The 72,089-nt window shown below is 34.6% G+C and overlaps 3 protein-coding genes across 3 annotated transcripts in view; 1 reads left to right on the forward strand and 2 right to left on the reverse strand.

Moving 5' to 3' along the window:
- LOC129742990 (pickpocket protein 28-like) overlaps positions 1-338 on the reverse strand; it is a 14,090-nt gene extending 13,752 nt beyond the window's left edge. The window contains exons 1-2 of the mRNA XM_055734934.1: positions 202-338; positions 1-143 (exon numbers count right to left, since the gene is read on the reverse strand). The exon at positions 1-143 is cut by the window's left edge and continues 545 nt beyond it. Coding sequence (XP_055590909.1) covers positions 1-143; positions 202-338 — 280 coding nt within the window. The remainder of the gene's footprint in view (positions 144-201) is intronic.
- A 10,612-nt stretch (positions 339-10,950) lies between these two features.
- Positions 10,951-28,762, forward strand: LOC129748618 (pickpocket protein 28-like). The gene is made up of 4 exons (XM_055743281.1): positions 10,951-11,390; positions 27,266-27,710; positions 27,769-28,298; positions 28,360-28,762. The coding sequence occupies exons 1-4, from the start codon at positions 10,951-10,953 to the stop codon at positions 28,703-28,705; spliced, it is 1,761 nt and encodes a 586-aa protein (XP_055599256.1). The 3' UTR covers positions 28,706-28,762.
- A 10,638-nt stretch (positions 28,763-39,400) lies between these two features.
- Positions 39,401-41,487, reverse strand: LOC129749137 (pickpocket protein 28-like). Its single transcript, XM_055744025.1, has 5 exons — positions 41,231-41,487; positions 40,912-41,163; positions 40,416-40,848; positions 39,739-40,268; positions 39,401-39,674 (listed from the first exon to the last, which is right to left on the reverse strand). Exons 1-5 carry the CDS (start codon positions 41,404-41,406, stop codon positions 39,446-39,448), a joined length of 1,620 nt encoding a protein of 539 aa, XP_055600000.1. The 5' UTR covers positions 41,407-41,487; the 3' UTR covers positions 39,401-39,445.
- Positions 41,488-72,089: the final 30,602 nt, after the last annotated feature.

Here is a 72,089-nt window from a genome sequence, read left to right on the forward strand (position 1 = left end):
CAGGAAATGGAACGTCGAAAACCGGTGTGGTTTGTTCATCAAACGTTACAATTACGGGTTCTCTGTTCCATTTGTTGTACACAGCTCGAATCATGGAGCTGCACGAAACCAACGAAACGAGAAAAACCGTGATCCACCAAACTCTGGAAATAATCAAATACAATTTTAACAGTTATGGCTGTTTCTATAGAAAAAACTAACTTTTCTATGAGCAGTTGTTGTTTTCGGACAAAATATTTTACCCCGTGGATGGAGCTGTTGGAGCAAAACTCAACCGCCAAAATTTTCAGTTCCTTCGGAAATTTCAGTGGAGTAGTCGGAGCGTTTGGAAACTCCATAGTGCTTTAAGTCAAGAATGGGTAATGAAATTAAATCAAGATGTATTGAGCTTATAAAGTCTTCGTTTTTAAATGGTTCATTTGATAGTTCTGGTGAGATAAAATGGTAAATGCAGCACTTATCGTCTACCCTTCCAACTTATGAAGTAAAGGTAATCAATCATTTTTCAATTTTGATAGTAGTTCTAATCGTTTAAAATGATTTAAATTACCAACATCATTGGACGATGCATAATGTGCACCATACAAGCCAGGGCTGAAAAACAGAAAAAAAAATTCTCACAAATTTTAAATTGGTCTGATTAATTCAATGGGTAGTAAACTTTGTTTCTAGTAATCGATCGTTGTAATTTTTTTTTAAGTCTTTAAGAATGTATTTCGTTGAACAGGTTTGCGAATTTTATTAAACTGAGCATGCCTTATTAGACAGACTTTGCACTTCCCATGACTTTTTGTTGGTTGTTTGGACTACTGAAAATAGCAAGAAAATGTTCAGAAGCGTTTCGTTGAGTCGTTGAGAAAAATACAACTTTGGATGATTGATATTTCTTCATTTTTGCAGTACATTTCATGTAAACAAACCACAGACCTAAATTTATCTCTCGAAAAGATATTCGATGTTACCCAAAAAAAAGTTCAAAATGTTTTTTTTTTATTTTATTTGAAAGCTTTTTTTCTGTAGGATGAAAACAAAAAAAAAACAAAAAAACTGTTTTACACATCCAATGAAGTTGTTGATTTATAAAATCTTTACAAAATTATTTAATGAAATTATTGAAAGCCCTAGATAGTAAATACTGCCATTTTTTAACACTTTTCAATGGATTCAGATTTGAATTTTGAAATGCTTATAACACTTTTCATGAACCACTTAATGCATATTCACTGGTGTTGGGTTGGGAAAAGTGGTAGAAGTTTTGTCCCTTTCTGCACGTTTTGAAAAATTTGCCATGAAAAAACCTTTTCTTCGGCCTTAAAGTTTGTTAACAACACATGTAGTTTCGCATGCTGTGATGCAAACATAGCAATATTTCTATCACATACGGCTGAAATAGAAACAGTGTTGTAAAAAATACAACGCACAAAGAACTTTCAAACATTTTTGCATGGTAAAATTTTCAAAATGTCAAAATGTCTAACACTATTCCCAACACCAGTGAACTTTCTCTGAGAGCTGTTGGGAAAAAATGGCGTTGGGAAAAAGTGGTGTTGGGAAAAAGTGGTACAAATTTTGACACTTGTGGCACATATTGGAAACTTTACCATGAAAAACATTTTCAAGATCCCCAATTCAGTTCGGCCTTCAATTTTTTTTAAAACACGTGTTCTATTTTCGCATGCTGTGATGCAAAAATAGCTCGATTTCAATCACATACGGCTGAAATTTAAACAGTACTGTAAAAAAATACATCGCTCAAAGATCTTAAAAACATATTTGCAATGTAAAATTTTCATAATGTGCTACAAGTGGCCAAATTTCTACCACTTTTTCCCAACACCAGTGAACTTGCTCTTGGCTTCGGAAAGGATCGCAGCAATCCGTGCTCGAGATCGGACGCGCTTTTTCCGTCGTCGCGTTTTCCCGTTTGTTTATTAGGGATGAATCATCCCAGAGGATGAAAATTCCGTATAAAAAAACCGTTTATTTATTTTTCGCGAATTGAAAATTTGATGAATTATAAAGACTGCGTTCGCGGAATTGGAAAAGGGAAAAGGGAAGTTCAATCGGGAATACGCGAAAATATAGCTTTTTTTGCAAATTGTAGTAATTGATTGATTCAACGGGGCTGGCGCTACGCTATCCGGACTAAATCAGGTCCAGAATATTTGTTCAGGAAAGAACGACATGCAATTCAACCAAGAAGTAGAGCTGGTACTCAGATAAGTAGACCGATTCTGTTTTTTTTTGACAAAGTAGCAGATTTAAATAGTAGGGGAGAGTGGGGTATCGTGGGCCATGGGGAAACGTGGGCCATTTTTAATATCTCATATGTGTGTTGAGATAAAAATCTCAAACCAACTGTCATCGTCGTCGCTTTGCGTAGCATAGCATAGCATAGCATAGCATAGCATAGCATAGCATAGCATAGGGTGACTACACACATCATGAATTGGCTGATACACGAGGTACAACTGATAATCAAGAGCAACGCAAGATGCCAAAATGAGTATCTGGATTCAATATTCATTCCAAGTGTTGCTCTTGAAGATCAGTGTGGTACCATGATGCACACCGTGACAAGTCAATGTAATCATAGAAGGGATTATCTGAAACAGCAAAAATAACTCTTTAGGTGCCGAGAACTCATATGACCCATAAAGCTGTTTCAGAAAGGAATGGAAGGGATGTTTTAGTGGGAAATCCTACATGGCAAATAGGATTGACAAAATATGTTTAAATATAATCAAAATAAAATGAAACAATCTCACCAAAGTCCATTGATAGGCGATGAGGGAAGGAGGCAGCGTGGGTTGATTTGTATTTGATGGTCCTGTTGCACTAATGATGATAATCCCTGCACCTTCCAGTCACTGTTGTTTGATAATCCAGCAAGTGCTTATGGATGATTTTTCGGGATTTGAGTGCTTCTTTTCTTCTGCTGATTTTTTTAACACAATCGTCACTGCTATCCTTACACAGATTTCGAAAAAGAAGCTTCTAAACAGATAACAATCACAATATATTCACGAAAACAAACGAGAAAATTTCGAGGTCGGAAAAAACACATCCATCCTCTAGCAGTGCTTGCTTTGATTTTCCTGTCATCGTCGTCGCTTTGCGTGAGCATATATTCCTATATGTTGTTGACTGAAATACGCATCGTATGCTTCTTTTATTTATCAAGCTAAAAAAAGTTAGAAAAATTTACTTACATAATTAAAAAAAACACACGCTTATTCCATCGATGGGGAACCTAAAGTGCATAACAAAAATATGCTCATACGCTTATGATCTTAGTTTTGTCATGATCTTTCACGTGGAAAAGGAATTTTTGATGAAACATCAATAAGTAACACAAACGCAACCATTTTGCAAATCATAGCTTGTGGGGAATCGTGGGCCACACATCTTGGATCACCTATATTTTTATGTTTTTATACACATTCAGAACATAAAATACGTTTTACCTATCTGTAAAGTTTTCTTATGCTAAATTAAGAGTTATGAAAAATATTTTGTCCATCCTATATAAAAATTTTGCCAAAACGTTCGCGAGCCAGGTTTTGGAATCTATGCGATCATACACAGCTCTCTTTTTTATTTCATCATCTGAAATTGCTTTAAAATAACGAAATGAATTAGGAAATCACAGTTTTGGGTCAACTCATAAACTTTGCATGTTATTTGGTCAATTTGGATTTGGTGGCCCACGATTCCCCACCATTTTTCAAAACTCAAAAAATATTGCTTTTTTTTCAAACAGTCAGAACTTGGGGAAATAACTTATTAAAAATTTAAAAAAAATACCTTATGATACCTTGAAAATGTAGAAAACCATACCATTTTTTATTTTCATTTTATCTTTTATAACAAAGAAGTTATGGAACAACGAAAAAAAGTCCATGATTCCCCACTCTCCCATATTTATTTGATTAAAAAATTTGTAGCTGCTATTTTTTCCCCAAGTTAAGTTATCATACAGCATGATCGTATTCATTTCAATTTCGAAGACAAGTTTAGGTGCGAAAATCTTCTCAATATTTTTATTCAACTAAATAAGGTTTTGTCGTTGCATACCTTTTGGCAATTTATGCTTGTCTAAAAGGTATTTAATAGCTGAATAAAATTTTTGAAGGTTAACTGAATATAATCATGACCTTTTTTAAACTATTTTTTTATCTTTCGAACAATCATACATTCCGATTAAGTGTTAACTATTTGTTTAGAAGTTTTACCTCAAGTGGTTTTATTTCGCTTGTTTTAATATATCTTATACACTTTTAGTGATCAAGTCAAAATTTTATCAGGTTTACTTATAATTTATTTGAATAAATTTAACGGTATTTTTGTTTCTGTAGCAGTTTTTATAATGTTTATCAAAAAAAGTTATGATCAAATATCAATTTTTTTCAGAAAACACATTTCCATTGAACTCTTGCTAACATGTTTTCACTTTTCGATTCTTTAAAACATGTTTTTTATTTGAATCAGAGAATCGAGAATGTTGGAGATTATAATGAGGGAAATAGCTAGCTTCTAGGAAATTCGAATGATTACTTTTCTAATTATTTGAAAGTTCGTAATTTTTTTCAAATTTTCTAATTAAAAACACCTTGTAGATATTATCAGGAGTTTCTTAAGGAAATGTCTAGAAGCAAAGGAGGTGTAGGTCAACCAAAAATCGAACCATTTTCCAAAAATGGCTCCTGCTCTAAACCTCTCCCTTACTAAAACAACCCTTCCTGAGATACTTGAGTATAGATTCGCAGACGTATAGACGGTTTCTATAGCCGGTAATACTGACTTTTAATTGTTTCAGAGTTTTTCAGAACAAGCTTTTGAAGAAAACTGGAATAACAGATTTATGGTTGATCCAAAAAAGTATTTTACTAACAATCCTTCCTTCATCCCTCCCTGACTACTAGGACGTGACCGGCGCCGTTATTGATCTTTTTTTAAGGAGAGCATGAGTTTTGTACATTGAGGATGAGTTGCTAATCCCAAGCACCATTCTTTTGGCCCTTGTACAAAATTGATGGCCTCGATCAATCACGGAGTAGCAACCATTGGCGATGTGGAATTCGTTCTACTTAGCCACGCCAGCGATCATGAAGTTCGAAATGCATTGATGGTTTGATACAATATAATATTATATTTTTGTTAAACCATGAGAGCATGGTATTTTTGAAGACTAATTAAAGCATTTCGGGCTTATTGTTTTGAGGTGGATATGAGTAGTCAAACAAGCTAAACTAAGCTACCAGTGAATTTGCTCTTGGCTTCTTTTTTTGTTTGTTTTTTTTTTTCGAAAAGTAAAAAAAAATAGGCTGCAGCGCATTTCTATTTGCCTCACCTAACAAACAAGTAGCCATTGCCTTAGGTGAGGCAAAAAGAAATTAGCTGCAGCATTTTTGCAGCATTTTTTACTGTTCGACATAAAACTGAAAAGTTTTTGAAAAGAGTAGGAACCCTTGAGGATCAAATTCACGCAGAAACCACACAAAATCATCAAAACTATTATCTTATGTATAAGGCGTGCTCAGTTAAAAAAAAATTGCAAACCTGTTCAATGAAAAACTTTCTAAGAATCTTTAAATAGTTTTTGCAAGTATCATTTTTAAGAAACAAAATTTAGTACCCACCTGATCGATGATTTAATCAAACCAATTTGACAATTGAGTGTTTTTTTAACCATGTGCTGCATAGTAGAGTTAACAGTAGTTAAAAAACTTTTAAGAAGCAACAAAAACATAAATGTTGTTTACGAAATAATATGTTTTTAGAAAAACGTTTGAAGCAACACAAGACAAATGTATCCACAAAACAAATAAATAAATGTTTAGCACAGCACTGTCTAGAAACTGGGCACATTTTTGATTTTGAAAATACCAAGATATTGGAAAGAGCTACTGGATACAGTGCTAGAATAACTGCCGAAACATTTTACATTCAATTGAGAGGTAACGATAATGTCGTTAATAGGCAGAGAGACTCGTTAAATTTCAAGACCGCTTACGACCCCATAATTGCAAAATTGACACAGACACTGACAAACAAATGTAAACGCAAATCAAAACAAACTGTCCAAAATCAAAATAGCTTAGTCCACTGAGTAGGAGCGAATGCCAAAGTGGCTCGAAACGTATGGACAACTGGTAAATCTGTTTTATTATTATTAAAACTCACCGAAAAACGTCGATAATTCCAAAGAACATATATTTCTCCTAACTACAAAACGCCAAAGATTTTCCAGGCATCGCTTATTCAGTGTTTATTGATCAATGATTGAAATGTTCATGCTCGAGGTGAAGCTCACGTGTCAAATAAACCTTGAACGGCTCCTTCCTGTTTTGTTTTTGCGTCGAAGTTTTTTTAGATTATTTTCTTTATTCCGCTCGTTCCAGCTTTTCTTAAGGCAGCAAAAATCCGAGGCAAGAGAACTCAACAAATTCGATTTAAACGATACCAATTTGCTTTGATCTGATAGTGAAGACTGTACTTATTAAAAATGTAACATTAATTTTGTGAGTTACTTTTTATTGCACTGATGAAAATTGATTCAAAAAGTGGATCCAAGGGCAGCTCGGAATTTGCTATCCGACTATTTCTATCATTTAAAGTGAACCAGAGGGTCAGCTCCAGCAATGCGTTTTCACAGCTACTTACAACAAACGGCAAATTCTGTTTTAGCCGAACTGTCATCAAATTTGTCAAAACTGCTAAAAATAAATTATTGGTCTTCTAAGGGAAATCTTCGGAAACGATATAAAAAATATGAAACAATCATTATTTGACGTTTTAATCTAACTAAACTAAAAATTTCACCAATTTTCAGCCATGCAAACGTAAGTGGTACAAAATAAAATGTAGCTTTCGTATTTTTCTAGATCAGTCCTCAGGTTGACTTCGCAAGCAACCAAAAGTTCTATATCTACTTAGCGCGTGTCTCCTCAGCTCGAATTTTGCTGAGAAAAGGTTCCAAAGGGAATTGATACCGAATTTTCTCAAATAAAGCTTAGTTCTTTTAGAAATGGGACAGTTAAGAATGCGTGTATCTCAAAAACCATTCGTTTGATCAAAATACTTTCTATGAAGGAAATGGAGGAAATCTTATGATAATTTATGAAAAAATTAAAAAATAATAATTTATTGTTTTTTGTAAAAAATATTCCCACTTTATTCTTGGTACCTCCCATCGGCGCGCGCACACTTTTTTCTGTCGTGATTTTGATCAGTTTTTCAAACCTATACTTCACTTAATCTGTATTTTAGTTGACTGCATCCTTCTCCTTCAATTTCTGCTACATTTCGGTCCAATACTTCGCTTTTAAAAAAGCTGAGGGCAAATTAGTGAATACAGCTGTTTCCAAATGAACAAAACTTGATTATTTTTAAGTCACTTTAAAGCGTTTTAATGGATTTTTTTCTGGCAAAATCTGACAATAATGAAGTAAAACCATCATGAGATTGAAATTACAGAATAATCGGTTAGTTTAGATCGTAAGTTGCGAAGGGTACATACAAGATTACTCTTTTTTGGCTTTCAAAAACAGCGAAAACGAAAGTCGTCCATCAGAAATCATCTGTTTCATTGCCCCGGTACTAGCTTCTTAACTAACGAACTCTGGAACTAGCAAAAATTGTTGTTTGAAGTACGATTTGAATAACTAATAACTAGACAACTCTTTCAGCTTATCGGAGAAAAAAAAATTTGGACATTCCAGTGATCTCCACCTTGTTTTTCGCTTATTCAAAATTAAAAAAGCTGCTTTGAAACTTGACTTCCCTGATGGCCCTTAACTATTGTTGCTGATCATGTGCTTCACTTCATTGCTTGATTTGAACTTTGTGGACATTTTTGAAATTGTTTTCATACTTTTGCACCACTCACACACAGTAATTCTTTGAATAATCAACGGTTTTGTCAGCTATCAATTTGATAATAACGGATTTTGAAGGAAACTGTGCAAAGTTATTTTTTCTTTTTTTATTGGATCGTCAATAACTCAAAAACGCGTAAATTTTAAGTTTAGGAAAAAATGGGTCTGGTAGTTTTTTTCCCAGGCAGCAAAATGTTGTCAAAATTTTGAATGTCCAATAACTAGTAAATGAGCTATTAGCAAAAGAAAGTGTCCCATTTCTAAAAGCACTAAGCTTTACCAGCATGAAAGTGACAAAATGATCCTCAAATAGTTTTTTTTGTGACAATCGCATCACTCAGTATTAAGGTTACAAACAAGCTCTCAAAAAGCCAGCTATGGACTTGGAGTCACAAAATGGTCCTTAAATTGCCTTCTGGTGACAAGTCAACTGCGTCCGCCATTTCATGAATATTAAATTTTGACGAACATCGCAAAAGGGCATTTACTAATAAATCATTTTTGTAGTTCGAAAATTGTTGAAATATATAATTTTTATTGAAATATTCACTTAGAACTTAGAATTCACTTCAAAGCTAACTTGCAAAGGATTGTTTTTCGGAAATATTTAGTTTTGTCCAACTGTATTTACTTACCACGAATTTCACACACTTTGAACGTCAGTTGAATTCATGTGTTAAATATCTACATAAATGTAGCTTGGATTTATACTTAAAATATACAAAATTGGATTTTAATTTTTATAATCTATTTATTGAAACGGATGTTTGACTTATATCCATTTTGTAATGTTGTCATGTAATAAAAAACATGCGTTTTTGCTGCTGGCAACTAACTGCCCCTGCAGGTACACACCAGTGAAAATTTTACGGACTGGAACTGTAAAAAGAACATACTTTGAAGTTCGTTCAATTTTCTGTTGTGCTGGCTGAGTTTCGGAGACTCGGAGAATTTTACATACTTTCGCAGTTCTTTATTGTTTTGATGTTCCTCCCTCTTGGAAAGAACTACAAAGTGTGTAAAATTGGCGATGACTGCGTTTTGCTGCTCACTCGCACCAGCAAGTCAGTCTTTGATTTGCATCCTAAAGGGTGTCCACGATGAAAATGCCACACTTTGAAATTGCTCTTACTTCTTAACCGTGTAGGGTAAAATGTAATGAAAATTTGGGTGGATTTAGTTCATAGTGCATTGTTAAGAAGTCGAAAGAAAAGCTCAGGTGTGATAAAATCTTGCGAATTTATCACGAGGACAAGGATCTCTCGCATTTTTCCATTGCTAAAACGTTGGAAATCCCGAATTCCAATTTCCGGTGTCGCGGGTGATTAAGCGCCGATTGGAAGCCTAGACGTGAAGGAAAAACCTAAACTGCGTAGTTGGGGCCTTCAACCAAAACCCGAACGCCTCCGTTCGGGATGTGACTAAGAAGCAGCACCTACGCCAAAGTTTTTTTTTTCCAGAAAGCCAAAACTAAGGTTGGGCTTCGAACGTTCAAGGTACAAAAGGCCCCTGATCACGACGAGAAGCAGAACAAGTCCGCCAAAATCCGCATCAGGAAGCTGTACCTCAACATGCTGACGAAAGTTGAATGCAGCATCATGGACGACGAAACATATGTGAAAGCCGACTTCAAACAGATCCCCGGCAACGGCCAAGGATATGTTCAGCGTTGCGGAGCATGTCCGAACTCAGAAGATGTCTAAATTTGCGAAGAAAATCCTGGTTTGGCAAGCCATCTGCACGTGCGGGAAGCGGAGTGCACCTTTCGTGACCCAGGACACGTTGAACGGGCAGGTGAACATGAAAGAGTGCCTCCAGAAGCGGCTGCTTCCTCTCCTGAAGGCCCACAACGTCTCAACATTCTTCTGACCACATGCAAAAAACGGTTGATTCACAGTTTGTGCAGAATCTTATGGCCGAAGCTAAGGCCGAGGTGTGAGCATTTGCGTATGTACTTTAAATAGAATACGAGTAAAATGGTGAAATGAAGTACAATATTTATTTTTGAATCCTTTAAAATTTGATGGAAATCTGGTGAAAACTCGAATTTTGCGAATCAATTTCGTGTGTGGCAATTTCATCACCCTTTAAATCGAGTTTTGCCCTCACTTATAGTTGGTGTGCGTGATATCGATAGTACCGAATGATAACATCAAGCTGTAAAAATCCATCGCCAGCTGATATTTGTTTTCGCATCCATACAGTTTGTTAACATCGGGAAGCACGACCTGTCAAAGTTTACGATAGTATTGGTGAGAGCAAGCAACACTGGATATTTTCAAAGTGTACCTCCGTCGCCATTATGGTGCACTATTAGTGGAACACTCATCGTAAAAACCAGCACGAAGAAGGCAAAAAGTTCACTACCGGTGCACCGGTGCAAAATTGAACAAAAACGATGCGGTATAAGTAATACAATTCGGTAGTGAATTTTGAATATGGCGAATGCGCCATGTGTACACAAATGGAGCTATTAGCTGGGTGATAAAGTACGTTCAGAGCCCTTCATTTTGAATGTACTACTTTAACTGAAGAATATTTGGTTTTCGAGAAATAAAGAAAACAAAATTAAATTTTTGCTTGGAGCTTATGGAGCTCTCAAACTTTGAACCCGTTTTTCTCAAAACAGTGAGGTAGGCGCATTCGCCATATTCAAATTTCGATTATTTGAATATTTTTGATTATTTGAAAATAAAATTGATTATGTTCACCGCATTGACAAAGTTAAAACAAGGTTATCAAACGTAAACGTGTTGAAAAAAAATAACAATTCTTCATACTATGTTTCGCATGCAGTGTATATTTAGAATCCTTTAAAAGTGGGGACATTTTTGACGTGATTTATGTCATCAATCCATCGCGTGCCAAACCTGCAGCACGATAATCTACTAAGCTAACCAGCCCCCCGCGGAAGGTAAAATGTTGTACGCCATCAAATTAACTGCGTTATACAAACACGATTCTTTGAATTGCAAACTTTCCGGCCGCTCATCAGGAGTTGTCCCGTTGAATAATTGATCCGAACGATAGCTGTTAAAATGTGACGCTAAGAACGGAATGAGATTCAGTCATGTACGCTCACCGTGCCATCAAATTTAACCCACAACAGGTGCCACCGGCAAGTCCGGCCCGCAAAACTAACCTTCAGGTGTCGAAGGAATTGGCAACTGAGTTTTGCAACAACACCTCCATTCATGGGGTCAAATATTTCGTCGGAAGTGATCGGGCGATCGTGGAGAAAGTTTGGTGGATCGTGGTGTTTCTGGTTTCTTTGTACGGATGCGGTCGATTGATTCACACGGTTTACATGAAGTGGGAAAGCGAACCGGTGATTGTGACCTTTGCTCAGAAACCCACACCGGTGTTCCAGATACCTTTTCCGGCCGTGACGATCTGTCCGGAAACTAAAACCAAAACTGACGATTTCAACTTCACATATACGATACGGCAGGTGGAAACAATAATATCGGACAAGAAACTGGAAGATTTACAGAAATATCCCAAAGATGAGTAAGACACATGTTAAATCGTTATTGAATTTCGTTTAACTTTAGCGGGATAGAGTGCTTTTTAATGTTGATTGGAATCAATCGCAAATTTTACTATCGCCATCACATAAATAATGCGCAGGTTCGAAACACGTAATAAGACCAGCCCGAGCAGACTTTGATGCCTGAATCGATAGCAAACAGTAACCAAAATTAGCTATCAATGCCAAAATGATACCTTAATTTAATATCGCATTTTTCCCGATAGCAAAATAAGGTTTCATTGTAGCTTCAATTTGTAGAAAAGTGATGCCAAACCTATACCTGAATAAGGCATTGAGACCAAAATGAAAGCACAATTTGGTTATGTTTTTTCCAAGATAACAAAACCAGGTATCATTGAGGTTTCATCTATAACGATAGAGAAGAAAAGTGAGATCAAAATGATAGCATGATTTGCTATTCAATTTTCTGTGATAAAAAATCAGACTTGTTAAAAGGTACTCAAAATTAAATCGAAAAGATCACTTACAGTAAATTTGTTCGTTATCGGCCGTTGATTTCTCAGGTATTGCAAAAATAGGCATCAATAAGGTATCATTATAAAAAAAAACAGTAAATTAAAGCATCGATGGCAAAATGATAACCCGATCAGTGCGGATTTTACTATGCTAAGTTTAAGTTTCATCCATTGTTATAGATCAGAAATGTGAGATCAAAATGATAGCATGATTTGATATCAAATATTCTCCGAAAAAAAAAATTAGTTATATGAAAGTGGTTTAATTTAAATCGAACTGAAAACAAACCAGCACAGTCACGCATTTTTAAGTGTTAATTTGTTTTAATAACAAAACTAGACATTATTAAGGTATCCTTCTTTATATTATTCATTGTCATTTCGGCGTATGCCGAATTCGAACTAAAACACAAATGAATCCTGCTGAGCTTAAAATTTATATATATTTTTTTATTTATCGAAACAAAGAGTTCGGTTTTCTCTAATTTAGTGCAGCTGCAGAAACGATTCAATAGTGAGCGAAAATTTAAACATAATTTTATCATTATTTTGAATTAAAGGAAAAAGTTAATTTACTCAGGAGATTGAAGATCATGATCATAAAACACACGGCTTCGATAAAGTTTATCATTTGCCGGATGTAAAAAAAAGAATTAAAAAAAAACCTACAAAACAAAGGGAATTTTCCCATCGATTTTGAGACAGTTCAAAATTCTTTTGATTTAAACACCCTGGTTTTCTTACTCCCACATTTTGAACCTTTTGTTGTGAAGAAAGTTCAAATTAATATATTTCACATTTCTCATCAAAAATCAATTTATATCAAAGTTATTATCTATAGTGTCAACTAAACAAAGAGTTTGTTTTTAGGAGAACAGGTTTTTTCAAATCAAAATATCACTCCTTGTCGAAATAACGTAATGGTATTTTGACTATCTGTTTAAAATTCAAACATTAGAAATTTGAATTTTGTTTAAATATTAAAATTGACTTACGTGACTTTTTTAGTTTTAAACTATTTAAAAATGTGATTTTTTACATTAAAAATATTGCACTCGAATTGTTTGATAAATTTTTTTGAAAATGTTTGAAATGTGCCTCGAATTTGGTACCGTTCTACAGTGTGCACCCTTAGTTTTGGTAAATAAAACTGCGTACAAATACGATAGATTGAAAATAAAAATCTAGAAAAAAAAAAATGGATGCGTTTATGTGCAAACATAAGCGAAATGAAGATTTTATGCATTAATTTTCTTTTTTTGCAAACGAAATTATAAAAAAATTCTTTTCAAAATAACAATTCAAATATGTTTTAAAAATAAGAATGAAAACGAATGAAAACATTTTTATCAAGAAAAAGGTTTGGAACAATTATAAATAATCAACGCATAGTTTGTTTTCCAATATTGGATCAATTGGATCATTGCACAGCATCATTCATCTCATTTTGAAAAATTAATCATTTTGTCAAATTTATTATTTCTGTTCATGTAAATTATACAATCAGAAGAAAGTTATCATCAATATAATAAGTACACGAATGCCACAAAGATGGTAAAGCGTCACTATTAAAACTTAAGAAAAATTAAAACATTTGAAAAAAAACAACCAAACAATGTACCACTAGCCATATCATCGAAGTTACTGATCCAAGTGGCAACATAATATTTACAAACGTCGGTCGCACGGTCGCGCCAGATTAATTGAAATTTTTGCGCTGTTTTACTGAGTTTTCGTAGAGTCGTTTTCATTCTGCTACCAATTGATGTACTATAGTGCCTGAAGGTGTTATCATTCACATGAAAAATAGTGACGGTGCTGTTAAATGAGGAAGAATCAAAATCTGATCTATAAAATCCAGGTAAAGCATTGTAACAAACCCTTCCTTCCATCAACTTACAGCATATTTCAACATTTCAGATGGCTTCTAAACGCATGCAATTCCGATTATCATGTTTCAAGGAACCCGGAAAACTGCTTCAAGAGGTGAGGAAAACGGGCTTCAATTCCTTCGCAGGATGACGATCATTCGAGCCTGTTCGACACCGGCAGGAATCCTTCAATTTGCACCTTTCAGGCGTAACGGAGCCGGATTGTTTTTTTACAGTGGACAGCGCAGTTTCTGTGCTGCCCGTCTTCATAGAAGTAACCTGTCTGGCCTCCTACTAATTTATAGATCGTACAGTTGCAACCACAACTTGCAGCCGATGAGTTCATCCGGATGAATAGACCTAAGCTAGTGAAAGTGGCTTTACGGAATCCAATTACTGAAAGATGTCCGAATCTTCGAAAAATACGCCACATAATGAAACATGTACATCCGAAACTGGAACTTCATCGAAACCATCATGGACAGCATTGAGTGTACTGTTGGGAGCACACCGACGAAATGTGAACTCGGCGGTATTTTACTCCTTAATGGATAATTAAAAATAGGAAGTTAAGCCACGTAAGTAACGTTTTTTAAATACTTCGCTATTAGAATTTTCGAAACGGAAATGATATGTGGAGCATAATTTGAGGATTTGACGATTTATATGTCTACAATATTGTTCGAAAGATTCAGAAGCATGTTTCAAATTTCTTGAGCAGTAAGGTAGACCTGCGACTTTTGCAATCAGTATTGCGTACTCGTTGCCCAGTTGAAACAGGGCCAAAGATGAATTATATCCTAAACGAAAACAAAAAAAATTAAACTTATAATTTTAACAATTTATAAATTCTATTCGATGATTTAAAAAACCTATCTTAATTTTATTTGTAAAATCTAGTAAAAATCGATAATATCGACTTGAATTGAAATACTGAAATTGAGCTGAGAATAAGTTTTTAAAGTAATTTAAATGGTTAACATAATTTTTACTACAGAGTAAGTAAATGAGTTCGTACATTAACATAACAGATTGTTTAACTAAAGACAACTTACGTTATACGTTGTCATTCATATCACATTGCAACGCCTTAATGTATAACGCCTTAATGTATGCATACTTATATCAATGATGCTTAATTCAAATTCGAATTTCGTTGTCGTGGGTGAAAATTGGTTTTCTTCCCTAAAGCAAGCAAAATCTTGATAAGCTTAACAACACGAGTAATTTATATGTTTTGATTTTAAAATGATAAAAAATTTTTTTTTTATTCAAATCTTGTTTTCGTCCATTTATCCAGAAATGACTGAATGAAAGGGTTAAGTTATTGATTAGTTATATTTTTCATATTTTATGAAGAAAAAAATTAAAACATTAATCGGAAACAGTCACGAATGTCAAAGCGTTGGTTTAGTGTCACAAATAAAATGAACATATATTTTCAAACAATGTAATTGTTGACCTTGTATAATTTGCTACAACATATTTTTAAACATTTAAATTCATGGTTATATGCTTTCAATTTAAACTTTTTTTACTATGTTTGAAAAACTTGGTTGACAATTCGTGATATCGCCTCTGCTTCTTGGATTTAATGAAATTTAGAATGCGATGCTTTTCGGTTTGGGTTTTATTTCCATTTTTTTTTGTATTCGATTAACAGGAACAGTAATTGCTCATAAAAATTGCATTTCATAGTTGCTATTTTTATATAATAATGCTATTATTTCGATTGAAGTCTTAGTACAAGCGATTATATACACCCATAGAAGAGGTTGCAAAAATCCAATGCCTATTTAGCACATCTCTGTGCCGATAATGCGCTGAAATGTGCACTGTGCCGAAGATGATATGTTTGAAAAACCGTAACTGGCATAAGGACTCGGCTCCCAACTAAAATGATGCATGACCACTACATTCAAGCAAAACAAGAAAAACATTTAATGGGATTTCGTTCCTGTTGGATAATTCATCCCAGAAACAAGAAAATAAAAATATAAACCACAGCGCCCGTAGGGAGAATCGAACTCAAATCACCAACCATATGGTCTTGCCAGACCGACATCTTAACCAGTGTACTATTTGAGCTTCATGCAGGAAGAGGGATATTTGTCATAGGCATTCTGCCACCGATCAATCACAAAAGAAACGCACGACAGTGGCTTCCCGGCGTTTGGCCTCCTTTCAAGGTATTCATTTGTCTTGCGATGGAAACGGGAAAGGGAACGGGAGTGAAGGAAACGGGAAACCCATTGAATGAGAACTGTGCTTTGCTTACTGCCTGCTATTACATACACACGCTACATATACACAGCTGCTAAAGACGGGCAGCTTGGCCGGTGCTTGTTTGCCAGTGAATTGAAGGAATATATTCTTGTTGCTTTTGCTACATACACACGCACAGCTTAGCCGTGGTTGTTTGCCGGCAAATTGAATTGAAGGAATGTTTTTGTTTTGTTGCTTTTACTGCATACACACGCACAGCTCGGCCGTGGTTATTTGCCGGTGGATTGAAGGAATTGAATTAGAAGGATGTTTTTGTTGTTGCTTTTGCTACATTCACACGCACAGTACTCGGTTCGCTGGCTGCCTGGTGTTGGCCGGTATTTATTTCCATCCTTCTTCGTCTTGTGATGCGATAGGAAGGGACGTGAAAGCGTTTTTATTTTGTTTCTTTCAGACATACGCAATTCGGTTAACTTGGGAGATTAATGCCGGTGGGAGCAAATCGAATCAGCACCGATCGCGTTATCTTCTTGTACCAATGATGCTATGTTATTGACTACACGCCATTGGCACAGAGGCTGAATTTTGGGTGTACATTATGGTGTCACAGGGTGCCGTATGGGCCAATAATTAAGACATTGTTTTCCCAACTTCAGTTGAATAACCCGAGCAGACTATGATGCCCTAATCTAAAACAAACTAGAACCAAATTCTCGAGAACATATTTTGCTTTTTCACTTATGGAACAAATTTAAAACGCCTTTGGATAGGCAACATAAACTTTAGGATAACAAATTTTTCTTCGTCGTGCATTAGGAATGCTTTATCGCTTATCTTGAAGCGATTCTAAATTTGTAGGAATTTCGAGAGATTATAACATAAATTCAACATAGTTAAATTGGATTGAATACTTATGAAAAAAATTTGTCGCCAATTGACAATAATAATACGAAATTTATACCTGCCTGGCCCAAGCCCCATATTTAAAAAAATTGGATACAAGTTAAAGTTACTAAATCTGACTGGAACCATTCTGACGCAGTACATGTTTCGTCTGACTGTTCAAGTTGGAGTCGCAAGTTTAGGTTGGATATCGAAAAAAATTGGTAAAACTTATGCGAGTAATTTTGTTGAAAAAAGGAAAAAATTTCATCGTTGAATTCAAATATTTTTTATTTCTCAAATTTCTCATTCGTATCCACATTTTTAACTTATCAATTTTTTTATTGCTAATTATGAAAAGTCATCTTATTATATGAACTACCACTACTTAATTTTTTTTATTTTTTCAGACGCAATTCGATTGCCGACTTTTAGGCGACTTTGACTACTGCACGCAAAAAAAGATTAATCGCGAGCAAACCTTGATGGTAAAATTATACAAATTTTTGCTATCATGCCTTGTTAGTAAAATTTGGTAGTGTTTTGCTAAAATGAAGGTGGGACGATAGCAAAACTTTGCTCTCAAATTTCATATACGAATAGCACAGATACGCCTATTTTTAGTATTGTAAAAGCCTCGTTTAGCCTACTTTTTTTTAAATTTAGTTTTGATTGCACAATGATGCCATTTTTTGGTTACCAAGGAATCCTAAATATGGTATCATTGTGCTCTCAAAGGCGTTTTTGAACTGTTGGCTAAACGAGGTATCATTGAGGTTTAAGTGAAACCTACACTTGGCATATTTATGGTATCCGTATATGAAAATTGAGACCCAAATTTTGGCATTGTACCACCTTTATTCGGGCAAAATGATACCAAATTTTACCTTCAGGGCATGATGGCAAAATTTGGTATTATTTTGGCATAAAAGTCTGCTCGGGAGTCTATTTTATTCCAATGGCATCCAGTGTATTTTTGAAAGGTTTCCCGATGTAATTCGTAACAAATTTAAAAAAAAATTATATACGATCGAACCTGAATAATCGAAAAAGCTTTCTGAATGAGAGGCATCGTCAGGAACTAAGCTATTCAAAACCTTAACAAGTGAGCCTTTGAAACCTCTACAAGCGAGAGTTTTTTTTTTTTTCTGGCTAGACGAGGAAAATTGTAAAGCAAATCATTTCTGAGTTAAAATTTTGATACGGCTTTCCTCAGTACCCTCTTCACAGCTTTAGTTTTTTTTGACAAGTTTACAAGCATCGAAATCAGCAACATGTCATTTACACAATCACCGTTTTAAATTTTGTTCTATCTTTTTGGCTTGAAAATTTTGTTTTAAAACCCAGTTTTTCATTGAAAAAAAAATAGTGCTTGCTTATAAAATAACCAAAAAGTATCATCTAATTACTTAATATTTAACTAAAAGCTTAATCGTAACTTCAAATAAGTGCTTTTCTCATGTCAAGGTCGGGTGTTTTTATTTGTCTGTGGTTTTCACCGCAAGTGCTTCAAATTAACGAATGGATTTGGGTTTTTTTTTCATAAATTTGCTTTTTTGAAATAACAGTTTTTTTTTAATTACAAGTTACAAGTTTAATTACAAGTTTAATTACAAGTTTAATAACAAGTTGAAAATTTGGCTTTAAACCATAACAGCCGGGTTAATATAATTTACAAACCTTTTTATTCATTCAGGCGTGTTGACAGTCGAGGGGAAAACAAATCTGGACTGCTCGGAGACCGAATATTCTTTGGCCAAAATTCCGTAGCATCCTCCAGTCAGGTTAGGGTCCTTAATATCCAAGGTATGGTATGGACTCCAACTTGTCGGAAAACAACAACCTCGGATTCACCGAAGTATGCCCAAATCCACAGAAGCACCTGATTCTTCAAAATGTTCATGTAGACTTCAGTATTCACTTTTACTCCAGCTCTCCAATCCATTCGAAGGAATCGCTCCAAATACCATTACTCTGATGGGAATCTCGGTTAGAAAATCAGAAACTTGAACGCTATGTGCCATAAGACAGTAGCCATTCTTTTGTCATTCTTACCGGGCATTTTTAAATTGATTGTTTTGAGTGCTTCAGTTGACCGATTGTTTTTGGTAGATGTAAAAATCAGAAGCAAACTAGTTTTTTATGACATTTTTTTGCAAAATTTGATTATTTTATCAATTTAAGCAAAAGCTAGCCTTCTGTTAGCAATCAAACATGTAGGATTTTTTAGAATTTTTTTAAACACGTGAATTATTTTTATTTTTCCGTTTTCTGACTTGTTTTTGATTAAAATTTATAGCTAAGTTAAATATAGGCGTGAAGCTCTGCCAATTATTATTGCGGCCCGCCTCAAAGTTTTGAAATTCAATTTTGCCCGTTGGTTCAAAAGGTTGCTCACCCCTGGCTTAAATTGTTCACACACAATTGGACACTCCTTAGAAAATCCCTCCCCAGCAGCAGATTTGGAAAATTTTCAGCACAAACTCACTTCCTTTGCAGCCTTCTCTTAGCTTCGAAAAACCCTTCGGAAGAACACAAATCGCAGCACCAGGAATTATTCTTTTTTCGCCATCCACACACGAAAAATGGCCAAACCACACAGCAAAAATTATTTACTGTAAAATTACGGCAAATGTCCTGTAACAAAAAGGAGCGGGACTTTTACCGTAATTTTACAGGTGAAAAAAAAATCACAGAACCATTATTTTTCAGTGAACCAAATATTTTACAGGCTGCTTTGAAATTACAGTACTGTAAAATTTTTATTCACTGAATTGTGTAGGCCATAGGTGGCCATCATTTTCAACAGGCGGGCCAAATTTCAGAAATGAGACTGGCACGCGGGCCAAAAAAAAATGTTCTGGAATATTCGAAATAAAACCAATAATAACAGTTTTTTTAAAACACTATTAAAATATTTTTTTTTTGCTTTTGTCACATAGAGTTTAGATAAAGCTTGCCAGATTATTCGATTTTATCCGGGTTTTCCCGGATATTTAATAAAAAAATTGGGAAAAGTCCGGTTTGGTCGATTGCTCGTATTTTAGTGGAAAATGCCCGGATTTTCTATCCTTTTTCCGAATCGAGCAAAAATAAAAAAACAAATGTATTGTAATTTTTTTTTTTATTTATGCCTCCAAATCGAGATTTTTTTAGCAAGTTTTATTAAACTAACCATGAAAGACAATTTTAAAATCAGATGCCCGGATTATACTAGGTTTTTAGATATGTACTGAATAAAATTCATCTTTCATCATCATTTTTGTTACTTGCATATTTTTAGAAATTTTGCTCCCTTTAATGGAATTGTTGAAATATCATAAATCATAAATAAGAGCAAGTTCACTGGTGTTGGGAAAAAGTGGTAGAAATTTTGACATTTTGAAAATTTTACCATGCAAAAATGTTTTCAAGATCATGGGGCGTTGTATTTTTTTTACAACACTGTCTCTATTTCAACCGTTTGTGATAGAAATATTGCTATTTTTGCATCACAGCATGCGAAAATACAACACGTGTTGTAAAAAAACTAGAAGGCCACAGATCTTGAAAATGTTTTTGCATGGCAAAATTTTCAAAATGTACCGTAAATGTCAAAATTTCTACCACTTTTTCCCAACACCAGTAAACTTTCTCTAATATTGATGTTTCAAAGTACGGACCTCAACCTCAACTCAATCCAACTCTTTTCAAATTTTCCAGTATCTCGCTTCGACAATTATATTGGAAAGCTTTCTTAACCCTTCGTCTCATCAAGTAACAAATTTGCAACAATTAATGTATGAAAAAAGTGAACAAACGTATTTTATTTTAATTTTTTTTCCTGATGTATTCACCATTTCCAACTGTTTAAAATGATTTTTGAGAAAAATGAAAAAAATCATGAAATGAAGGGTTAAACATAACGAATACGAATTTGATTCTTTGATAATCATAGAACTTATTGAAGGTAAACAAATTTGGTCAGAAAATCGTTCTTCTGGAAGATTTGTCAGTACCAAACCGGATGCATTATTGATGAACTTGTACATCAATACAAAGCAAGATGCCTATTAAAATATATTTAGAGTTGGTTAAATTTTCATGAAGCTTAGCAAATAATAATTAATTGGAAAAATTTTCACAACAAACTTCCGAAATTTTACAATATTTGCAAAAGTTACTAAATTTGGATGGATAAACGAAGTTGTTAAAATAGAATTCAAGTTACGAATGGTAGTAGTTGTTGTAAAAGTATTATTTTAGTTATAATGTTGATATGATTCGGTGATTTTTTTTACGATTTTTAAATGATTTACGATCTTACTACCTTTCTGAGGCTATCCAAACTCCTCAATATAAAAACTAGAGTTCACTGGAATGTTCTTTATACCAATGATATGTAGTCAACAAGTCCCAATCGGAAAACATTGGAAAATGTGAATGGAATTTACAGATAATGTTTCAAATTCCGTACAGTTTTGATAATTTGAAAATTGTAAATTTAAGTGCATTTTTTATTCAGTGACGGTATACTTTTTGGTAAAATAATATAAGACCCTCAAAGCCAAAGGGGTATATGTGCAAAATTCATAATGCCAAACGATTCTCAATAATTCAAATTATATTTAGTTAACTTTTTAGATTTTTTTAATTATATCCTCATTCTTTAACTTTCGAAAGGAATTTACAAATACTCGAAAAAATGTATGGAAACTAACAAAACACAATAATTTAAAAGCATGCTTTCTCGAAATTAGTTTTTATACACTTTTACCCCTTTGGCTTATATCACTTCCAAAAGATTTTCAGATCTCTGTTTTCAATTTAGTTAGTTTAGATTCAGATATATTTATCCAAATAATATTCGCAGACCAAGAGAAACGTTGAATTCTTAGACCATGGCTTTTACAAAAAAAAGCATCGCGGGCCACAAAAAAGTAGTCGCGGGCCACATGTGGCCCGCGGGCCATGGTTTGGCCACCCATGGTGTAGGCTTTTTTCGTTGTTTTTTTTAAATTGATATTTATTTTCGGAGAAAGTAAAGGTAACGAAATTATTATCGAATAAATTTATTTATAAGCTAAAATCCGCATATTTAATTTTCTTACAACACTAAAATCTGATTTCACAATTCTGACAAGCATTTTCGCCATCGATCTGCGTTAATTTGCACTTGTTATTATTTGTTTGGGGAAATGAAATCGTTCAGATACACACAGGGAAAACCATCACTTGTACAATTGCTTCTTGCGCCACATGAATGTTTGCAGTGTTGATAAACAGATGATTGCGTTGACCGTTGAGACAAATCTGCGACGTTGCTCGATTTATGAAAAACACCTTCTGCAGGGATGTGCCTCGATGATTAACCTTTTGATCTGCGGATGGCGCTCCAAAAATCCTCGTACGATGTGTCCTGTAACATAATCAAAAGCAGAGGGACACAAATACTAATAAAATAACACAGTTGATCATAAATTGGAACACCTTGTTTAGTTACCTTGAGAAATTTTCTGGTGTTGTTTTCCTGAATCTTGGAATGAGTGGCATTACATTATCGACCGATATCAACTTCAAAGGGGGCATGAAGATTCTTTATGACTATTATCTGCCAGGTTGCATAAAAATATTACAATGTCCAGCGGTTGTCTGGTCCGGGAAACATGATAACTGTGCAGCCCACAGCCAAGTCTAAGTGTCTTATGTGAAGCTAAAATAAATTTAAAGTTTGTTACCTATGTTAAATATGTAATTTATTGTCTGCTAGTTTACACGAAACCTATTTATGAGAATCCAGGTTTTGAAAATTATTATTACAGATATAACAAACAAAATTCGAATGGAATCGTAAAGAAAATACCGATTTATGTTAAAATTACTGACTAAAAATTTAGGAGTCGAATGCGGGAAATTTTTTTCAAACATTTTTTGGTGTTATCAGTTTCTTAAAGGCGATTTTAAACTGAACATTTTACAAAATGAAAAGTACTAGGTAGCAGTAACATGCTTGTTTGTATTGCTGATCGCAAAAATGATAGAAAATTACAGAGAAACTTTCAACTACTCACCAGCAAAAAAATCTAGATTTGGAGTGGTGTATCCCGGAGGTGACCTGGGGAGGCTTGTGTGCGCTCTTTTTCAAGCTTGGCGACTAATGTAGGCGACGTAAACTTTGATCATTGCTTCTGTCACCCATGATGATTTATTGGTTCCATGCCATCCTTAAATGATTTTAATTGTTTTAAAAATAAAATTTCAGTTCGATTTAGAATGTACCTCAAACTATTACCTTATCAAAGATCCGTAGATAAAAACTATCGATACGATTGGAAAGGCAAAATCAGACTGCAGAGATTTCTCGTGAAAGCCATACAAATCGCTTATACTCGCGTCTGCATAGTACCAATTGTTGTGGATTATGATGTAGGTACTCTTATGTACCGAAACGACGAACTGTTCAGCGAATCAAGTCTCAAGTTTCATTCTTTCTTCGAAACCGGTCTGCAGGTTGTACTCCTCAATAGGACATTGGTTTTAAAAGACCAAAAATAGTTTTGTCCTCGTTTGGATCGAAAACTTATCATGGGTGGCTACGAAAAATAAAATTTCTTAGTTGAAATCTAGAACAAAAATCTGACTATACAGAGTATGGATTATGGTCATTCGACAGAGCCCTAGTCTCACCAAACACCATTTTCATCCAGCAGGATATCGTAGTAGCTGACCGACAATTGTATGTATGCAATCAACTTTAGCTGACTGCCAGAAAGCACACGGAAGCTTGAGTGCGTTTCTCAATTATTTCAATAAAAAAAAATCCTCCTAGACCTTGATTGTTATGGCTATATTCTTCGGTGGAATAAAAGGCTTACCACGAGTTGCACACCACCCAATCGGATGCATTTCCGATGATGTCTGAAACCAAAGTCCTCCGCTGAAGCGCTTTGAAGCCGCAAATTTTCGGCACTTTCCATCTAAAACAAATAAGGTTTACCAGTCAATTAAAAACTGTTGAGCGGCCATGTCCATATTATAGATACTTGTAGACTAGGGCGGCGATTCTAGAAGACCGGAACTGATCAAACATCGAGGCCGTTCAATTGAAGGAGTTGATGAAATCGGAAGATCGCTCATCCTGCGGGAGCGACGGAAGCTTACTTCCGCGGGGCAGCTGCGAGAACGCGTCCTGCAGAACTATCTCGATCTGACTGTTGGAGAGATTTGAACTGTTGGGAAAAAAGTAATTAGATTCCAATTTCAATCGATTAATGAAAATAACCTCCTACCTGATCTCAGACATTTTGAATCGATAGCTGATATTTGGATTCGGTTGTTGAAGCTTCTAATGAAGGGCCAACCTTTTCTGAAACTCCATCGGTTGCTGCATAGGTATTCCGGTTCGGCCGAGACGACATCAATCGATTGATTCTAGTGGTACGATTCTCCACCTGTCGAATTGTCGGGAAGCACCGATATTCTCACAGTGGGAATGCTGTTCCTCTTTTAGTTCATCACTAAACCCGATCGATGCGATAATTTCTCGGAGGAACAGCAGAATGCCACGATATATTGTCGACCGGTTCTTGCTTGACGATTGTTTCCACGGAAGAAAGCATGAAGTCAACAAATCAACACTTATAATATCTACAGCCACGAAATACCAAAAACCAATTTTATTCCACGACACGGTTCGAATGCTTATGTTTGTTTTCGTGAGCACACGCTTGGAAAAATCCAACAATACATAGGTTTAGACGTTCACTGGAATTTTAGGTGAAATTCATGAGCACGTTGTGTGGAAGTTAAGTATTTTCAAAAGCTCGGAAAACTGCTGACAGCGACAAATTCTTCACGAGAATTTTTCAGCTTTTGTTTTGTTTGACAACCGAAAATTTTAGAGACCTGTAATGAAAAAGCGGCCTGTAAATAATACTCTCGCTTAAAATAAATGCCTTCGTACTGTAAAACTACGGCAAATGTCATGCTCCTTTTTGTTACATGGCAGTTGCTGTAAAGTTATACGTTTTTGTATTTAAAAATACATGGTTTATTAATTACAGGTTGTTTTATTTTACAGGCAACCATTTTCAAGGACACGTAATAGTCAAAATTTTTTTCTGTGCAGAGCCGAAATCACAAGAGCACCAGCAGCTTTTGTGTTCCCTCGTTGTCGTGTGGTTTTTGAACGTCCGCGACGCCATTTTATTCCTTACAATAAAAACTTTCATGATAATCCCAGCTGGCCGATTTCGGATACTCGTTCGAAATTATCTGAAATAAAAAGCAAAAGAAAATAAGATTTTAAAAACAATTATACATTAAACAAACTTAAAATATAAAATTTGGCATATAACGGTATTTTACGCTGTGAATAATTGGTTCAAGACTTAGTAACAGGAAGGGGGTCACTATCACCTTTGTGTAAATGTTGTCGATACACCGTATACAGTTCAACTACATTTTTCAACGTCAATTGACAGATGATGGTAAGAACTAATCATCAGAAGTCGTCAAAAGCATCCCAAAACAGAGTGCTAAGTCTCTGTTTTGTGGGTCATACTTAAGGTTGCCAGGATTTTTTCAGCACATATCCATGCGGGATAAACCGGGCTATTTTATGTACAGACCTGGAACAAACCAGGCATTTGATTTCAAAGTTCCGGGCAAATTTGATCAAAACCCAGGAATTAAAGGGTGATATGGTCAAAATTTGGTCAATATCAACTTGACGTATTTCTTTCGATTTTGCATTTGAAAAACCTGAACACCCCTAATTTTAAGGGTTTGTGTAGAATGTTGCTCCTATTTTGGTTTTGGAATTCACTCTTCAGTTTTCAAAATGCCGTCCAAGGAAGAAGAAAAGCGTATCAAAATATATATCGCGAAAATCCAAGCTACTCGCATGCATAGCTGGCAAAATCGCTAAAAGTTGCCAAATTAACCGTTAGAAATGTAATTAAAGTGTTTGGGGAACGTTTGTCGACAGCCAGGAAGTCTGGATCGGGGGAAATCGAAAACCGGAAGTCGCCGAGACGACAAAGAGAGTTACCGGTAGATTCAAGCGAAACCCTAACCTCTCTCTCCGAGATGCCGCAAATAAGCTGGGTGTATCGTCTACAACCGGGCATCGAGCCGGACTTTCGACTTACAAGAAGGTAGTGACTTCAAATCGCGATGATAAACAAAATACGACGGCCAAAGCGCGATCCCGGAGGCTGTACACGACGATGCTGACGAAGTTTGACTGCGTGGTAATGGACGACAAAACCTACGTCAAAGCCGACTACAAGCAGCTTCCGGGACAGGAGTTTTATACGGCAATAGGAAGGGGCAAAGTAGCAGATATTTTCAAGCACATGAAACTTTCAAAGTTCGCAAAGAAATATCTGATTTGGCGAGCCATCTGTACCTGTGGCTTGAGAAGCAGCATTTTCATAGCTTCCGGGACTGACAACCAAGAAATTTACGTGAAAGAGTGTTTGAATAAACGTCTGCTGCTTTTCCTGAAGAAACACGGTTGTTCCGTACTGTTTTGGCCGGATTTTGCATCTTGCTACTACGGTAAAAAGGCCATGGAGTGGTACGCCGCCAACAACGTGCAGGTGGTTCCCAAGGACAAGAACCCTCCCAACACGCCAGAGCTCTGCCCAATTGAGAAATACTGGGCTATTGTCAAGTGAAACCTAAAGAAGACCAAAAAAAACTGCTAAGGACGAGCAGCAGTTCAAGGCAAACTGGTTTTCTGCGACGAAGAGGGTGAACAAGGTGGTTGTACAAAATCTGATGGCAGGGGTTAAGCGTAAGGTCCGGCAATTCGGATTTGGAAAAGCGGAAGCCTTACTGAATATTTTTCCTGAATTCTATATTAATTAAACTTGAAAAAGAAATTTAATTTGATTTTTTTAAATAAACGATTTCACCGATTTACTCGCGTTTTCCCTTGACCAAATTTTGACCGTATCACCCTTTGCTCAAAAAAAAAAATCAAGCAAAAAGCTTGAAAACAAACTTTTGTTCATCAAAACTCATCAGCAGATTCTAAATAGTGTTTTAGGCTCCCGAAAAACCTTACGTGATTGTTCTATAAAACTTGCTCATAAAATTTCGTTCTGGATGCACAAATAAAACCTTTTTACCCTTTTTTTTCTGTTTGAGTTAGCAAATAAAGTGAATAAATCCGAGTTTTTTAATGTAACCCAGGCTTATTCATACTGTTATAAAAATGTGGCCATTTTTTCCTCCAACTATACTATTTTATTTCAAATTAAATATGTTCGGACATACGCGGAATAATCATAAGGATACTAATTTTATGTAGCTGCAAGGCTTGCCAGCCTGCATCCGATCCGTCGGAAAAGAAACATTCGCATAGTCATTTTGTTCTTCCTGGTCCAATGTTCTATCTTGTATTTTTAGACTCAACAAACTACTGGCAATGATGCAAATCTGTGATTTCGAAATGACCGCCGGTGTAGATAAATTCAACCAAATTTACGATTCGGACTGCGTCGAATTGCTGCGAAACATGTCCGTTCCACAGGACGAGGTGTTCATAACGTGCAACTGGCGTACCGAGATCATCAACTGTACGGATCGATACAGATTGACGCTAACCGATGTGGGTTTTTGCTACACCTTCAACACAATCGCTGGCGAGGATCTGATGCGAGAGGATCAGCTGCAGAGAGAGTTCCAGTACATCACGGAAACACGCTCTTCGTCCAACTGGTCGATGGAAGATGGATACGTTTCGGGACTGGACATTCACACCTACCCGCACAGGATTATTGGCGCCGGTATCAAGGCCGGGATTGCGGTGATGCTGAAGGCTAACGAAAGTGATCTGGACTACCTTTGTGGAGTATGAACCCTGCTTGAGTTTCTTTCTTTTGCTTATTTAATCGATCCCATCGTTTCAGAACTCTTTCCAGGGATTCAAGGTACTTTTGCACATGCCAAACGAGTATCCACAGCTGTTGAACCAGCATTTTCGGGTCCCTTTGAATCAGGAAGTAGCCGTATCGGTGACACCAAGGATGATCATAACTTCCGACAAAATCAAAACTTACAAGCCCGACCGCCGTCAGTGTTATTTCAACCATGAACGTTACCTCAAGTTCTTCAAAGTTTACACCCAAACCAATTGTGAACTTGAGTGTCTGGCCAATTTTACCCTAAAACGGTGCAATTGCGTCAAATTTTCTATGCCACGTGCCCCGGGCGTTAATATCTGTGGCATCAGTAATGAAATTTGCTACCAAAATGCAACGATCGAGCTGTTGGAACTGGAAGTGAAAATCCGGGAGAATCCAAAAATGACTCATCCAGATGATTGTCACTGTTTGCCGTCCTGTACTTCGGTCATGTACAACACCGAAATATCGCAGGCTACGTTCGAATGGAAACGACTTCTCCCCGTTTTCAAGCAATACAAGGATGAGTTGGATGGGTTAGTTATTGAGGTTTTCATAGGCATTTTCCAAAATTTTCAAAAAATATCTCACTTTCAGGGTTCAAGTATCGCACCTGCTGGTTTTCTTTAAAGACGCCCAATTTATTCCCGTCAAGCGGAACGAGCTGTTTGGTCTATCGGACTTTTTGGCCAACTGTGGAGGTTTACTGGGTCTCTTCATGGGCGTTAGCCTCTTAAGTTTGGTAGAGATAATCTATTACTGTGCCATTAAGCCACTGGTAATGTGGATTCGGCCTCAGCACGAGCGTCAGGCAAGAAAAAATACGGTGAAGCCTGTTGAAGCCATAGCTTATCCGAAAACGAATCTAGCGGCACCAGAATATTTCGTTAAGGAACCAATCGGAGTTTGGAAGATGCCAGTTATTCCTAGGAAAGATTATTGAAAAAAAAAAAATGGAAATACTTACAATAAGGGCGTTGTGATCGCCTTATAGCTTTAAACACCTAAATTTTCTCACCATGCAAGCAAGGAAATTGAATAAGTGTTGTTGTTTTTATCATTGATAAGTATACAGAAGTTTGTGAATTTGGTTCACTATCATATTGTAAATTTACTTGAAATAAAAATATAATGACAACTCACCTAACATGCTTAGAAACATTACGACACGGTGTCCTGCACCTGTCATACTCTATTTTAACGGGAGGAATATCGAACTTGGAAAAATCCTCATCATCTATAGTAGCCGCAATCTCGCCTGCTTTTGGCTTTGAAATTTTTGAACAAGTTTCCTCAACTAAAGGAGCTTTAATCCAAGCAAACATAGGAACGCTATAACGTTGCGTTGTTGTTCTACTTAGCCTGTTGTGCGTGGACAACATAAAACTTTTTGATTTATAATGGTTTCTCGATAGATACCTATGAAAAATGGTGCTTCGAATGTAGAATAAACTTTGATTTCACTGGTAGATGCATATGCTTTCAGTGAACGGTCTGTTTTTGAGCAAACGTTTAATAGATTTTCTTTGAACTCATCTCTCGCGCACAGTGCTTCAAATATACTCTTCGAAACTGTATTCACGTGTGAACCGGAGTCTATCAAAAATCAAATTGACATACCTGTGCATCAATCATACCGTCATTCAAACCAGTATAGGCGGTTGCAATCAGATTACCTGAGCTTTGGTCAGGACAATGAGTGTTTGCCTGCAGAGTGAGATACTTTTAGTTATATTTTGTTGAACATTTTATTTGAAATGAATAGAACACACTAGAATGTTGTTTTTTTCAACAAGATACCATTGATATTGATTTTTCATTAAAAAAATTAGATACAATGCAAAGAAATTTGATTGATTAGAATGTCTGTGTTCTTTTCAGATTACTCAGTGTTGTCGCCTATATATTCAACCGGAGATGTTGATCTTTCGGATTTTTCTACGACGGCAATTTTCCTCGGGACCGAGTTTGCATCGGAGTTCTCTACTGGCTCGCCTCTTTGGAAATTATGACATGCACGAACGATGTGACCAATGTATCCACATTTGTAGCAGTCCTGGTTTTTCGATAGACACTCTTCAGAACCGTGGAACACGCTGATGCATCTATTGGATTTGACATCCATGGACATGGTCTCTAGATCTGAGGCCACACCACGTTCATTTTTAAATGAAGCTTTGAAACTTTTATTTGTTTACTCCGCTGTATGGAATTCTACGCATATTATTGTTACCTTGAGCGGTTCTCGAAGACCTATTCCAAGGGCCTCTAGAAGCGGAGACAAATTTAAAGCGGTTATCATTTTGGCGATAAAACTGCTGAGCCACAAACGATTTCTTGGACCTTGTCCACGGTAGCGGCGTCCTCTTGTTGGATACTCAACACGAACCGGAGCAAGCAAAGCTGATTTATTGTTACCGTGCTTTAACTTGAAGTATTCCTCGTTGAGCTTAATTGTTTCAATTTCTTTAACCTTATCAACGATTTCTGGAAAAGTGCCTTTGAGTCGTATCATTTCGAGAGTCATTTTTCGCACTGTTATGTCCTCAACCTTGGACAATGTGCTCTAGACCTTATTCGGGCACAGTGAGGTGCGGATAATAGTGAAACACGTCTTGTTCTTTTGACTTCAGAATTCAACTGCCTTTATTTATCAGGTTCGAGAAGAGGTAAGCTTTCAGAGTTCTATAAAATAGTTTTGATTCGCTCTCACACGCACATCTTTGTTTATGGCAGTACCCGCAGTGGTAGGGGAAAGTCGGGTAAGACGGACACAGCGGGTAAAACGGACACTTTCAGTATTTCGGAAATTACAATGTTTGGAATAAATCTAATGATGGGAATATGTTTTCCTAGGTGTATCAACACTTTCGAGACCTTTTGTAGATTTGTAGCAAGCAAGGTCTCATAATAGTAAACAAAACAAACAAAAAATTTTATGCTACCCCATTCGATGTAATTTTTTGTTCTCAGAAAATAGTCCATAACTCGCTTCATTTTTGGAAATTTCAAGCGTTTCCAACTGTGGAATCTTTATTTGGCTTCCCATTGGCTATCTGGAGGAAAACCATCGAATTTTGGTGGACGGGCTTGAACAACAAACGTCTTGAAAAAAAAGTTGCTAGGTCGGGTAAGACGGACACTTCAAGGTCGGGTAAAACGGACACATAAATTTCTCTAGATATTTCTAATTTTTTAGTCGGTTTGATCTTCCATATGCTTTCAGAAGACCTTTGACAAGTGAAATTGTTTGTCAAAAAGTACTCAGTATCTCAAATAGGCCATAAAAACTGTTTAAAGTTGATCCCTGGTGAAAATAGCACTGTTTATAACGGAATTACGAAAACCACACTGCTCCGCTACCGGATTCAAACCAGTTGGCTCCATTTTGGTTTAAAAACATTCTCAAATGCTTATTTCACAGAAAATGTACAAGTACAGCATTTTTTCCGGCAATATCTACCTTTTCTACGCAGTGTCCGTTTTACCCGACCATTTTGAAAAACTGTAATTTGCAAGCATGTTTTGGATTGCTATAAAAACAGTCTTGATGAGGGAAATTTTCTAATACTAATGGTTGATGTGATAGCAAACAACCTAAACTACCTATCTGACCAAAGACTGCGATGAAAAAGCCAATAACTGATTTGCTATTGCGATTCTACCTTAGGGTGTCCGTTTTACCCGACTTTCCCCTACTAATGATTTCGGTGTATTCTTTTTCATCACCGAAGTTACACATTCTTGCCAGTAACCCAACGCGCATGACGAAGTTCAGGCCAGACTCATCTGCAGCCTGCTCAATCAAAGCCAGTTTACGTCTTTGCATCATCACATCCGAACCAGACGCGAGGTGTGCGTCCAAGCGGTGCATGGCGTTTGAAAATGGAAATCTCACAAAATCGGGAGTCAATGAGGTTGATCCAGTACGTTTATAAATTTCTAGTAGACGCTGTCCTACCTTTACCTTAAAAATTGTATATTGAGTTGCCTCATCAGAAACGCCTGCCAACCTAAGGGAATCTTCTAGAAGATCTTTCCAAGCATTGTATAGCGTGTCTTTCAATCTTAGGCCCGTCACCAAATGGTTTGCATTCGGGCACAGTAATAGATGCGATTGATATTTGATTCATGGTGGAATAGAATCTAGACGGACGGACTCGACGGACCCAAACACCATTGAAATCGCTTTCTGGTGTTTCCGTTCTAGTGTTACGATCATGATTTTGTAAATCTATAATAATTTGTTTAGCCTTGTTTAGCTCCCTGACATGCTCAGCCGTTTTTGCATTTTGTTCTGCAAGTTCATCGACAATATTATGTGACTCAGGGCATGACCTAGCTAGACTGGTCTGAAGCGACCTAATCGTCTCTCCTGCTTTTTCTAGTTCTATGGCCAGTTTGGTAGCTTTGGCTTTTTCCGCAGCTAGTTCATTGACCATTGTATCCATATCGTTATTTTTCAAAATTTTCCTGTAACATACACACATGAAATTTTTCAGTTTTGATTTTAACTTTCGATTCATCTACCAAATATTATTCTTATGAAATCCAAATGAAAATATGGAACATAAACAACTTCAAACCAAGTAACGTTAAATACACCAAGGTTGCCGAAATCACAGAAAAATCTATAATTTCACAGAATTTTGAGCCAATTTTCATCACAGAATCTGTGTCACAGAACACAGAATTTTAGAAATATTTACAGATTTCACAGAATTTTTAAATTTTGGACGATTTTTCAAAATTCATATTTTTTATTCCCATGTAAATTTTGGATAATTATCTTTGAATTTCAAAAATTTGATAAAATAGGTAATGCTTATTGATTTTTCTTAGGTAAAATGTAAAAAAGACGCAATTTGAAATGACTTTTGAATGAAATTAATGGAAAAAGCATCACAGAAAATCGTCACAGAATTTTTAGGTAATATCACAGAAAGTCAGAATTTTTTTTCATTAAAACACAGAATTTTTTTCGGCAACCTTGCTCAGATCATTTCAATATTTCATTAACTTTTAGAATCAATTTTAAATGCATTGCAAAATGTTATAATTTCAAAAATTAATTGAAAAGGGAAACAACCTCTGAATTTGTTTAATTTGGTTGCATTATTACTCAAATAAGTTAGAATTTGATATGATTTGCAAAAAAAAACATATTTCAAATATGAAAGAAAAGTAACCAAAATTGTTATTATATATTGGTGCTGTAATGTATGGTACCGATGCACGTATTCAAATATTTCTTTATAGGGAGGTTAGAAAAACAAAACAATGACAATTTTTCAGTACTTGGAAAGTCGAAGAAAATTAGTTCAAAACACTACTTTTATTATTTTTTTTTTAAGCATGTTTCCATTTTTTTCTTGAATATTTTTTATATCTTGCTAAAAACTGAGACCTCGCTCAGATAATGAAATATGAAGTCCTCTCGCTCCTTATGTGGTTAATTTTCATTAACCTAATCATTCAAAGAGCTCTGAGGCCTCGCGCTGAAATGCTTTAAACTGATTTTGTTTTCACTATTTCTATGACATTTAAGTTACATCATATCTTATTGACACCTCTCGCTCAAAAAAAAATCTTTTTTGTCGACTATTTATAAATTTATAGATGAGACCACTAGCTCAATTTTTGTTGATGGTCGACTAAGTACAAATGAGACCTCTCGCTCATACCATTGATTTAGGATTCCTTTCACTCACAAAAATTACGATGGAGTCCTCGCGCTCCTTTTTTGAGATCTCTCGCTTAGTTTTTTTTGTACGTTAGCCATCCAGTCTATATGTCTCTTTTTTTTTTCTTCTTTTTTTTAACGAAAATATCACTTGGGAAAGAAAAAAATGGCGGAAAAAAATTTGCAAATTCCTCTTTTTTTACCACTTTAATTTGTTATGTAGAATAGATGATGATAACCTTGGGACAGAGAATCGGCATAATTCCGTAGGTTTCTTTTCAAATTCAGTTGTTTATAATACGGGTTAGTACTTACCGTGAGATAGCACTCCCTGTGCCATTATTGTCGTGACCGCGGCTTCCGCGGTGATCCATTTCGCGCCTCACACAAGCTCACAACTCGCAAAACAACGTCCTTAAAAATCAATCAAACCGAACTTCACCCGACCAAAAATGAATTCCGAATACTTTTTGTAAAACTTCCCGAGACCACAACGTATGTTTCGACTCTCGAGAAACAACGTCCGTAAATCAATCCAATAGGACCACACCCAATACAAAATTAATTCCGAATCTCTGCTTGAACCACTTTCCGACACCATAATGTGTGCTTCGACTCTTGAGATATCATCAAGTTTTTGACGATGATGATTTTAAGCCTGATGATCCCTGACTGCGGCTCGGTGCACAGTTGGATTTTGGTAATGTGATGATAAAAAACAGTAGCCATCTTTAATGCTGTCATTTTTTAACAGCTCTGCTTTCAACCAAGGTTGCTGATCTTCGTTTAGAATGATTTTTTAACCCCATTCTAGTCACCTACGATTTTACTCCTCAACATAGAAAGTCTATTTTCTTTACAAACGACACTTTTCTAAACAAGTGTAAATCTTTGATTGAACAAGAAAAAGAAAGCAGCGTGTTGTAGAAAAACTTGAAAGCGACAGATCTTGAAAATGTTTTTGTATGGCCAAATTTCCAAAATGTTCTAAAAGTGTCAAAATTTCTAACACTTTTTTCCAACACCAGTGAACTTGCTCTAATAGATTATCTGATTGAATTTGTGCTTTTAATAATGCCTACAATAGATTCAACAGTACTTCTATGTTTTATTTAATGCATTCAACAAAAAAATAGATTCAACTTTCATCGTAACGATAACTATAGTGGATTCAATTGAAAAAGTACAATTGATGTAACTGTTAATACGATTGATTGAATTATTGAATCTCTATGATTGTTTTATTAAGCGCAACTATTGATATTGTAGATTCAGTTGTTTTACATTTCAAATCAATTTATATTTCTGATAGGCGATTCCATGGAGTTTTTATTTCTGGATGGGAAAAAACAACAATTACATGTATTTATTTATTAAAATTAAACCACGTCATGAAGTTTCCCGTGATGAGCATAAAATGGGCTTGCACTATGTTGCGCGTCTGGTCCTAACCTCATTTCTTACTGGGCGCTTCCGAACGATGAATTTTATCAGTAGGAATTCTAGCTGTTGTGATTTTTTGGCAGCACCAAATCACCACAGTTCTTGAATCTTCTTCTTCGTCGATGTCCCCCAGCATTTTTTTTCTTGGTTCACTAGCTTCTCAACAGCAAATCATTTGGCTACTAGCTATCCGTAAATGTCTTTAGTTTCCTGGGGAAGTGGGAATCTTCTGAGAAGCCAGCAGTTATTTTTGGCAGCTGCTGACACATCATCATCCTGAACCTGGGGTTTGGGATCGGTTCTATTTGTCCATTGATGGCCCTTATGCTCGCTGCTCCCGCCGGAGTATAATCACAGAGAACCAGAGAACGGGCCCCGAACAAATATGTGTCGAATCCGTGTGTAAGAATTTGAATCGTCAGCCATTTTAAAACCGTTAAAATTGGCTTAAAAACAGCACCATCTAGTAGCTAAGAAGCTAAGTGACTCAGCTATTGTTGTCGATTTTTTTTGTCAACAGTTGAGAACACTCAGAACATAAATAACCCAAAATTTACTTCCAGGTCGCACCAACTAGTTTTCTTTTTTTGGGGTATATAAAAAGCAATATTATGAAATTTGCAGCAGGAACTATATGCTCTTTAAACGAAATCTTTTTCTTTTGGCAATGTTGGCTCATTTGGTACTCGTTTTGTATTGAGCCACTGATTTTGTTTGAGAAAAAAACCACATTATTTAGTTGTTTGAAGAGAAAGTTCATATAACATTTTAATTATGCGTCTGTTTAATATGAATTATAATTTCAAAAATAGCTCAGTCAACATTTGCCGCAGGATTTCTGTATGATGTGTTAATTTATGATACCCCTCTATTGGATAAACTCCACTTTTTGTTTAGGATCAGATTTTTTTTAATCAAATTTCACTCATAACGAAGCATTTTAAATCTAATTAATCGAAAGTATCACCACCCATCTTCGTTCGAACATTGCGAAATTCTAGCATGTAAACATCGTCATTTCTGCTAGGATAGGACTTCAGTATCTACCTCCGAAAATATTCGATAATATGAATAGCTTCTAAATATCGAATTTTGCCTCTTAGACAGAGCAAAGTAATTGCATTTTAAAAATTCTTCAAATATTCCCCCCGTCTATTATACTTATTACAGATATCCGATAACACCATGCGCCAATTTTTCATCAATCCTACCTAGATAACAATTTTGTGAAAGAGAAAAGAATACTGAACGGATTTTTAAACATGGGTCATCATCGAAATTTATTCTAAATTATAAAAAAAATTCAATTTAGTCTTGATGTAGTGAATTTCATGTCGACAAAAACAAAAACAGGCCAAAAACTGAAAAACCATACAATTATCTTAATACCCGATTGAGTGACCGAAAATAAATTTGGCTTTGAGCGCATTTTTCTTTTGTTGAAGGTATTATCGTCTGAGCGTGTAGAAAAATGGAAAAAATAAAAGTACCGGTAACGACATCTGGTGGCTCTTAGCTAAGTTGCAAAAATGGCGTCGTTTATTTTGAAATCACGGTTGGTATTTTTGCACACGGTTGGGGCTCCAGCCCGAACTCTGGTTCTCCGTGGTATAATCTAGAAGCGGAGAAAAATTATTAGGTAGTCATTTTATCAAATGAAAAAAGTCAAATTAAACAATCTTTTCCGTTGATTTTTCCAAACGAATTGTTCTCGAATATGGCCATCTACTCCAACAGCCAACGGAGCCAGACATCGGTGGCGTTTCAGCGACAAATAGCGACATGATTTGGTAGCTAGCTGAAAATTTGTTGCAGCTACTCACATCTTGCACCAGTTTTTTTTTTCAATTTGCTGGCTGAGAGCAGGGATGGCTGGCAGGCTGAGAACACACACTACACACATATGTTAAAATACTCTATTTTGTTCGTGCCAACTATATAAACTATTGTTTTAAAAATACTAAGATATATGTTTTAATTTACATTAACAGTTCGAATAATTAGCTGAAAAATTGAAATAATTAGTCAGCTTTTTTCCCGTGCTATGTGAGAAGTCAACCAGGAATGATTGTATCCCATTTACCCGAAAACCATTGCCCAGAATGAATTTTTCCCAGAATGACAAATACCCGAAATCAAACCCCAGAATGAACCATTTCCCAGAAAAAAATTCCCCAGAATGCACCATTTACCAGAAATTTTTTTCCCAGAATGGAACATTTCCCAGAATTTTTTTCCCCAGAATAGAACATTTCCCAGAATGGCACAAATCCCAGATTTTTTCCTCTTGTATTTTTATTTGTTTTTTTTGTTCTAATGAATTCTTCTAAATTGCAGATGATTCGAAATTCATTTTTTCAAAATGATTTTTTTAAATGAAACTACGACTTTGAAATTTTCTAACTAAATTTATTTTAGAACCAATATTGTGCTTTGTTTATGGTTTATGGTACTTTAATGGATTCAATGCTTACCATGGTCCTTTAAAAACCGTGTTGGTATCCGACTCCTCACGCTGCGCGTTCGAACTTCAAAGACGTTTTGTCCTTCACGCTGTCGCGTGGCGGACGGGGCTAAGGGATCACCCCTAGCTTTCACGCAGACCTAGACCAATGTAATGGGGCCGCCGCTTCCGACAGCGGGTCGGCGGCCAGCTCGGATTTGGGAGCTTCGGCGGCTTTGTGCCGCCTCAGCCCCTTCATCCTCGTTGGTTGCGGCTTTGCCGCAAAAGAATAAAGTTATGAAACCCCATTTTTTTGTAACAATTACTTTTTTTAATTAATTTCTAGTAAGGATAAATGTTTTCAATTTTCTGGGAAATGGTTCTTCTGGCGAAAAAATTTCTGGTAAATGGTTTATTCTGGTGAAAAAATTTCTGGGAAATGGTACATTCTGGCGAAAATTTTTCTGGGGAATGGTTCGTCTGGGGAAAAAAATTCTGGGGAATGGTTCTTTCTGGCGATTGAAATTCAGGGGATTTTTCATTCTGGGCAATGGTTTTCGGGTAAATGTAGTACAACCACCAGGAATTTATAATAACGTCCATCGTATTTAAAGTTGAATGCCTGAAATCAATCATACAAATGTAGTCGAATCTATCATATTAACAATTGAATTAATTATACCATTACAGTTAAATCTATTATATTCATTTTTGATTGCTTAAGGGGGGGGGTAGGGTCTAACGGGTATAAAAAAAACACCATTTTCACGATTTTTTTCTAGAGCTATCGTTCAAACAAATGTATTCATTTTTTTTGCATTATACAAAGCATTGTTAAAAGATCATTTAGTAATTTTTTCGTAGAAAAATATTGAAAAATGAGCCGGTGACGGAGCATTTTCGAGGATGTCTTTTAGAAAACAGGATTTGCGGTGGACACTGTATCTCAGCACAGAATCATCTAAAGTCAAAAAAACAGAGCAAAATATTTTTAATAGATGTTTTTCTGGACCCCAACGTTTTTATTTAACTTAAAAATATTTTTAAGAAATTTTTGTGGCGGTTTTAAGTGAAAACTACGATTTTTCACTTAAAAATCCGCCATTTTTCACCTCTAAAATCTCCCCAAAGTAAAAAAATCAGAAAATAAAAACGTTGGGGTCTGGTATTTTATATGTAGAAAATATGTTCCAAATTTGAAAAGAATCGGATAAGTAGTTTTCAAATGACGATGTCCACGGACTTTAAAAACGTGCTTTCGAGAAAAACGCGTTTGAAGTTTCTGCTCTTGCTTTCTTGCAGTATTAGATAGGAGGAGATAAAGGCCTATAACTTCTACAGTTTTGCTTCAATTGACTTGAAAATTTGACACAACATTCTTGAAATGATTTACAATAAGAAAATAAAAAAATAAAAATATCGATTTTTTGAAAGTGTTAGACCCTACCCACCCCTTAAGGTCAATCAGCAATTTGTAGTTGAATCAAATATATTTATAGTTGAATGCCTAAAATCAATCAAACAATTGTAGTTGAATCTATCATATTTACAGTTGAATCAATTATACCAATACAGTTGAATCCATTAAATTCATATTTGATTGCGTTTGATCAATGATCAGTTTGTAGTAGAGCCTAACATTTTAAAATTCATTCGACGAATATAAGCAATAATTAATTGGTTTTAATATTTTGTTCAATTTTCATTATCACTGGTTTTGGTGTTACCTACTAGAAAAAATTAAACAGTGAAATGAATTATTGTTACAATGAAGTGAAAACATTCTTAAACTTCTCACCAGGATTATTTAAATCAATGCTAAATGGTTATTGTTTTAGTATCAGTTACCAGCAATAGTAACTAGTAATATTTAAAGAGTAATTGCTTATAGTTACCAGCACTAGTAATTATCAAATAGTAAATTTTCGAAAAACTCAAACGAAATGTCAAATGAAAGGGCTTGTCAGGAAAATTATTCAAATCAATTTGAGAGAAATCTAAAAACATAATAAATGAACTTTTGATTTTATCTTATTTATTTGTTTAACAATCAAATTCATGGATCCTAACCCGTCTCGCAGAATAAGAAATATAATTTTATTAAGCAAAAGATATTAAATAACGTTATCAGTAATCAACGAACTATGCCCCATCCAAATGAGGACCGGCTTCAGCGTAATGTAGTAAACCAATTCCACTAAACTGACGATGCTGACGCCCAAAAACAGTCCCATTAGTCCACCGCAGCTGGCAATCATTTCCGATACACCGATGATTTCGGTTCTCCTCAGTGGAATAAACTGGGTCTCCTTGAAGTAAATGATCACCTTCGATTGATGTACCCTTAAAATGAAATCGATATTAATCGCTGGTCAAATTCAAAAATGAAAATAAACCGAAGCTTTACTCATCCTTTTCGAATTGTTTTTCCATGTAGCTGAAGACGGTTCCGTTCTGCCAGTTCCAGGGTGCTTGAGAAATCTGGGTCTGGTAAACGATATCGTTACAGGCCGGCATGCAATTGCAGGTTCCAAGATGCTCTTTCTCTTGCTCACCGTCTATGGTTTCGTACTTGAGCATCTGGTAGACCGCCTTCTGATAACAGGGACTATCATGGAGTGTGCAAATAGGCGTGTTCTGAGATCGGGGCATAGAGAATCGGACGCATTCACACATATCTAGGGTGTAGTTGGCTAAACATTCGGCTTCGCAATTTTTCTCGGTGTATATCTGGAAGTAGCGCAGCTTACGCTCATTGGAATAATAGCAGTGACGTTTCTGGGGACTGTAGGTCTCTGCTCGCTTTCCCGTCAACATGACTTGCGGGGTAATGGCGACCGTCAGTTCTGTGTCCAGTGGAACCCGAAAGAACTGGTGACTCATTTGGGGGAGTTCGTTCGGCATATGCAGCATCACTTTGTAGCCCTGGAAGGAGTCCTGTCAGAACAAAAAAATTAGAATTAGAATACACTTGTTTAAAAAATTCTTGCAGTGGTAATTTTCGGTGTCGCGGCTACACAAGTAGTGTTTCCGAATTCTAACTGAACATAGCTTTATGACGGCATTATTGGTTCAACGACTTACCCCACAAAGATAATCAATGTCGCTCTTGTTGACAACTAGTGACATCCCTAGGCTTCCATGATATCCTCCAATGGAAACCCGCAGGGGAAAAGCGTTACTTCCGACACCCACCCGATAACCACTATCCAGAGACCAGTCAGAGTGACGCGTTTCTGAATTGAACGAGGAAGTCGAATGAAGCTCCCGGGTCTTCATAATATCGTTGTTGGCCAGACTGTTGAAAGTATAGCAAAACCCTCTTTCGGTCAGCGAATTACGGAACATTTTCAAACACTCCGTCTGATAACCTTTCCAGTGGCAGGTGTTGAACACCTCGAACGATGGAATCGACATCTTTCGCAGCCTTTTAAGGATTTCATTATCGTACGGTTCCTCGTTTCGATCGTACAGGTTATGATCACATAGCTGTAGAAGTGCTAGCACGTTTTTCACTCTGAAATTGAAGATGATAAATTTACGTAACACCAATTATAGGTTAAAGCATTGAAAAACTAACTTCTCAGCATCGGTAGATTCATTCAACTGGCCACTTCTCACTAACTCAAAGGCTTCGGTAAATTTGAACTGCGAAGATTTAACCTTCGTTTCCGGACAAACGGTGACAGCCGGAAACGGAATCGTATAAATGGACGCCGGCTGCTGGTCAAACGTCACGATGATCGGATTCAGTTTCCACTTTCCGATTACCTCAACTATGTAACTGGTACATAAGTAAGTGGATGTCAAAAATACGGTCAGCCACCAAATCCTGGAATAGAAACCAAAAGTTTAGGGGCAACATTCCAAGTGGATGATGTGTTCCAATTAAAAATTACTTCTCAATATATTTGCTGTTGTTGTTCGCAAAGTATCGCACACAATGAATCGGTGTAACTTGGAAAAATTCTTGTATAATTTCCTTGGATCGTTGTTGCATGTTTGGAGGCACGGAAAAGTAGGTCCACTTGCCATGCCATTTGATATTGGCAGTAGTTTCTGGTTCCGTTTCCATCGGATTCCGAGAAGGGTTTAAATTACCGAAAAAAGAACTGACAAAAAAGATTGCAAAGTTCCAAATGAAAAATAAGACCTGAACTAGTTCGAAAATGAAGGTGAACTGACGTTCAGTATCGATAAGCACACTGCAGAGACGTGTGGGTGCGACTAATTTGTTCAAAACAATTTTTTTTTGGGTTGATTGGAAGTAACTCAATTTTCCGATGTGAGCGTTGTACCAAACAGTATAAGTGAAAATTTTTTAATGAGTACGTTTTCTTTTTTTAACGGCGTTCTTTGAGGCTTAAAAACCAGTAACTCTACACTCAGAAAAATTATGTTTTCTCGATTTTTGGTGGATTTTTCTTGGTGAGGTAACAATAACTTTATTCAGTTCACGTTTCGGTTTACTTCATTTAACATTTTTCAACCATCTTCAGAACTGTTTAAATCAGAGGAAAACTATTGATTAATAAGAAGTTTGATTTTTTTCCGGCATTTAAACAGTTCTGAAGAACTGTTTATAAAAGTTAACCGGAACGTGAACTAAATAAATTTGTCATTATATCACTGAGAAAAATAAAAAAAAATCAAGAAAACAATAGTGTTATTTGATGACCAAAACACAGTTTTTGCAACAAAAAATACTATTATATATGGCATAAGGTTCTCTAATGAAGTGGCACCATAAGAAAAAACAATGAAATTTATAAGATTTTCTTATGACGCGAATAAATTCTGCAGATGAACACCTCCTTCATTGAGAGGTTGTTGCTTTTTGCAACTAGGTCTTATTAAAACATGATATGTCTCGTTTGATGAGAATAATTCAAAAAAATACATGTTAAATTTATTTTATTGTTCGGCTGATTTTTTGGTATTATTTACATACATTATAGTACTATTAGCAGCACATCAATACCCGTTTCCAAGTTCGGCAACATCCGGTCCTTTGATCTTAGATATTTTTGCAGGTTAACGTGCTGAAAAGTAAACAAAAATCAAGAATAAAATTGATAGCTCTACAACTTAAAAAATGACTGATGGAATGATTGTGTCTATTATTTCTTCACACTGCCGTTTTTTCTATTTTCCATTAGAGCTTCTTAAAAAAATTGAAAGAATTTCAAAAGACTCTTATTAAAAATAGTTTTTCACTCCAAAAAACGTAAGACGTATTTTATTCAAGGTTGCCAAAAAAACATTCTGTGTTTTTGAGAGAAAAAAATTCTGACTTTCTGTGATTTAACCCAAAAATTCTGTGATGGTTTTCTGTGATGCTATTTCCTTAAATTTTCATTGAAATTTCATGGAAATTTCGCTCCGCCCGTGGCATAGAGGATAGCCGTCAAGTCTTCTAAGCCAGGGGGTATGATATCGAATCCCGGTCACGGCATACATGTGGGTTGGTGGTTTTAGCATTTGTAAGATGCTAGCCATTATATCCTCGAAAGATGTACGCTTAGAGTTAAGGAAAAAAGAATCTCTTCGAGAAAACATCATGTTTCATTGAGATCCTGTATGTGTTTGTGTTCGTTTTTTATGATATTTTTAACACTCAAGTTGAGTAAAATCAATTAAAATAACCAATCTTATCGAACTTTACTGAATAACAAATCTTAATTTTATATTAACCAAAAAAAAATATAATTTCGGAAATCCTTTCGAAATTTAAAAATTCTGTAAAATCTGGGAATTTTTCAAAATTCTGTGTTCTGTGACACAGATTCTGTGATGAAAATTTGCTCAAAATTCTATTACAGATTTTTCTGTGATTTCGGCAACCTTGATTTTATCTGTGGGGGTTCTGGTTGATGTTGTTCGGTGATGTTTAGATGGAAAGATTTGCTTTAGTTTTTACGTTTCGGATTACTCTTTATTTCAACCATCTTCAGAAACTATTTAATAAAGTAAAGTGAGGAGAACATTTTGTTTATAATAACTATAGCCTCATTAATAACACAGGTACAAAAGTAAAAACATTTGCAAGAAAGCTATTTTTCCGCCTGCTAAGGTCGTCGCTTAAAAAAATGACAAAAAGACGTATTTTATGAAAATTATATAAAAAATTTGCCTGAGTGTATTCTTTTCCGAAATTAAAAACCCGACCTTTTAGAGTCAGTTTTGAGCTAATTGAAATGTTTAGTCGGTGCGTCCCCATGCACTTTGGTTTTTGAATATTTGATTTATATATGTATCTATATATACTTTTTTTTGTTTACATAAGTAGGGGAGAGTGGGGATACTTGATCCCCTTTTCTTATTTTCACCATATCTTTTTGGAAAAATTTAGCCGCCTTTGACATTTTCTGACAGCTTGTAATTTCAAGTTTTTATGCTCCATTAGAAATTAGAAATTAGAACGCTACTTGAATCCGTTGATGAACTAGAAGAGTTTTCGTGGGAGTAAACAAAATGCGATTTTTCTGAAGTTAGGGGAGACTTGATCCCCTATTGAAGGAGACTTGATCTTTTATTCAGGAAGCCCTAATCCTTGTATAAAATTCAAACAAAACCCCAAGATAGAATGTTAATTGACTATTTTGGTCATTTTTGTTCTCATTTCACAATTTATAGCAGACATAAGAAGAAAATTCTATAACTTTGTCTCAACGCTTATAACATTGCATACTTAAAGGCGCTATTTTTTATAATTAAGACAAAATTACTTATTTTTGCTCTTTTCTTCAGAGAATTGTTTGATAAATATTAGTTTTTGGATGAATATTAGTAATTTCGAATTCAGCAATCATAACGATCAATTCAGAGGAAGAATATGCCGTTTGGAAGGGGGATCAATTGTACCCATAATCAACATTTAAAAAAACTTTTTCTGAAAAAAGTTGAGAGTTTTCCATTGCTTTGAAAATATGGCATTATGAAGTTCATTCTACGCTCGAACGATTGATACATTGAAACAAATATTTTTTTCATAATTTTCCAATGTAAGGAACATTTTAAAGTGATGAAAAAAGATCTTCAAGTTACATTTTGTGAAATTTTTCAAACAAAGTTCAATTACTCAAACAATTATTTTGTTAAATTTTTTTAAACTACAAGCATTGTTGTTTTGCTCATTTTGGCACCCTTTTCTAGAACATTTGATCTTTGTAAGACATTCCAGTTTCGAGATATAGCTAAGGAATCAAGTATTCCTAGGGATCAAGTATCCTCATTCTCCCCTCATTATTTCAATGCAATGGTAGAAGATATTTGTTTTTTTTTATGTTATTAAACTTTGTGAGCACACGAACTTTAGTAAGTTGATTCATTCGAAAATCCGAATCAGTTAATCACTGATAATAATCCACTGTAAGACGTTAATCGTTGTCGCTATGTTTATCTTATTTTTTTTTAACATAAAAAATCTCGAACAATAAATAAGATTTAGAACAAACCGTATTCAAATTACTCCAACAACTGTGACTCTCTGAGATCTCCAACAGACTTTGCATTTGGGAGTTTTTTTTATTCAAAATTGCTTAAATCCGGTCAACAGGGATTTCATTCCTTAAAAACAATTGTCTTCAGATAATGCAGATTCAGTTGATGCGTTAACTAAGTAGGGGAAAGTCGGGTAAGACGGACACTCTAAGCTAGAATCGCAATAGAAAATCAGATATTGCTTTTTTCATCGCAGTTTTCGTGCAGATGGGCAGTTTAGGTTGTTTGCTATCGCATAAACCATTGGAATTTGTAAATTATCTTCATCAAGACTGTTTTTATAGCTTTTTAAAATATACCTGCAAATTCCACTTTTCAGAAATGGTCGGGTAAAACGGACACTGCTCAGAAAAGGTACATTTTGCCGCAAAAATTGCTGTAAAAGTAGATATTTTTGTGAGTTAAGTATTTGGAAATGTTTTTCAACCACAAGGGAACCAACTGATCCGAGTCCGGAAGCAAAACAGTGTGGTTTCGGAATTCCGTATTTTATAAGCGCTTTTTTCACCAGAGATCCTGTTTTTACAGTTATAATCGCCTGTTGAAGATGGTGAGTGATTTTCGACCGACAATTGCTCTTGCAAAGGTCTTATGGCGTATGGAAGATCAAACCGATGAAAAATTAAAATACCTGAAGAAACTTTTGTGTCCGTTTTACCCGACCTTGAGGCGTCCGTCTTACCCTCCTTAGCAACTTTTTTTCAAAACGTTTGTTGTTCAAGCCCTTTGACCGAAATTCGCTGATTTTCCTCCAGATGGTTTTAAAAAATGTATAATAAACACTCTACTTTTGAAAACGGTTGAAAATTCTGAAATTTTTGCGAGTTAATGAGTATTTTATGAGAAGAGAAAATTACATCAGATAATGGATCCTCAAAGTTATTGTTTGTTTTGTTTACTATTATGGGACCTTGCTTGCCATTAATTATACACAAGGTCTCGAAAGTGATGATACACTTAGACGAACATATTCCCGTTATTAGATTTGTGCCAAACATTGTAATTTTCGAAATATTGAAAGTGTACGTCCTACCCGACTTTCCCCTATGGATTACTACGAACATCCTATAAGACTGTCACTGGGTTATCACATTGACGTTTCAAGAACCTCAGTAGTTTTGGATGACTGAAATTCATGTGTTTTGCACCTTAGTCCGAAAAAGTGGTAACTTTAAATATTTTTTTAAATTTTTATGTGAAATCTAATATGACAGAAAAACACCAATTCATTCAATTCATGATTTCGTTCAAATTAAATTGTTTACACATTTTTGTCACAAAATCTGATATAAGAAAAACCTAAAATGTTCCACATTCTGTGTTGATGTTGAGTTTTCGACTGTATGTTTTGATGAAATTATATTCGGCAAATCAGTCCAGTTTCTTATAAAATTTATTTTAATCCTACGTTTCGGTGTCGTATAACACCTTCATCAGGGATCCTACAATTTGTGTGGTTTAAAAAGTGTAATGATTTGTGTTTTAAAAGCTTATACTTAGTCCTACTTACAAAATGGTCAATCTTATTGTGCTTTAGTAAAAGCGTATTGTCCGGTCTATTTTTTGTTGGATTCCAGTAGTTAAATTTAAAATTTCAAATTTTCTACACACAAAACATTATCAAAACAAGTTTTTTAAAACTATATTTGTGACATCTACCATGTTTTGTCGATTCTTATTCATCATAATGTGCGAATGTTTTAAAACGTGCTTTTACTCTTTTTTGAATTCCATAAGCAAAATTAGTGTTTCGATGTGTAAAATTTTATGACCTCACATATCGAAATCAATTCATAACACCAAACATACTTTTCCAAAATTTAATTTTCATCCACAAAGTTTTCCCGCTTGATCGAGCATTTGTTTTTGATCACTTTTCGAGCCCCCTAGAAGGCATCAAACCAGCATCAATGTGACATCTACATTTCGTTTTTTCAACTAATACCAAAACAGGTTAGTGTCCGGGCTGTTGAGGCTCGTTTCCAATTCAAGAAAAAGCGGCCGTGAGACTCGAGCAGTTTTCAAGCACAGTATGTGCTTCGAATCTGCTCGAATCACATGGCTGTTATGCTTCAACGTTTAAAAAGTTTAAAATTTCGGGAAATTTGACCGAGTTTGAAAAGAATTAGATTTCCTTTAGTCCCCTCTTGGGAGATTTTTTAGGGTTACAAAAAACCGAAGCTTTGAGCGCTTTGAGGTACCCCTAAATCAAATTTGATTGAGCTGTAATTCTGCACAGGCCTGTTTTTGAGGCTAATCTACAATATGGATGATAAAAATTCGGTCACGTAATTTTGCCATACAATCATTACCACCCTAATGTTGGTGTATGTTTCTTCAATCAATGTTCGCTTGACGGAATGGATGATGATCAGTTTTTGAATTCCGTAAACAATTGTTGCTGTAGTTATGAATTCAATATATTTGTACTTAAAATTTTGTTAAATTTCTGTCATTCCATAAACATTTGTTGCTGTAGTAAATTCAATTATTTTGTATAAAAAAAAATGTAAAATTTCTGTCATTCCTTGCTTCCTGCTACATCACATGTGACAGTTGATGATTCTTCACTCAGAATACTTGCTATCATTCGTCTTCCCATGACGAGTGCGTCGTTCTTTGACCTCGAATTTTCCTGATGGGAGTATTTTGTTTAACTTTTTATCGATTCCACTACAAGACCTACCTTCTCCCCATCTTATTCTTCCCTTTTATACCGCACTCTAGTTCGAAGTTAATGACACACAGACACGCCGATTTCGGCAATTCCGCGCGCGTAGATTCCTAAGGATTTCTAGGGTAAAAAGACAGCTTATCATATTGTTCAAGTTTAGCAAATAAAAATCAAAAGTGTTCTTTATTGTTAATGATTCGTTGTAAAAAATTCAAAATCAAACAAATAATGTGTTGAAAAAATTAAATGCAACAATAAAAGTTTATTACCATTGCAGCATTTTCTATAGGCAAAATCAAACTACATGTTGATATCTTGCAGCAGGATTTGTTTCGAAATTGTTTTGGAAGTCGTGAGTGATCAAACCATTGAAAAGGTTGTGTCTTAAAATAATATTGTCGATGATTCAAAAAATTTTGAACTAAAATTTGCTTTTATCGAGAAGAAATCTATTTTCCTGAATGTTATGTGTTAATAAAAGTGATTTCGAACGATTTTTTAAGTAAAATTAGCAAAATAATTGTATTATAATTAGAATAATCCATAAAAATCTGGTTAAAGTATCTATCTGTAATGAATAAAAAAGCAAAGTCATCAAATCCCGAAAAATATCACGTCCTATGCCAATAACAAATGTTTAGTTTCACAGCTCAATTCGAGTGTAGGAAAGTTTTTCATCGCTGTCTACAGACAGTTTTGGGCGAATAGTAAAATAAATAAGCAGTGTCAAATAAGACTCAACCAAGGTCAACCCAAAAGTTGGTTCCTTAATTTCAATCAGGTGTAATTACCAATTCACTGAGCTGATCTTTACCAAAAATCTTCTTTGGATAACTTAGTTTTTTTTGTTTCGATTATAGTCTTTTTACCATGTTTGTGGCATTCGCGACTTTATCAACGTTGCAGTTGGCGGAAAGTTATAGAAAAACTTATCCGGTACAACTGGGTTCGATGTTTACTCTTGGGCTTGAGCTCACGGAAATCTGCTCAAGAAGCAACTGACTTGCCAACTGAGCTATATCTCAAGCCTAGGTAACTTAGAGTGTTGAATTTGAATTTCTTAATTATTTAATTTTATCTAATGTACATTTCGGAAATTTGGGGCCAAATATGTAATGAAATGTAGAGGCAACTTTTTTTTTAATTTCTCTAATTTGCCCTTGTACTCCAAATTAACACGAGCAAATGGTTATGACTTTTTTATGTGCTTAAACTTCTGAGCTTCTTTTTTATTCATTTGTTTTGTATTTTAATGGGATGAAAAATTTGCAAATAATCAAAATTTTAAAAATATCTCAAATTACATTAAAAAAATCTATACGATCATAGCCAAATAATATAAGTTTTTGATATGCTCATTTCAAAATAATATCTCATTCACGGGTTAAGGGATGAATCATCCTAAAGGATGAAAATCCTGGAAAAGAAAATCTAAAAAAAACCTTATTGAAATGAGGTATGATTATAATATTTTATAACAATTTGAAACAAATTCTTTATCGTTGGAAATCAATCCAATCCTACTCAAAAATGTCCATCAAATTATGATATAACCCAGATTTAAAATAATTGTCGAAAACTTTTAGTACAAAATTGTAACTGAAAAAGATATAAATATTTTATTGAGATATGCTTAAGTTATTATTTTGACATGCTCTTCTGATCGGGAAACCATTCAAACCACATGGCCTTGTTCAACACACATGGATTTTGTGGGTTAAAAAAAGGGTGGTTTTTTGGCTAAAATATTATATTTCGCATAACTTTTGATCCAACCGGTAGATTTTCCCAAAAACTTTATATTCTTCCTGCAAAATTGTGCTAAAACTTCAAGCGTAATTTTTGAGGTATTATAGTTTGTTAGAAGTCGAGATATTGCAATTAGTTAAGAGTTGCTTTACCTCTTGTCACAAATGGTTAAAAAACTTTAAATTTCGTGAGATTTGACTATAGTTGATTTATCTTTGAAGATAGTTTGAATAAAATATTTCATAAGAGTGAAAAGTCGTGGAAGTTCAAATTTGAAGTTCCACACCCACACATCCTATTTCAATAAAAATATGAACGGTACATCACAATGAGAATTGTTTTTGAGAATTGATAACAATAAAACGTTATTTACGTATCAAAATTCAGTAAAATAATTCTATGAAGAACTTACTTACAGTTAGTCACGTTGCACAGTGGGGATTTTTGATCAAAAAAAGGTACCTATTTCTGGGACGATCGCCTAAACTGTTCTAAATTTTGGAAAACTATCAATTCTTATGCAAAAAAAACACAAGGAATCGAATGGTCTACATCGCTTTCTGATAAAACGACTCTTAACGTCTCATTTTGCCCGATTCCCCCTATTTTTTTGGGTGAAAGTTATAATTCCGATTGTAGCCATCTACCTTGCAACGAAAAAGTCATACAAACCATACTTATTTATGTAAAAATGTCAGCTGAATCGATTGGTGTACTCTAATTTTTGTTTCTACTGGGGATTTTTTTTTATTATCTGACAATTTGCGCCGGGGGTCTTCAGATTTTCCCCAAAATTGAAAATTTGGTTCATTTTTGCGACTTAAAAACACATGTATTTTTTTAGATTTCTAACATTTTTATTTTTTGAGTTAGCTTCGGTTGGATTTTTTTGTCAATAAAAAATAACCATTTTTCCAAGCTACATAACTCTGTTATTTTTCAACGGAAATTTTAAAACAGCACATCAAAATGCATTAAAATTTTATCAGCTTTTCAAATAAAATAGTTGAAAAAAGATAAACAAAGACCTTCAACATGAAAAGTGGTAAATAATGTTTAAATGGCGCCTAAAAGTACCGTCTGCACCACCGAATATTTTGCAAACAATACTATTGAATAGCTCAATTTATGATGCAACTTTCATCTGAAGACACCAAAGTGGGCCATCAATTTCTTGAAGAGTTATGAAAGAAATAATGACGATAAATCTCTTTTTTTGCGACGAAAACAAACAATGGTCGAACGACTGCACTCACATATGGAGGTAGCGCGCACTTCTAACAACATGGAAACAAAAGAACTTACCAAAGCAGGTAAAAAACACTACTTTTTCGTGCTTTGTAGAGTGTTTGCAGCATAACTGACTTTAAATTTTAACTAAAATCCTTAGTATCGTATTGTTAATGTGATATAACAAAATATGGGAATGTTGCTTTTACAACCTGGTCCTATGCTATATAACTTATTGACTTTTCGATCAAAGATCATTGTGAATCATAATCAATGCCAATAGAGGTAGAAGGTTCAGTTCCTGTGTTAGGGATCACAAAAATGTGATTTAAAAATGAAATATAGACGCGCTTTACATAGTTTTTATATCGGGAGCTTAGCACTGGACACCAAAATCCTTTCCCATTGATTAAAAACAAAGAGTGTGGCACAAATGTAGAAATAATCGAAGAGCTCAGTTTGGCCAGCCCAGGCTGTAGAAAGCGTCATTCCTATTGTAGGTAATATGATATTGAAAATATGATACTTTAACCGTATTCGTTTTCTCCATTCGACCAGTTTTGAGGTTTACCATACTAGAACGAACATAATTCGTCGTCAGTGTTTTGCTACCTCGATCGCTCACAAACGTTTCTTCAGTGTTCCACCGTCCATTTTAAATCAAATCTGGGAAATTACGGATGCAAAACTGAGCGCATAAACTTCTAAAAATGACAGCAAAATTTGCAAAACTTGTTGTGACCTGGTGCAAAACTGGGTATAAACGAATACGTTATTAGATTTTTGGATATAATATGAAGTCAGTTTAGCTGCAACACTCTACCGCCCCTACTTGCATAACAGTCCCATATGCAAAAACAAGCAAGCGAGAAAATCAGCTTTTCCTGTTTTGGAATACATTCTTTAATTGTGATCACCACTTTCAGCATAAACGAAAATCGTTTCTAGGTTGTCATAATAAATCGTAAGACCTGAAATTTTTGAAATTGGGTTATTGGTAAGGTCGAGAGCACTATTTCTTATTCATTTTGGGACTGTTAATCGACCATATTTGAAACCTTTTTCAAATCTACTCGCATAACAGTCCCATACAGAATATTTTTTTCTCACCAAGCTACTTTCTAAGACTTAAATTTGATCATTTTTTAACTTCTAAATGCAATTTTCAGAAAAAGAAACATACTTTTGGAAAAATATCGTAAATTCCACATTGTAAGTTGAATCTTTTTACGATTTTTGATTGCATCCGATAGTTTTTCGCTCAGGAAGTCATTCCTAAGGAAGTCAGACCTGCCTTCGAAAACTCATGTGCATCATTCGACATCAAGTGAGTTAAATTTTTTTAAATGATTCAAAGCAATAAATCAAAGACTATTTCGCCGAAAGAAGCATTGAAAAGTAACCAAATCCGTGGTATTTCTCATATGGAACTGTTATTCGGGTATATTTCATATAGGACAAAACCTCTTTTTTTAGTGTTTTATTTTGAATCCCTATGTTGACCTAAAATGACGAAAATTCATATGGGACTGTTATGCGAGTAGGGGCAGTCTACAAAGCAAAAAAAATAGTGTTTTTTTACCTGCTTTGATAAGTTCTTTTGTTTCCATGTTGTTAGAAGTGCGCGCTACCTCCATATGTGAGTGCAGTTGTTCGACCATTGTTTGTTTTCGATACAAAAAAAAAGATTTGTTGTCATTATTTCTTTCATAACTCTTCAAGGAATTGATGGCCCACTTTGGTGTCTTCAGATAAAAGTTGCATCATAAATTGAGCTATTCAATAGTATTTTTTGCAAAATATTCGGTGGTGCAGACGGTACTTTTAGACGCCATTTAAAGTTTATTTACCACTTTTCATGTTGAAGGTCTTTATTTATCTTTTTTTAACTATTTTATTTGAAAAACTGATAAAATTTTAATGCATTTTGATGTGCTGTTTTAAAATTTCCGTTGAAAAATAACAGAGTTATGTAGCTTTGAAAAATGGTTATTTTTTATTGACAAAAAAATCTAATCGAAGCTAACTCAAAAAATAAAAATGTTAAAAATCAGAAAAAATTCATGTGTTTTGAAATCGCAAAAATGAACCAAATTTTCAATTTTGGGGAAAATCTGAAGACCCCCGGCGCAAACCCGTCAGATAATAAAAAAAAATCCCCTACTATGACAAGTGGCTCATTTTGCCTCTTTTCCCCTAAATTTAAGATTTTTTTCAAAGAAATGCAGTCAAACAATGTGTAATCCAACAGTTTTTCATCATGAATGATCATTTTTGGTAGATTTATTCATAATCTAGCTAATCACGTCACTTTTTTGTACTAGAATGAATATAAATGTCTAAATATCCCCAACCTCCCCTAGCTTTTTTAAATTTATGCATAAATTTCACTGTAAAAATCGAGCGATTGACATACCAAATGCAAAAACCAAGTGATTTAGTGTAAAATTTGTCGCTGAATCGAGTGGTGTACACCGCTTAGTGCTCAGCTTACGAGAATGGCCGCAATCACCCCGATTTCCCCTAAAATCGAGCGATATGTGGAAAAAAATCATTATAACAAATGACAATGTATCATAAAATGCACAAAAATGATTGAAACAAGTGTAGAACTTATTGCTGAATCGAATGATGTACACCGCTCAGCGTTTAGTTGACGAGAAGAGCCCTAATCACCCCGATTTCCCCTTAATTTTTTAAATTTCTTTGAAAATACATAATAACAAACGAGAATTTAATTTAACAGATACAAAAAACAATGAATCGGGTATTAAACTTATTGCTGAATCGAATGATGTACACCGCTATGGTGAAGTTGACGAGAAGAGTCACAACCACCCCAATTTCCCCTAAATTCATATAATTTCTTCGAGAAAAAATTGTAACAAACGAGTGAATTTGAGTATTACTGTCGAATCTATGAGAAGAGCCTCATCATGTTTAAACCAATATCAATTATCAATTCAACAAAATATTTTCCAAATTTAGGGGAAAAAGGGGTGATCCAGGCTTTTTTCTTCATCTTAACGTTCAGCAGTGTACATCTTTCTGTCCAACAATTAGTTTTCACATGGTTCAGTTATTTATGTGCACTTTCTGATGCATTCTCGAAAGTAACAAGATTTTTTTTCTTAAATTGCAAGTATGTAAGGGAAATTGAGTCAAATAGGTCTTTATTCATCAACAGAATTGAAGCGGTGTCCATTATTTTTTTCAACAGTTAGTTTCACATATGATTTAATGTTTTTGTACCTTTTTCGATGCTTTCTCATTTGTTACTACGATTTTTTGGTTCATATTGTATGAGTTTATGAATGAATTAAAGGTAATTTGAGGAGAATGAGACTTTTCTTGTCAACTCAGTGCTAAGCGGTGTTCTTCATTCGATTCAGCGATAAGTTATCCACCTGATTCAATGTTTTTCTCATATGTTAATTTGCATTTTCGTTTGTTACAATGTTTTTTCCAAGAAACTGCATAAATTTAGGGGAAATTGGGGTGGTTGTGACTCTTCTCGTCAACTTCACGCTTAGCGGTGTATATCATTTGATTCAGCAATTAGTTTTACACCCGATTCAATGTTTTTTGTATCTGTTAAATTATACTCTCGTTTGTAACAATGTATTTTTCAAAGAAATTCAATGATTTTAGGAGAAATCGGGGTGTTTGAGGCTCTTCTCGTCAACTGAACGTTAAGCGGTGTACATCATTCAATTCAGCAATAAGTTTTACACCCGTTCCCCCCATTTTTGTGCATTTTATGATACATTGTCAGTTGTTATAATAATTTTTTTTTTCACATATCGCTCGATTTTAGGGGAAATCGGGGTGATTGCGGCCATTCTCGTAAGCTGGGCACTAAGCGGTGTACACCACTCGATTCAGCGACAAATTTTACACTAAATCACTTGGTTTTTGCATTTGGTTTGTGAATCTCTCGATTGTTACAGTGAAATTTATGCAAAAATTTAAAAAAGCTAGGGGAGGTTGGGGATACTAAGCCATTTATATTCATTCTAGTACAAAAAAGTGACGTGATTAGCTAGAATATGAATAAATCTACCAAAAATGATCATTCATGATGAAAAATTGTTGGATTACACTTTGTTTGACTGCATTTCTTTAAAAAAAATTCTTAAATTTAGGGGAAAAGAGGCAAAATGAGCCACTAGTCGTAGTAGAAACAAAAATTGGAGTACACCAATCGATTCAGCTGACACTTTTACATAAATAAGTATGGTTTGTATGACTTTTTTGTTGCAAGGTAGATGGCTACAATCAGAATTATAACTTTACACCCAAAAAAATAGGGGAAATCGGGCAAAATGAGACGTTAAGAGTCGTTTTATCAGAAAGCGGTGTAGACCATTCGATTTCTCGTGTTATTTTACATAAAGAATGGTTGTTTTTTCATGCAAGGCGTTCTTGCCTGAATTGGGTACCTTTTTTGGCTCGAAAATCCCCACTGTGCGTTGGTTTATCTATCTATATATATAAAAAGTAATTTCCGTTTGTTTGTTCGTTTGTATGTTTGTCTTCAATAGGCTCAGCTACCTTAAGAGCTAGAGAGCTGAAATTTGGCATGAGTGCTCATTAGGACCAGGAATGATGAAAAATGTTTTTAGATTTTCGGATGGCCCCTTTTGAAGCCGGTCGTCCATACAACAACGGTTTTATTCCCCCGAACCGAAAGTCATGGCACCCATTTTTTGAACCGACTTTCATTTCCGTTCGTTTCGTTGGCGGGATTATTTTCAGAGCTCACATGTACTGGATAGCAAATCGAAGCTTGCTGAGCATTAAAAATTTGAAAGTGAAAATTTTGGCGGGTGTTTTTTGTACCTTCTACTGTTCAAAGCACATGCTACCGGTACGAGATATTTGGATACAATTATAAGCCTACATTTTGATCGAAAAATACAACTAGCCTGTTAGGAACATATTGACTAGAATAGTAGTTGCTTTCAAAGTGCTCTTTACCGTCGGTGGGGGCTTTAAGGGTCAACCATTTTATATTTTTGGAATTCCTCATAGAGAAAGAATTTTCTTTTAGATTTAGAGTTATAAGTTCAAGGCTGCGATTTTAACGCTTCAATTGGAATTTTGATGGGGGAATTGAAAATTGATAAGATAAAAAAATTTTAGCTTTTAGTTTTCTTTAATACAATTCGATTTCACTGACCAATTTCTAACTTTTGAGTGACCATTGATGACCAATATGGTCAATTCTACCATCTATTAATGGGATGTTTGTGCCCATGAAAAAAAAACAGAACTCATAAAAAACCTTTTACATAATATAAAAATGGTGTTTTCGAGATGATTTATTTTCGATAACTTCAAAAAACTGTTAGTAAAACTTCCAACATTTAAGAAAAACTAATAATAAAACAGTGCGAAATTGAAAAGCGAAAAAAATACACACATGCAATTAAAAACATGCAAAGTGAGTTTCCAACATGCTCAACAAAATCATCCATATTGAAAAGTGGGATAATCTTCAACAGATATTTTCATTAGATAAGGGATGGAAAAGATAAAAAAGCAGTTTAATCTTTTGAAGATTAAACTATTAGGCCAAATCTATTCAAGCTTCCTAAGAAATTATGTTTGTAAAAAAAATAAAGTATCAAATTCAAAATAAGGGGCCGGCTAAAGGGGTCTTTTATATAAAGTTTTCAATATCTTAGTCATCTTGCCGTTTTTATACATCGGATTGGGTTGAAAATAGGCACAAAGGAGTTATTTGGGACAAACATTTGAATTCACTTATCCAAATTAAAGTGAGGGGTCGGCCTAAAGGGTCGTCCATATTAACTATTCACTGTTTTTGCGATATTGTCGTTATTATACATCGAATTTAGATGATAATTGGTACACGAGAGTTTTGAGGGACGATCAATCGATTTCAGGTATTGAATTCAGCGTAAGGGGCCGGCAATGGGTTCGTCCATATTAACCTTACATTATTTTTTAAATATCGTCGTTATTATAGATCGGATTGGGATGAAAATTTGCACACGGTAGTTTTCAGAGACGGACAATCGACTTCAGATATCAAAGATTGTATAAGAGGCCACCAAAAGGAGTTTAACTTTTTGGCAATAATTGCGTTGTTATGCGACAATCGACTCGAAATTTTTACACGGGGTTTTTTTTTGGCTCGGGCAATCAATTTCTGATTTTAAATGAAGTAGCAGACGACAGAAGAGGTGTTCGTCAAATATTTTTGCAATTATTGTTTACAATTAATTCGGAAATGCATCTGGAAAATATTTGGCTATTGACATTCATACAAACTGTTCATGACATATTCCAAGTTGAAAGCGAAACGGAGTTCGTATGGGATCAGCTAGTTAGTTTATAAACATCGATCACAGTTGTACCGGATAAGTTTTTCAATGACTTTAACTGCATCGTTGATATGAGTCGCGAATGACATTATCTTAGATTTTAAAAACAACTATAATCGAATTAAAATAATCACAATTCATGCTCTTACCGGTTAACCCGATAATGGTTAAATTACAAGCTCAAATACAATTACAAATTCGAAAAAAGTGCAATAAATTTAACCGTGTACTCAGACAAACAAGAATAAAAAAAACATAGTGTATGAGAAAATCAACCGACAAAACTGACTACTTCTTGCTACAAAAAATTAACAAAATTAATCAAGGTTTTATACTAACGATAGAGTCTATTTGAATAGACTAAGGGTTATCTTTTAAATCCCATAAATTCTCAGGTAACTGCCCATTTGTTACAAATATTGTAATTTTTTGATTTTTAACTATTTATCAACGAAAACAAATAAAAATTAAAAGAAATATATTTGGTTATGGTTATGGTTATGGTTATTCATTTTTAATTACTTATTTTTTTTGTATTTAATTGTAATTTTAGAAAATTGGTCTTTAACCTAAAAGGTGAGCTAAATTCGCTTACATCGATGGTTAAAATCTTTGAATTTGTTTAAGAGTCTGGTAGATCAAACTTAGTTGATTTCGGCATAAAATAAGGCTTTTAAGGAAAGTCTTTTATTTCTTAAAAAAACTTATTCTATACTCAAATCAAACAAACCCAATTTTCTAAACAATTTTCAAATTCATAGATTTTGACCTTTGATGAAAATAAATTCGAATTTTCAAAATAAAAGTCCCAAGTAACACCGATAGTTTTAATAGACTCCTCATGCCCCTTATAAAACCAAAACTTTGTCTAGCATCCTGCTATAAAACTTTAAATGTTACTTGGGGTAAGCAAAAAAAATCATCAGTTTTTCGGATCAAATTTTCTTGATGCAAACTTGAATCAAATCAATGATTTTAGTATGAAATTTGGCTTTTAAAAAACCTGCAATACATTGCAAACAAATTTCGAGATATCTCGTTTTTTCGCTTGCAGCTAGTATATAATTCAAATGTTATGAATCTAATAACGAAACCTCATTCTACAAAATGTATCACAACACAGTATTCTGTTGATTGGTTTCTGAAACATAAAATCACAAATTTTGGTGTCCTTAATGTGTTAATAATGTTGTATAATACAGTGGATAGATATAGAATTTTTTGCAGACTTTTTAGGTGCAGATTTTTCTTTAACAGTAAATGTTCTTCATAAAGAATCAATCCAAATCCCATAATGAAATTCCTGTAGACGATTTTTTTAAAATTTGGGTTTTGAGGATAAATCAAAAAACTCAAATTTGACCTTTCATTTGTGATTTTCAGCTGAGTTGTGTTTACAAACAAATTTTGTATAAAAAATTGAAATCTGGAAATTGAATTGACAAACAATCTTAACACATAAAGGACGGCAAAGCAATCTTTGACGAGAAACACCGATATTCGGCATACTGTATCTCAGAAAGCCCTGAAATAAGTTTTACAAATTAAGCACTTTAAGAAACGGCAAACGTTGTGTTAAATTTTGTCCAATAAAGTTCAACACTTGAATTCAGTCAATTCGAGTTATACTTCGAAGTGTAGCACACTGATGGCAAGTGAAAAACGATATTTTTCGTTTGGCCGGCAATTTGTTATGTTCATGATCTCAATTTATATAGATTGAAAAATTCATTTATCTACAAGCTAAACCTTTCTCTGTATTTTGAATCTGCATGCTGAATCTGAGTTTGAACCTGAATTCAAAAATTGCGCTTTGAATTTGTATCCAAATTTCCATAGAACTTCTCAAATGTACAAAAAATACTATTTCCGAATTTTATTCCAAATTAGTATTTTATGAGTCAAGTTATAGAGCCGTTATTCATGAATCTATTATTTAAATTCTGTAGTTCAGATTTAATCTAAATTCACCATTTAAATTGTTTATTTTTAATCTGCATTGTGAATCAGAATTAAAATATGAATTAACAAAGATCTGAATCTTACTTTTAAATTTTGGATTTCCATTTTCAAACTTTAAATTTTTTTAATTTTGTGTGAAAACTATGTTCAAGATTTACGAATTTGAATATAAAACAAAATTTCTCTTTTTATCATAATCGGAAAACTACTATCAAAATAATGAAAATATCACCTATCACATAGCATATCACCTCGAAAAACATGATTCAAATTTGATGTGTAATGTAAAACCAAATTTGAACCAAGATTTCAAAGCAGTTTTTCATTTCTTTTCTAATTTCTTATGATTATTCGAACTGAAAATCAACAATCCTGAACTGGATTCAGAATCCAAAATTCGAAAAAATCTACGATAAATAAACTTTTGGTTCTAAGAATTATGGAATCAGAACCTCCGAAATAGGTTTAATTGAATTCGAAATTCTATTTCCAAACCTTAATTCCGATGAAAAGTGCGAAAATTTTGAAAAAGTTTAGCAGAATTTTGGACATGGTTCAACCCCCAAACAAAATATACAAAAACAATGCATTCATTTTCAACCATTTTAATTGTTTGAATGATTCGAAAAAATTGTATTAAATTTATAAATTTTGTTTTGAGTTCAATAATCACTAACTGAATTTTTGAGATATTAGACTCAAAATAGAAATAAGGCTATAAGAGGCCCATACAGTCGGAGAGTTAGTGTGCAAAAATTTATAATTAGTAGTACCAACCAGTTTCCAACTATATTTGGTGTAATTTTCAGATTTCCCAGATTTTTCGAATTTCCACTTCATTTCTATTTGTTTAAATGAAAACTACAACTGTATGTTGGTTATGCACCATGGGTGCACGGACTTACCGAAGTTTCTGCCTATGTATGTGCTTACAACATGCATTCTTTAAACTTTTCTCACTCACCGCCCCACAGTGGTCCAAAACTCAGAAAAGCTGGCAGAATGTCGATTTTTGAAATGGTCATAATCATCTATCCAAATATATCATCGTGTTCAAGTTACATGAAACCATGAAAATGACAGTCATAAGTGTACCCGTTTAGGAGTACTCAAAGAAATGCTGAGAAAGGTTTGAATATTTTTTGAAAATTTCGTAAAGATTTGCTTACATTGAAAAACAAATATGTTTTCAAGTCGCGAACATATTATGTTATGCAATTATTTTTATATTGTAGATGTATTTGAACACTAAAGTGCCCCAAATGACCCGACTTTTGAAAAAGATATACGCTGCAGGCTAAAATTGATCCTAGGCCTAGTACAAGATCTCATGCCAAATTTGGGCCAGATAGGATCACGGGAAGCGGTCGCTCAACGAGCCTGAAGTTTGTATGGGATTTTGAGACATTTTGTTCGGGAGAAACATGAAAAACCAGTTTTTCATCAATAATTTTGATTCCCGTCGGCCAATTTCTTTCAAAAACGGTTTTTATCAAAGCCTAAATCATGAAAAATATTTCATCCGAAGACTGCATTTCGATAAGAGTTAAGATAAAAAAGTTATTAGGCTTCAAAAATGGGCAAACTTTTTTTACGATTGTATTCATCACTGTTAATGAGGTGTCGATATGTTCGACCGCCCCGACTCATTAAAAGTGATGAATACCATCCTTAAAAAAGTTAGCCCATTTATGAAGCCATTATCTCAAATCTTATCGATATGCAGTCTTCGGATGAAATATTTTTTATAGTTTAGGCTTTAAGAAAAACCGTTTTACAAAGAAATCGGCCGACGGGAATCAAAGTTATTGATGAAAAACTGGTTTTTCATGTTTCTCCCGAACAAAATGTCTCAAAATCCCATACAAACTTCAGGCTTGTTGAGCGACCCCTTCCCGTAATCCGATCTGGCCCAAATTTGGCATGAGATCTTGTACTATGCATAGGATCAATTTTAGCCTGCAGCGCCTAACATTCCACAGGTTTTGAATTTCCCATACAAATTTGGGGCAGTCTAATGAACACCTTATGTAGTAAAAATTTATGTTTTGAAAAAAAAAATTGGAATTTTTTTTATGGAATCCAGTTCCAAAAGACGATAAATATTTAAAGTTTTTTTTAACTTCAAATAGAGATTAAAAAAAACTACACATAACTCCACTCTAATTTTACGTTGGATAGATTCTCACATTTCTGGACTTAAAAATATTGAAAATTGGAATTCCAAAGAGTTGAACCACTTTTTTCTTTAAATTTGACTTCTGAGCAGAGGTGCCAGATGTATTTGGCAAAAATCAGGACACCGCGTTGAAAAAAAAATCAGGATTTTTAAGAACACCTGTAAATGGATGACAATAACTTGCAGCTCTGCTTAGATCGCATATAATTAAAGGAGAAATAAAGGTGTTGAAGACGCCTTAAATTATGCAACTGAAGCATAAAGAACGTTGGCTAGCCTAAAGTTAATGTCGAAAAACATTATTCAAATATTATTTGAACCAAAGATTCCCAGACAACCAGAAGTCGTATTTTCTTTTACAGATTACATCGTATAGAATGTTATTTATACTCATTTTCGTATATCTGCACCTACAATGTGCGGTCCATGCATATTCTTTATCGTATTTAAAAGCATTGCATGATTTTATTACGACAAGAAGTATTTATGTAAATATGAACTCGACCTTTGTGTACGACAATTCGCAAAAAATCCGTGAAACAACCGATATACGGTGATCAGCCGTGACTGAAAGATTCTGTCGTGTTATGCATAAAATAATTCGAAATATTAAACGTATATAACTGCATTGATTCGTAATAATGTGCATGCAGTCGTATACCTTTGCAAATTAATTCGCATGTCTGATTGTCGTAAAACGTATTTGCTGGCAATCGTAAAAGAATACAAAAAAGTTCAATAAAATCGTTTATGATAATGGGACATCGATGATTGGAATCGAATTAAAGGACGCTTCAAAATGTTGATCTATTTTAGAATCATCGATGACGCGTTCTACGATTTGAAAGATTTAAGTTATAGAAATATACGATTTGCTTTTGGTTTAATGTCTTTGAAGCAAATCCCCTTGAATTTATATATTCCAGATAGCGTCGAGGAATCATCATGAGCTGCAGATCGTATGGTCAGGGGATCAAGTCCAGTTACTAACAATAAAATCAGCAATCAGGCAAATAATAAATTTGAACGATATAAACTTGAATTTGACAGCAAAAAACGAAATAATCTTATTTTTATTATTTTTATGGATGAATAAACAGATTGGTTTAAAGTGTAAAAAAAATAATAATCTTATTTTTATTCAACTGACGGAAAATGAGAGCCCTGCACTCAAGTCGCAAAAAACGACCAAATAAGTCGTCAAACTTTCCATATTGTTACGAAAAATGTCGTATATTACAACCTCAATCATCTATATGATGATGTAAATTGTCAAAGTATATTCCAAAAAGAATCAGGGTAGTCGTAAATGATGCGCATGACAAGTCGTGCAAATCGTAATTTAATACAATCCAAATCAAGAATATGTTTGCTAATGTACCTATATGGCCTCCAAAATGGTACGTATATACTGGTTTTGCTACATTATATACGATATCTTTACAGGTATATTTGCATGTATATTTGCGTTGCAAATTCGAAATACCCACCAAATGGTTGTCTGGGTTATCATCGGTTAAACATGGTTAAACTATTTAATTAAAGATTTGTTTGATGTTCTCACCATTGATCAATAAATTTAGTTATACAGACCCCGTTCGTTTTTGGCAACATCCGATTTTGGCAACATTCGATTTTGGCAACATCCGATTTTGGAACTGGTGCAAACGGTTTTTAGAAACAACATTACCTTTTCGTTTTCGTTATATCAGGACCAATTTAATTTAGACAAACACCATAAATTTGTTATTATGTTCTGAAATGGTGATAAAATGCAACAATAAAAACCAAAGATTTTTTAAAAAAAATTTAAGTAATCAAATTTGACAAATAGATGAAAAATTCAAAAAGTTGGAAAAAAAATCCAACAAAAGACTGAATAGACAAAAAATAACGAAAAAATTAAGAAGAATGACAAAAACAGCGAATATGACAAAAGAAAACAAACATTATAAACACAACAAGAAAAGTGCGAAATGCATCAAAAACATGACGAAAAAATTAAAAACTACTACAAATGGTCGAAAATTGACTAAAAATAACGTTTTTGATAGTAGTAATAGTTATTTTGTAAAAATAAATGAAAAACAAGATGAGAAAAAAAAAGATCCGTTCGATTTTGGCAACATTCGATTTTGGCAACACAAATATACGGGCGTGTTGCCAAATTCGAACGGGGTCTGTAATCTAGATATTTTTTGATAATCAGATCAAATCAGCATATTTTAAAGGCCATTTTTCAAAAATTAAGACAATTTATCCGTTTTTGAAAAATCAGGACGACCTCTTGAAAATCAGGACATATCCTGAAAAATATAGACACCTGACATCCCTGCTTCTGAGCCAATAACTTCCCGGATCACGAACCAAATTGATATTTAATTGGATCTCTTGGTTGAGTTTTCTCAAAAATCCATCCATAAAACATCCTTTTCATATTTTGAAGCACTATCAGTATGAATTTCTGTGTTATTTTTTCAATGAAGAATAACTCCCAAAACATGATTGAATTACGGTTTCTCAAATATATATTCGTCTGATTACTTAGAAAATTCATGAGAACCAATTGAAACTCCTAAAAATAGTTAAAAACTTTTATAGTATTATTTCAAAGATATGCAATATGAAATAATGTATGTATGTATGTATGTATGTAGATAATCCACCATGGGTGCACGGATTCACCGCAGTTTCGCCAACGTATGCGCTAAAGTGCAATGCAAATCAGCACATACCCTACACCATGGCTTCGTGTGAACTGTCCTGTAATGAGTGTGTTTCGTGTATATGTATGTCTTATTTGTAGAACGAACAATCAGTTTCGCAACCGTATAAAATGCATAACATTTTCAGTGTTATGAATCTACGACAGGTATTCCGCATTCGTGTAGATACCTGCCCAGCTGGCCACTGATTGGACGTTCTTATATAATATATTCAAAAATGAAATAGTTGTATAGTAAAATAATCTTACCTATTAACCAATCTTACCTCAAAACACTCGAAGCTTACCTGTAGCTTTAACCGACCTTATCCAACAACATAACAATGTTCATATCCAAAGATCACTTGTACTAAATAAACAGTGAACTAAGTAGGCCTTGTCACTACTTAAACCCTACCTCCCTGTCGGCGATGTTGCCTACCTTTTGCAATCTACCCCGAACGGCGTGACTTCTTTTCATTTCTTCTTCTCACCTTGATAAGCAAGACGGAATTTTTTAACGAAGAATCTAGCACCACCTTCTCCTCGGTCGTCAACGAGAACTCCCTTCCCTCTTCCCTGAAGTAAAACGGAGTCAAACACAATTGATGAAACAAAACTTTTCTCTAAGGACCCCAGAGTCATAATGACGTTACTTCGCCTTTCACATTTTCAGCCGACTAAAACTATTTATAAATTAAAAATGCTTTTTTTTATCAGCCAGCTTCAATATGTCACCTGAACCACTTCATTTTCCTGCACGGAAATGATCCTCTTCCCCACAAACTATGTTTTCGTATTTTGGCCAGCATTCTCTCTCACAAAGCAAAAATCTGACGCTTTTTTTCAGTTAAGGGTAAAAGCATGTTCCCAAGAATTAAATTTAGCAACACACACAATAAGGCCAAACACATTTTAATCTAAAATTTCCGCCAAAATAGTGGCCATTGTCACATATACCTTAAATTTTACCACTTTGTCCCTCTAATTTTTCAGTGAAATGCCAATCCCACTCTAAATTTCGAGTCTTCTTCTAAACCGAATAAGCCTTCCAACTATTTGTATCAGAAAAGCTAACTTTTCACGAATTCATTCATTTGATCTCGTTTTGTACATCGAAAAAAAACCTATTCATTGATGCACACTTTAATCAACTATGTTGGCACTACTTTTTTGTCCCTTTCATAAGAGAAAACATCGGCAATGAATATTTCTATGTTTCGAGTAATCTTCAATTAACAAGGGACCGGAAGCAACGTTTAGAAAAAAAAACCATGCAGCTAGTTATTTTGACCATTTTCAGCAATTGAAGGTAAAGAACAAAACTTCACTAGATAGCTCTATGCATTCCAAATTTCAGCATAGTAGGCCATGTTTTCTTCTCGCACTCACTCCACCCACCCAGATGCGTATACCATAAAGCACGGGGGCGAAGCCCGGCTTTTCGCAGAACGTTGCGTGGCCCGTTTTATCTGAGGAATCTCCGCTAAAATCTTTATGGTATTTATCACCACAATTTGGGCACTTCTAAACACTCTAGCAATTTCACAACATAACATAACATTCACATTTTTTATCATAGTTAGTTTCATCTATCAATAATCAGCACATCCAGGAAAACTTTTAGCATTTAGCACACTCTCAGTCGAGAAAAAAAGTACCGCACGCGATGAGCTCTCGAAGCAAACTCCAAGATATGCAATATGAAATAATGTCAAAATTAAAAACTAAAAGCTTAATTAAAAATCAAGAAAATACGAAGCAAAAAGTTTGTTTTTCTCGTGTAAAATGTACATTATGTGTTTTATATAAAAACAACCATTGATAAAAATTAATGATCATTCAAAAAAGGCCAACATACTTTAATTTCGAAATTTTGATCAGTATTGGCGAAATTGTTTAATAATTCTCAGCTGTCATAAAAATTCTATATTAACACGTTGACAAATGAAAAATAAAAAAAGTGATCAGCACCAGAGCGTTGTCATGTCAATCTGTTTTGATTTAATTTCATATGTATTGAAATTTTGAGATAATTTTAGATTCAATGAACCTTTCTAGCATGTGAGGATCATGCAGCAATCTGTTGGAAAATTTAAATTCAAGAATTTACTTACTGAGCTTCCAAAATAATTTTAATTCTTGCAGTAACAAAAAAAAAAGAAATTCCACAGAAAATATGAAAATAATATGTAATTTTAAATGAAATTATGATAATTGAACAATTTCAAAAGGTTTCAGAGCGAAAAATGTTGAAAATAGACTTTTTACCAGGTTTTTGAGAATGGGACCACTGAGCGCCCCGGGTGCGATATTTTAGAGATCACCGCCCCCCCCTAGAAATACAACAAAAATTGTTAGTTCTGAGCTCTTTCTCCGCCCCCTTGTAGATCCTCAAAGCACCCCAGGGGGTGGTAGGGACCACTTTGAAAATCCCTGCTTTAGATTATTAAGTTCGCAAACCTGCAATGTGTGCAAAAAAAATGTATGCAAAACTGCATATTACGAAAACTTCAGCTTTTACTCACTCAAATCTTCGGCTCTGAAGGTCTCACATATGATTTCGTATGCAGTGAAGGCAAAGGTATATTAGGGTCAATATTTCCTTCTTTTCCCGGGATCCCTGGAATTCCCGGAAATAGAATCATCAAATTTCCCTATTCCCGGGAGCGTTTAAGTAGGCCGGGAAATGGACATTTAAATTGATAGCAAAGTTTTGCAATGATTATATAACACTTATCTAAAATGTTTACTTTTTTCGTTGCGTAAGGTGATCTAATTTGAACAAAAATTAAAATGATTGCAAATTGAGGTTATGTACTTCTTCAAAGAGTAAGTGATTGTTTTTGAAACAAAACATCCTAAGCTACTCTCAATCTAAGAAAATAAATGGAATTTGTTATGCGGTTATCAGTTTCTCGCAAACCAACCACAAATTAACCGCGAACTAAATTTACATCCAACTCAAGTGGCACTATTTGTTCGAAAACATATCCAGAGTTAAAGAAAAATTGTTATATTCCTTTTCATAAATCGCCTGGTCGACAAAAGGTGACACAGTTGACCGAATGCCAAATGAGGTGACTAAAGGTGTGTTTCAGTTCCGGTGAAACATCGGCCATGTTTGCTCGCGTAATTACTTGGATCGTGTTAATTGTAGTCGCCTCGTTCTGTACACATCTTTCTCATTCGCTTTTTTTTTAGGGTTTCGAATTTTCGCGTCTCTCTTTGTGATCACATTTTCCCCATTTTTTTTTTCACGTGCGTGAAAATTTAGGGAACTGTAAACATAAACCGAAAGTATGCGATACTCGGCTGAATCAACTGCATACAGACTTGTTAAGAGGCAGATACGCAAACGTGACCGTATGTTTGGATTGTATGTTCGGTATTTTTTTTTCTGCTGGCGGGAACGCGCTGTTTATGCAAAAAAGTATGCTCGAGCAACAGCCGAGGGCTTTGTAAGAGAGATAATGAAAAGTGACACGCTTCTCAGGCTTGTTTACCACTTACCATAGACCATCATGCGGAGTGCTGTAAGAAGGTACTTTGGGCCGTTTGTCATCGTAAAATTAAATGACATTAAATTGTTTCCAACCATCCGTGCTAAGCCTCGGCTATTTTGTGGGCTCATTGACGATTCGAATTAAAAAGCAAATACAAAACGCTTGGACATCTAGCATCCAAAACTCATATTTTAATCACATATTCTATTGTGCACCTGTCATATCATGCTTATGACATGTATCAATGGAAAAAAACCACAAACTGAAGGTTAAATCGGTAGAAATGCAGACCAAAACAGTGTCAGATAAAATTTGAAAGATAAACATACCTACTTTGAAATCACTCCTTTGAATGGTATAACAACACCTTGACATTCCGAAGTGTTTCATTGTTTATCTTAAAATAGAAGAATAAGGCATTTCTTTTAATGCTATTCTGTACATTAGAGTATATACTAGGAGTAGGAGTGGATTAAAACTTGGTAAATGGTAAAGAGGATTAAAACTTGATAAAGTAAGGCCACATGTAAAATTTAATCCCTATCGGTCAACTGGCCTAAAATTTTTGTGTGACACAAATCATTTGGGAGAAACATGAAATACTAGTAATTCATCAAGAATTATTCTGATAAATAAAACATTTGTTTTGAATATGGATTTCTTTAAAGGTAGATTACCTATGTCAAATATTTCACTAAACGACCGAGTTTCGTCAAACTATAGTATGAAATGTACTTGTAAGGTTTGAACCATTTGGAAACGGGTCACATACAATTTCCGATTTCTCCGTAAGGAAATTACGTATAAAATTGGTAAAAATCTATTTTCACAGGGTTGTATTGAGCATTATGGACATAATACAAGACATATTATTTGTCAGCTGCTCTAATAAACTTTCGAACTGTTCGTCGAATACATCCCTTTAATTTCTGTACAGTGACAACATCAACTGTATTGGCCTTTTTTTCCATCACTTGGCATTATCAGATGATGTCTTGATAGATTTGCCAAACTTCTTAAATTTACGCCTGATTATTGCCCAGTATCTTTTGATGGAAGGAAACAGTGGGTAGTTTGGTGGATTAATCTTTTTCTCAATAATATCTATATTTTTCTGCTGGTACTAAAGGGTGCTCGGATCAAAAAGTGGTCAACTTAAATTCGCCATAATTTTTCTAATCATTCATATAAAAAACCTGAACTCCCCTCGTTTTTAAGATGTTTGTGTGTAGAATGATGCTTCTATTTGGCTTTCGACATAGGGTCTTTAGTTTTCAAAATGGCGTCCGAGCAAGAGGATTTACGAATCAGAACTTTGTACAAGCGACGTTAAAATCTAAACTACACACACGCAGAAACAGCAAAATCGTTAAATGTGGCGAAATCAACTGTCACCAAAGTAATAAAAGTGTTCGGGGAACGTATTTCGACAACTAGAAAGTCGAAATCTGGGGGAAATCGAAATCCGGGAGCCACAGTGACGAACAGAAGAGTGGCTAGCATTTTCAAGCGAAACTCCAATCCCTCCGTTCGAGATGTCGCCAATAAGTTGGGAATATCGTCTACAACCGTGCATGAAGCTTAAAAACGATCCGGGCTATCGACTTATAAGAAGACAGTGACTGCTAATCGCAATGAAAAGCAAAACCTTACGACAAAAACAAGATGATTGCGTGGATTGGACTGGACGACGAAACCCACGCCAAGGCACACTTCAGACAGCTTCCGGGAAAAAAATATTATACAGCAACCGGAAGGGGAAAGGTAAATGTCTGCCATATTGAACTATCAAATTTTGCAAAGAAATATTTCGTTTGAGAAGCTATCTGTACCTGAGACTTTTAAAGCGACATTTTCGTTGCAGCCGGGGCGGGGCCATCAACCAGGAAAGTTACGTGAAAGAGTGTCTTCAAAAGCGTTTGCTGCCATTCTTGAACCAAACATGACTTCTCTGTGCTGTTTTGGCCGGATCTGGCATCCTACCATTATGAAAAAAAGGCCATGGCTAACAACATTCAGGTTGTGCCCGAGCATAAGAACCCTTCCAACAAGCCAGAACTTCTCCCAATCGAAAAATATTAAATGATAGTTAAACAAAGCCATAAGATGCCCCAAAAAATGTAAGCAGCGAGAAGCAGTCAAAAGCAAACTTGCGTTCTGCACCGAAGAAATTGGATAAGGTGACTGTACAAAATCTTATGTCAGGCGTCAAACGAAAGACTGAAAAATTTGGAATATCTTTGGAAATTTTAACTGAGTATTTTTTACCTCTTTCATACATATTGAACTTCAAAAAGAAAAATACTTTGATTTTTTCAATAAACAAATAATCGATTTACACGCAATTCAGCTTGTCCACTTTTTGATCCGAACACGCTTTTTATACATGGATGACGGAATACCTGTAAGTAAACTAGCCCACCTGATTGACTCATTTTTCGAAAAAATACCTTACATTAACAAAATAACATAACTCCATAACAGTTCATAGTGTCCGGGTATAGAGTACGCGTTGCATTTGAGATTTGTCGAACTTAATAATCTAAAGAATGCACATGAACACATATTTAGGCAGAAACTGCGGTGAATCCATGCACCCATGGTGGGTAATCAACATACAACATAAATTTATTTAGTTTTGAAAGTACTAAATGAATGAAAATCAGAAATTTGTATTGGTTTCTCACATTTCGAAAAAGGAAGTCGTTTTCATGGAATATTTAGAGATAGATGGGTACTTGATTTATTTTCCAAGGGTCCAGAAATTAACTATCAAGAATCAGTACATGACTTTTTGAAATGGTTGTAGAAGGTACCCACTTTGAATCCTATCTTGAAAACCTGTTGAAGACTAGCCTTATTATACTTTTATATTATAGAATGAAATAAATAATTTCTTTAACAATATAGGAATCTACTTCCTATGTGTTGGGCTGTGTTCCAATATGTTGAGAACCTTAGATTTAACACTATCACTTTTTATTGGAAAAGAATGTTATTTATTCGATTTTTTTTAATTTAAATTAGGAAAGATAAGGGCATAACAAGCACTCAGGGTGAAGTGAACATTCCTTTTTTTTTTACACGCAAAATAATTTTGAAATTTACGTTACGGTATTTTTCACGTAAACTAAGCTTTTATGGCATCTCATCGATTCTAAATAAGTAGTTTTATATAGTAAAATCGCAGGTTTCAAACTTTTGGAATTAATTATTTCAACAGCAGTCGTGTGTAAATTCAAGCATTTTTACCTTTCTGTTATTCTAAGGTCAAAAACCTCGTTTTAAATTCAAGCATTTTTACCTTTCTGTTATTCTAAGGTCAAAAACCTCGTTTTAAATTCAAGCATTTTTACCTTTCTGTTATTCTAAGGTCAAAAACCTCGTTTTAGTGGGAGGGGAAGGACATTGGACGTAAAGGTCGGTTTTTGAGGTCCAAAAATAAATTATTTCCAGAACATTTGATTGCTTTTGAACTATTGAAAAATGGTTTTTATTAATGTAAGTTTGTTGAAAAGTTTTGTTATAATAACCAAACAATATTCCGACCATGGTTTGGCAGTTAAACCCCCCACCCCATGAGGATCCCAAAATTTCAAGCAAAATGTTCTTCTCTATACTTAAAACTAAAATTCTAAATCAAACAATCTTGACACAGAATTAAGATCAAAACCTCGTAATCTTATCCCAGGTCCACAATTTAACTTTAGATTTTCAAAAAAACTCTCACTCCTATTTAAAGACTGTACTCGAAAAACGCTAAGTAATTCCCAATTTCTTCTGATGCATGAATTTTGGGTACAGTCCTTAGTCTCGATTATCGATTTTTCAATAAGATTAGACTCACTAAGGTTGCCTGATAGCTCGGATTTTCCCCAAATTTTTTACTTTATAGTCAAAATCAATGAAAAATTTGAATTGCGTGATAATATTTTTATATTTTGCATCCAAAATATTTGTTTAACAAAGTTTATCCAAATAAACTAGCTGATGTGCTCTGATAAACAAACAACTTCTCGAGTTTTTTATTTCTTCTTGATTTTTATTAAACAATTTCCAAAATTGCTTTGATATTATCAAGATTTTGGGTTGTAAACTTTGAAATCGAATGCCCGGATAAGTGCGAAAAAAGTGTCGTTTTAGTTCTAATTTTTTAAACCTAAATTTGTTGCCTGTGACCGGAGTGATGAATTTTTATCTAGTTTATTATTCTTGATTTTCAGTTTGGTTCATCGTTGGGACAAAATACTGATTCGAATCTTGATTATGCATTTATAACTAAAATAAGATTCATTTTCTATGTTCAAAACTCATCATTCCGGAATATTAATAAAAGATATTTAAAATAGCAAACCATTTTTGAGAATTCGATTTGAAATATTTCCTCTCAATTCTTTTGCAGAATTAAAACTTAAAAATGTTCCATAATGGTGATTCAGATATTCAGATTTTAATATCACAGAGTTTCATCAATCGGAATTTTCATTTAGATTCACTTGTTGAATTACGAGTAAATAATTCGAGAAAAAATTCTTATAGAAAATCAAAGATTCAAAACTCAAATAAAAAAATTTTGGTTAAAGATTTTAACTAATCTGTTCATAATTTTTGGGAGTTTTAGTTTGGAGATTCAGAAATCGATTTCAATTAAAGAATTCAAAATTTTTGTTAAGGTTTAAAAAGCAGAATTCAGATTCGGAATTAAAATTCAAAATTGCCCAAAACAAAACACAAAACATTTAAAAACCATTATTATAAAAAAAAGATCAGAATTCATGTTCAAAATTTCGTTTTTTAAAAAATCTTAATTTTAATTTTAATTTTTTTTTCCACGGGATTTTAATAATGAAATGAACCATTGATGATAAAACTAGAATTGAGTACGCTGAAGATCACTT

The sequence above is a fragment of the Uranotaenia lowii genome, chromosome 2 (genome assembly GCF_029784155.1).
Source record: "Uranotaenia lowii strain MFRU-FL chromosome 2, ASM2978415v1, whole genome shotgun sequence".
Taxonomy (NCBI): domain Eukaryota; kingdom Metazoa; phylum Arthropoda; class Insecta; order Diptera; family Culicidae; genus Uranotaenia; species Uranotaenia lowii.

Bases quoted from the DNA above. Each gene is read 5' to 3' on its own strand.
- LOC129748618 (XM_055743281.1), top strand. From the start codon at position 10,951: ATGTACGCTCACCGTGCCATCAAATTTAACCCACAACAGGTGCCACCG. The intron at 11,391-27,265 runs GTAAGACACATG...TTGTATTTTTAG, and splicing joins CAGAAATATCCCAAAGATGA to ACTCAACAAACTACTGGCAA. The intron at 27,711-27,768 runs GTATGAACCCTG...CCATCGTTTCAG, and splicing joins ATCTGGACTACCTTTGTGGA to AACTCTTTCCAGGGATTCAA.
- LOC129749137 (XM_055744025.1), bottom strand. From the start codon at position 41,406: ATGGAAACGGAACCAGAAACTACTGCCAATATCAAATGGCATGGCAAG. The intron at 40,269-40,415 runs GTAAGTCGTTGA...TTGTTCTGACAG, and splicing joins ACATTGATTATCTTTGTGGG to GACTCCTTCCAGGGCTACAA. The intron at 39,675-39,738 runs GTAAAGCTTCGG...TTTCATTTTAAG, and splicing joins AAACAATTCGAAAAGGATGA to GGTACATCAATCGAAGGTGA.